Genomic DNA, 72,089 nt, shown 5'->3' with positions numbered 1-72,089 from the left:
CCCTGGGTACCTAGGTGTCATATACTACAGACTTACATGAGGGCACCAGTATGCCAATCGCGGGGTGTGCTAAGCCCTAACCAACCAAATTTAGAGGGAGAGAGCACAGTCACTGGGGTCCTAGTTAGCAGGATCCCAGTGAACACAGTCAAAACACACTGACAGGAGGCAAAAAGTGGGGGTAACCATGCCAAAAAGAGGGTGCTTTCCTACAACCACACCCCATAAAGTGCTTTTAAATGCCTGGCCAAAGCTAAATTTGGAGAAAAAAAGTGCTTTGCAGTAGAGCAAAGGTAAACAGTTTGGCCATAGTGTAGGACCTCTGCAGAACTTAAGTTTCAGTGAAACTGCAAAGATACTACTGCTCCTAAGACATCTCTGAAGGGCCTGGCTCAGACTGGACATAGCACACAGGATGTGTATGGACATAGGAAGTAACATCACTAGATTTCATATCACCCATCTGCATAGGGAACAACATTACTGGATTTTGCATCATCCATGTGCACAGGACGAGACAGCACTGGATTACCCATCATCCATCTGCACAGGAAGTTACATTACTGGACTTCCCATCATCCATGTGCACAGGATGAGACAGCACTGGATTACCCATCATCCACCTGCACAGGAAGTGACACTACTGACTGTCCCCTTTGCTGAAGCATTTTGCGATATGCTTTAAACGAGATTGACAAATCTTTTCACCCTAGTGTGTGTGTGTGGGGGGGTAAAATTAATTAAACATTTGCATTCATTCAACATCAAATTTACAGTATGACCACATGGGCCACACAATGAGAATCCAAGTTGGAAATAAAGTTAAAGAGTCTTATTACAGACTTCTACTAAGATTCATGTAAATAATTTTCAAAACCAGGCTGTAGAGGTACTGTATTACCATAGGATGACCTAACCTCTGAAAGAAACATAGGTGGTCATTACAACCCTGACAGACGATGTTAAAGCGGCGGTAAGACCGCCAACAGGCCAGCGGTAGAAAAATTGGAATTACGACCGTGGCGGAAACCGGCAACAAAGACAGCCACTTTAACACTCCGACCACCACGGCGGTACAAACAAACAGTTTGGCGGTCGCCGCCAACAGACAGGCGGAGGACAAAGTACCGCCAACAGTATCACAACCTACCAATTCGCCACCTTTTCTGGGGCGGATTCACCGCGGACAGAAACACGGCAGAAACAGGACTTCGAAGGGAAAACGCTCACCTCTACACACCCCACGAGGAACCGGGACGCCATGGAACCAGAGCTGCAGATCCTGCCAGCCCTTATCTTCTTGCTCCTCTACCAGGAGCACGAACGCCGGCGGCGAAGACCACGGTGAGTACTGCACCTACGACACAGGGAAGGGGGGAGGGCAAAAACAGGGACACACACGCGCAATACGCAACACCCCCACCCTCACCCACGACAACACACACACTAATACATCATGATACATTATAATTACACCTCCCAACCACCCCCCCGGAAGAATGCAAAGACCAAAGAAAATGAGTGTAACCATTGTAATATTTTAAAATCTAGTACGCAAAAATATATATATATACACTATAAACAAAATAGACACCAAGAATAGTAGTCCAGGTAGTGCTCCATTGAAGTCCGTGGAAAACTAGGCCCACATGGTATGGGCGAGGCCCACATAAGATCCCCGACCATGACGGAGAGAACACTGCAGGGGCATCAGATAGCAATAAAACAGGCACCTCAGGGGGAATGAAAGGGGGGGCACCTCAGCCGGTTGAGTGCACGACGCCAAATCTACGAGGGGGCCACCTGCCCACTGTTCAATCCTAGGGAGTGCAAAGCCACAGTCTCTCAAGTCTCTACAGTGGATGGTTTGCCCACTGCTCAATCCTGGGGAGTGCAAAGCCACAGTCTCTCAAGTCTCTACAGTGGGTGGTTTGCCCACTGCTCAATCCTGGGGAGTGCAAAGCCACAGTCTCTCAAGTCTCTACAGTGGGTGGTTTGCCTGCTGTTCAATCCAGGGGAGTGCAAAGCCACAGTCTCTCATGTGGATGGATCTCTCCACTGGTTCTGGAGGGGGCATGGTGCCCAGAGTGCTTCATCCTGCCAAGGACTGAGGTAGAGGATGGATCTCTCCACTGGTTCTAGAGGGGGCTTGGTGCCCAGAGTGCTTCATCCTGCCAAAGACTGAAGTAGTGGATGGATCTCTCCACTGGTTCTGGAGGGGGCTTGGTGCCCAGAGTGCGTCATCCTGCCAAGGACTGAGGTAGTGGATGGATCTCTCCACTCGTTCTGGAGGGGGCATGGTGCCCAGAGTGCTTCATCCTGCCACGGACTGAGGTAGTGGATGGATCTCTCCACTGGTTCTGGAGGGGGCTTGGTGCCCAGAGTGCCTCATCCTGCTCGTGATGGACTCAGTAGCGTCAGTGCCCTTGGCGCTCATGGGCCAGCGGTGCATGTGGCGGTGGTGCCCTGTTCAGCGGTGCTTGTGGAGGCGGTGCCCTGTTCAGCGGTGCTTGTGGCGGCGGTGCCCTGTTCAGAGGTGCTTGTGGCGGCGGTGTCATTTGCAGTGACTCAGCTGCTGGTGGTCCTTCATGGCCCAGCGGGGCTGGTGCTGGCGGTCTGTCTGCCCCAGCGGGGCTGGTGCTGGCGGTCCTCTCTGGCCCAGCGGGGCTGGTGCTGGTGGTGGCCTCTTGGGCAGCAGGGCAGGTGCTGGCGGTGGCCTCTTGGGCAGCAGGGCAGGTGCTGGCGGTGGCCTCTTGGGCAGCGGGGATGATAGCGGTGGGCTCCTGGGCAGCAGGGATGATGGCGGTCTTCTCTGCTGTGCTGCTCTTCCCAGACCTGCTGACTTTCTTGTGGCCCTTCCCCACCTTGGAAGGTGTCGCAGCTGACTCCACACTTCCACCTGTGCCCCTGGGAGTGGCTTTGGTGGTCTTCCCCCTCTCCCGCCGGGCACTGGCCAAATTTTGATGCTTCACAGGTGGGGGACTGTCCGTGCTGTGGCTCTGTGCCACACTGGCTGCCCTGGTGGCCGGTGCACCCCAGATTCCAGTGACTACATGCACCACTGGTCCCGGAGATGTTGTGGCTGAGGTGCTAGGTTGGGACCTGGAGAGTCGGGCCCTAGGAGACGGACGGGGTGGGGGAGGTGTGGGAAAGAAGCCAAGGTTGGATAGGAAAAGTTTCTTGGACACACTGGGACGGGTAGCTGGAGGGGGTTTGGGAGTGGAGGAAGAGGTTGTGGTTGTGGGAGGTGTTCGTTTGGTGACTTTGGGTGAAGGTGCATGCGCCGGAGGCTGTTGTGAGGTGGATGGCTGGAGGGTGGGTGTGTGCCTGCATTTGTGTATCTTGGGAGGTGGCGTCACAGACACACTGGGAGAGGACACAGGGGACGTGTGAATGGCAGTGGGGGTGGTGACTGCACGTGAGCAGGGTGTGGTGGTGGGTGTGCTGGTGATGGCAGTAGTGGCTGTAGATGTAGTGCATGTAGGTGTGAGTGTAGACGAGACTGGGAGGGAGGAGGGAGACAAGGTGGAGGGGGTCACAGTGGAGGCAGTGGATGTTGGTGTGTCTGCATGTGTGTGATGCTTGCGTGAGTGCCTGTGGGATGTGTGGTGCTTATGTTTGCCTGAGCTTCCCTTGTGTGTTGACGTGTGTGCATGCTGGTCTGAAGGTGTGCTTGGGATAGGCTGAGGTAGAGGGGATTGGGTCTGGGTGGAGGAAGTTGGAGGGGGAAGGCTAGAGACAGGGACAATGGCTGCCATCAGTGCTGAGGCCAGAGTCTGAAAAGCTCGCTGAAGGGCCGCCTGACCAGAATGAATGCCCTCCAGGAATGCAGTTGTTTGTTGCAACTGCCTTTCTACACCCTGGATGGCATTCAAAATGGTAGACTGCCCAACAGTGAGGGACCTGAGGAGGTCAATGGCCTCCTCACTGAGGGCAGCAGGGGTGACTGGGGCAGGGCCTGAGGTGCCTCAGGCGAATGTGATGCCCACCCTCCTGGGTGAGCGGGCACAGGGCAAAGGCTGAGAGGCTGCTGGGAGGGCGGTGCTGGTGGGGGGGTGGCGACTGTATTTGTAGATGCGGGGGCACAGATGTTGCCACCACCACAAGGGAGCTCCCATCAGAGGACGAGTCCGTGTCACTGGTGTCAGCTCCTATCCCCACCGTGGAGCTCCCCTCGCCCTCTGTCCCACTGGTGAACTCCGAGTCCGTTGTCTCACCCTCCAGGGCCATGTGGGATGCAGCTCCCTCCTGCTCCATTGCCACTGCTCCTCCACCTGATGATGCTAATGCACACAAGAACAGGGAGACCACAAAAAAGGGGGGGACGACAGAAGATAGACATGTTGAGTGCATGCATTACCGCTACCGTTGGCGGACACGACAGACACAAAAGCCCCCTGCACTACGCTGCGCACTTGGCCTCCACTGTTCAATCCCTGGGACATGGCCTACAAGGCTATGGATGACATCTGCGCACATGGATGACACAGGAGCCTGACTAGGTGTACTTGGCACTGTACACAGGTGGGGTGGGGTGCCACAGGCTCTGCCAGAACAAGGGGACCTTGCCTTCTAAACTCGCCCTGGCCTAGGGAAACCCACAGCCCACCTCCCCCACCCAGACACCTCCACTGCGCGCAAAATCAGCAGAATGAGAGTGTACTCACCCCCTTGTGGCTGCTGTGATGCCCCCAAGCGCCCATCCAACTCCGAGTACGCCACCGCCAGGATCCTGAACATCAGGGGGGTCATGGTGCGACGGGCCCCCCTCCCACGTTGGGAGGCCATCCCCAGCCAGGCCTCCGCCATCTTCTTGCTCCAGCGGCGAATGTCCTCCTATCTTTTCCGGCAGTGGGTGCTCCGTGTGTGGTAGACCCCCAGGATCCAGACGTCCTTGGCGATGGCACGCCAAATATCTTTTTTCTGGTGGGCGCTGACCTACATGAATTGTACAGGGGGAAAAGAAAAGTTATTACCAAATGCACCATCACAGTCATTGGCCCCGATCCCTACCCTTGCCATGATGAACATGCACTCACCGTCGTTTCATGCACACCTCAATCTCCCCCCCCCCATCTTTCATCCACCCCACTCCACACAGGCATAGCCCATACAACATGCTCCCAGTGTATTTACCTGTTTGTCTGGAGGACCGTAGAGTAGCGTGTACTGGTGTAGGACCCCATCCACAAGTTTCTCCAACTCCTCCGATGAGAAGGCAGGAGCCCTTTCTGCAGTCGCACGAGCCATTGTCTCTTCCAGACCGAGGTCACAGCAGCACTTGCAGTGTAGGTCCTCTCCTGTCGAAGATCAGGTATCGAGTGATTGAACAGATAGAAAATGGCGGTCACGTCCGCGGTGGTGCGTACCGTCACCGCCGGCGTACATCGTCTTTGGCTCCTGGGACCCAAAGGGTCCAATGTTAACCAATGCAGCATTGCGCCGTGGTCTTCGACCGCCTACCGCGACTGTGTACAACACCAGCGCAGTTACCTCACATCCCATTGTCCCTCTTTTCAGGTCAGGCAGCCGCCATTTCAGGGGCCCACATGGCTTAATTTTTAACTGCGTAACACATACCTAGGCCTAGCCTTAACACACATACAGGCCAATTTTCGGATTATGATTCATGTTCTGTGTAAGCTGTGGGTATGTACCTCTGAGTTGTTTGACTCTGTGCTCGCTGTTGTCCTTCATAGGCACCGTCCGCTGGGACATGTGAGGAGATGGCGGCATCCTCCGGTGAACAGACCGCTGGTGGACCTGTCGACAATGGAGGAAAGACGTGATCATCACCTACAGGCTTGACCGTGCCACAATCAAGGAACTGTGTGCCCAACTGGAGCCAGACCTGATGTCAGCTATCCGCCATCCCACAGGAATCCCCCCTCAAGTGCAGGTGCTGTCAGTACTCCATTTCCTTGCAAGTGGGTCATTTCATACAACAGTGGCCATAGCATCAGGGATGTCCCATCCTATGTTTTCCAATGTGTTGTCTGCCCTGCTGAAACATATGCAGAGCTACATCGTTTTCCCTCAGGTGGAGGATTTGCCTACAGTGAAAGGAGACTTCTATGCCCTGGGACATATCCCCAACATCATAGGTGCCATTGATGGGACCCATGTGGCTTTGGTACCCACCCGCAGGAGTGAACAGGTGTACAGAAACTGGAAGAGTTATCATTCCATGAATATGCAGATGGTGTGTTTAGCAGACCAGTACATCTCCCATGTGAATGCCAAGTTCCCTGGCTCAGTGCATGACTCCTACATCCTGCGGAATAGCAGCATCCCTTATGTGATGGGTCAACTCCAGAGGCACTGTGTGTGGCTAATAGGTGAGCACCTGGAAGCAAGTCAGTGGGAATGGTTGTCTGGGTCTGGGGATATCCCTCCAGGTTGGTGTGTGTCTAACAGTTGTCCCTCGCCATTTGCAGGTGATTCTGGTTACCCCAACCTGTCATGGCTACTGACCCCAGTGAGGAATCCCAGGACAAGGGCAGAGGAACACTACAATGAGGCCCATGGGCGAACTCGGCAGATAATAGAGCGGACCTTCGGCCTCCTGAAAGCCAGGTTAAGGTGCCTCCATATGACAGGTGGATCCCTATTCTACTCACCAAAGATGGTGTGCCAGATCATCGTGGCCTGTTGTATGCTTCACAACTTAGCTTTGCGACGACAGGTGCCTTTTCTGTAGGAGGATGGTCCAGATGGCGGTGTTGTTGCAGCTGTGGAGCCTGTGGACAGTGAAGACTAGGAAGCAGAAGAAGAGGACATGGACAACAGGAACTCGGTGATCCTGCAATATTTCCATTGAGACACAGGTAAGAATACAAACCTGCTTACTACATGTACTTTAACACTACTACCTCCCTACTGTCGGTCGTTTTCACCCAGTGTATGGTCACTGAGTTGTCACTTTCCCTTACGATTTCACAGATGTGTGTCCCACAGTGTGACATCTGCTTTGTTTCCTCATGGACTAGAGCTGTGTGACATAGGTATGTTGACATTACAATTGAAAAAGCATTTTGCCACAGTAATTGCTAATACACTATTCCAAAATCACAGACTGACTCCAGATTGTTTTGTGCTTCAAGGGTGTTTATTTAAGTGCTCAATATTGGAGGGGGTTGTAAAATGGTGAGGGGTGATGGTGGAGGAATGTCCATGGCAGAGTCCAGTCTATTAGTCTCACAGGTGCATTGCCCAAATGGGCATAGGAAGTGGAGCTGGGGCAGTTTGAGGATGGAAAGGGTGACAAAGTGGGACAGAAGGATGACATTCAGGGTGGTCTCATTTCTTAGCGGGGGTCTTGGCATCGTTCTCTGTCTTTGTCCTGGATCTCAGGGATCGTTTGCGGGGTGGTTCTCCCTCTGCAGGGGGTGGAGTGCTGGTGTGGTGGTCCTGTGGCGGTGCCTCCTGTCCACTAGCGCCAGCGGAGGTGGTGGGCAGTTCATCGTCCATGCTAGTGTCAGTGGCCCCTTGTTGTGCCACAGTGTCACTCCTGGTGTTGAGTACTTACTTCAGCACCCCTACAATGGTGCCCAGGGTGGAATTGATGGCTTTGAGTTCCTCCCTGAAGCCCAAATACTGTTCCTCCTGCAGGCGCTGGGTCTCCTGAAACTTGGTCAGTACCGTTGCCATTGTCTCCTGGGAGTGGTGGTAGGCTCCCATGATGGAGGAGAGGGCCTCGTGAAGAGTGGGTTCCCTTGGCCTGTCCTCCCCCTGCCGCACAGCAGCCCTCCCAGTTCCCCTGTGTTCCTGGGCCTCCGTCCCCTGGACCGTGTGCCCACTACCACTGGTCCCTGTTGTTGTTGGGGTGGTGGGTTAGCCTGGGTTCCCTGTAGTGGTGGACACACTGCTGATTGATGTGTCCTGGGGACAGAGGTATGGGCCCGCTGGGTGGGTGCTGTGCTGGTGTTTCCAGAGGGGGGAAGGTCTGTAGTGGCCTGTGACTGTGTGAGGGGAACCGACTGTCCTGAGGTCCCCGATGGGCCGGGCTGGTCATCTAGATCCAGTTAGACAGAGCTGCTGTCATCACTGTGGGCCTCTTCTGTTGGTGGTGTGGACATTTGTGGACCCTCCTGTCCGGTGACGTTGGGTAGGGGTCCTGCTGGGGTATAAAAGGATGTTTATTACATCTGCGTGTGCCATGGTGTGCAATGGGTGGGTGTCCGTGTACCCCAGTGCTTGCATTCCTGTGTAGGACCTTGTGTGATGGTGGTTTAGGGGGGTGTAGGGGTATGTGCAGTGGGCATGCTTTGGTGATGGGTGTCCATGCTTTGTTGTTGTATGCAGGGCTTGGTGTTGGGATGGGTGGGTTGTGATAGTGGGACATTTGTGAGGAGTAGGAGTGATGAGGGTGAGGGTGAGGGTGAGGGTGGGAGTATGTGATGGCATGCAGGTAGGGTGGGGGATGTAATAGTTAAGATTTGACTTACCAGAGTCCATTCCTCCATCTACTCCTGCGGGGCCCTCAGGATGCAGGACGCCAAGACCTGCTCCTCCCATGTTGTTAGTTGTGGGGGAGGAGGTGGGGGTCCGCCGCCAGTCTGCTGAACCGCAAGGTGGTGTCTTGAGACCACGGAACGCACCTTCCCCCGTAGGTCGTTCCACCTCTTCCTCATGTCATCCCGATTTCTTGACCCTGTCCACTATTTTGCGCCATAGCTCCCTCTTCCTAGCTATGGAGGTGTGCTTCACCTGTGATCCGAATAGCTGTGGCTCTACCCGGACGATTTCCTCCACCATGACCCTGAGCTCCGCCTCAGAGAACCTGGGGTGTCTTTGCCGTGCCATGCGGTGGTGTGGGTGATGTGTGGGGTGGTGTGTGTAGTGATAAGTGGGGTGATATTTAGTGGTGTGTTGTGTGAGGTGCGTGGAAGTTCTGTGGGTGATGGTATTGTGTGCCTGTGGATGCTTGGTAATTGTTTGTGGTGTCTCTCTCTGGCCTTCGTTCGGGATTTTGGTCGTAGGGGTTTGTGGGTGATGTGGGTGTGTGTTTTATATCGTATTGGGTGTGTGGGTGTGGTGTGTGTATGTGTATCAGGTGTGTGTGTTTCGAATTGTCCAGTGTGGCTGTGTTTTGTATATGTGTGTGTATTTTGAGCGCGGCGGTGCGTACCGCCTATGGAATACCGCGGTTGAAAGACCGCCACGTGGATTCGGGTGTTGTGATAGTGTGGGTGTATTTCTGTTGGCGTGACGGTGGAGGTTCTGTTTTCGCCAGTTTATCACTGACCTTTGGTGTGGTGGACTTGTGTGGGTGTCTGAATTTTGGCGGATTCCGTGCTGTGTGTCATAATAGCTGTGGCAGAATTCCGCAGCCGCAGCCGTGTGTTGGCGGTCTTCTGCACGGCGGCAAGTGGTTTTTACCGCCAATGTTGTGATGAGGGCCATAGTCTAACTAACATTAAACAATCTAAGCATTCTATTAACACAATACAGAATAACAACAACAATAATATCTGGTGCTCTGAAAGTAAGCATTGACCAACTTGTCTAAACATCAGTACAAATTAGAATCATCTAAATAGTCAGCTTAGCAACATGAATCCCTCACAGACAGCAAGTCATTACTTGACATATGCTGGGCTACCAGACATGGGGACAAAAAGTAGAAAGAAAATAAATGACAAAACGAAGATGAAAAAAGGACATCTGGGGCAAAATAAAGCTACTAAAGATGGCAAAAAGTAAGTAAAAAGGGAAGGTGTCAGCCTGTCAGAAGCTCGATCAAGAGTCTTCTCATGGATCAAAAAAAAATCTAAGTCCTCTCAACAAGGACCTCTTAACCCCTTCACTGCAGGCGTCGGCCACTGGCCGACGCCCGCACTACCTCCCTGGTGCGGGTCACGACCAGTGGGCGACACCAGGGAGGGGGTTAATAAATGATTTATTTATTTATTTTTTATATCCCAGGGAGACATGGAAGCTTCCGTGTCTCCCCCCACCCCCCACCCGCCCCTTTGTGAAAACAGCCTTCCCCATGTTCGGGAAGGCCTCGTAAGAAAGGGGAGACTCTCCCCTTTCTTACAAGGCCTTCCTGAAAGTGTTTCATGGCCCCCGGTCGCAGCTGTGCTGCGATCGGGGCCAGGAAACACTTTCAGGTTTCCTGGCCCCCGATCACAGCACAGCTGCGATCTGGAGGCCAGGAAACAGTTTCAGAAGGCCTCGTAAGAAAGGAGAGAGTCTCCCCTTTCTAACGAGGCCTTCTGAAAGTGTTTCCTGGCCCCCGATCGCAGCACAGCTGCGATCGGGGGCCAGGAAACACCAGTAGACGCCAGGGATTTCACTCTATTCAGATATATCTATGTACATGGATATATCTATAGATAGATCTATAGATATATATATATATATATATATATATATCTATAGATCTTTCTATAGATATATCTATGTAGATAGATATATATATAGAGATAGATCTATATATATATATCACTTTTGTCAATATGTGTGTGTGGTTTCCCTGGGGGCTGCGATCGGCCCCCAGGAAAACCAGACCCACATATAAAAGTGATATATATATAGGAGGGGACAGAGAAAAGAGACTACGACAACTGGAGTCTAAACACATCTTGGAGATTCGAACCTTGACCCCTCTGGGGATGAATCAGGATGAGGAGTTATTTGTACATTTGTAATTTTACATGGCAGCCATTGCAAATAATCATAAAACATCGTTTTTTCTCTTTTTTCTATTTTCTATTCTGTAGCACTTGCAGCTAATATTCAGTTTGGTTAATATTTTAGTTTTTTATTATGGGGGGAGACACGGACAGTATGTCACATACGCACATTTATGAGGTGTATCAACATATTGGTTAAATTGGTTTTGTTTTGCGTTAACTACAACTTCCAGAATGCAGCATTATAAGTTTATAGTGCACTAGTTAGTAATTGAATTTATTTGGAAATTATGGGTGAGTTTTAGTTGTGCAGACCGCAGTTATTAAACTTAACAAGCAGAGAGAAGCAGTTTAGAAATATGTTGAGTCTTAATGAATTGTTATCTGTAGATATAAATGTGGAAACAGAAACCCCCTACCGGAAATGCCCGTGATCAAGGTCTCTCAGACCGAAATGCATAGGGCAGGTGATTGTTGAGCTGTAAACGAAGTTAACGGAGCCTGAATAAATTAATTTTGTGAAATAAGAGATCCCGGAGTGCGGTCGTTCGTGAAGTATTTCATGAATGTTGTTGATATCTATATATATATATATATATATATATATATATATATATATATATATATAGATTTGCCACCAGTTGTCTTGCAGTTGCAGCTTGCATCTTCAAAGCAATGCACATACTTCAACTGACACTTTTCAACTGTAGCTTTTAGGCAGCAATAAAAAAGTCAAGTAAGTATTGTGACTATGTTTCTGCTAAAAAAGGGTCAGACTTGTCTAGTGGCAGTTTTAGTGCCATAAAGAAGCGCAGAAGGTTTATATGCCTTCTGCAAAGAGCAAATCTGTATTTTATGTAAATAGCAGAGTACATTAGTAAAGTCATCCATTACCTGCGCTATAATACCAATGAAATGTATGTGCGGGGTGGAGGGCGGCTATGGAGAGATGAAGGGCACTTTTGCTGGGTGGTAATGAGGGAATCCGAGGAGGAGGGAGTGGGAGCACCAATAATGATTGTTGAACTGGGCGCAGGAGGTGCTAAAGACTGTGACGAATGGTATGTGACAAGGTGTTTTTTGAGTGTCTTGAAAGAACGTGCTGATTGAGGGAAGAAGCGCAGGTAAGGTGGCCTCTACTGTTGCACGTATCTCACACACACCATCGATTTTGTGACTGTCTATGTAGGCTAGTGTTTTAGAGCAACAGTTCAGCCAATAGCAGAGATGGCATCTTGATGGATGACTGCTGCCGGCACTCGGGTTATAGAGGACCGCTCTGACATAGGATCAGAGACTGAGACATCAGATACTGAGACAGCATCTGAGGGATAGGACAATGGCGCATACTCTGGGAGTGATTTTTCAGTCGGAGGAGTCCCATTCGATAACTCCTCTTCCAGTACATTATGAGGGAGGTGATGAGGACAGTCCTGCTGTCCCTTCGCAAGCAGTCTGTGCAACTGGGTAATAGTGGGTTAGCCCAACCCAGAGAGCAGGTGAATGCGGCGGCAAGCAGAGAGAGAGAGAGAGTGCTCTCTTGGGAGCTCCCCAATTTAGTTCAGCCCCAAATTCCACCGCCCATATCGTATTGTGGAGACATCAAAATTATCTATGGCAAAACAAACTGGTTTTGTAAGGCAGGCACCTGTGTTTTTGGTCCTGGGTTTCGCGGCCATATAGAGAAACACTCTAAACCCAAACATTTCTGGAAACTAGACATTCGGGGGAGTCCACAGAGGTGTCACTTGTGTGGATTCCCCAAGGTTTTCTTACCCAGAATACCCTGCAAAGCTGAAATGTTGAATAAAAACTCTATTTTTCTTGCATTTCTGTCACACAAACTACAGGAATATGCTGGGATCCACAAAATTCCTACCACCCAGTGACTCCTCACCTGTCCTGATAAAAACACTACCCCACTTGAGTGCCTACACCTAGTGCCTGCGTCAGGAATGGATCACCCCAGGGTCAACAGCTGCCTCATGTAAGGACCAACATTGACCGTTGTGTGATCTATTCCTGTCGCGGGCACCAGGCCTACTCACACAAGTGAGGTACCGCTTTATCGGGAGACTTGGGGGAATGCTGGGTGGAAGGAAATTTGTGGCTCCTCTCAGATTCCAGAACTTTCTGTCACCGAAATGAGAGGGAAAAGTGTTTTTTTGGCCAAATTTTGATGTTTACAAAGGATTCTGGGTAACAGAACCTGGTCAGAGCCCCACAAGTCACCCCATCTTGGATTCCCCTGGGTTTCTAGGTTTCAAAAATGCACTGGTTTGCTAGGTTTTCCCAGGTGCCGGCTGAGCTAGAGGCCAAAATCCACAGGTAGGCACTGTTTTCTATGAAAAAATGTGATGTGTCCACGTTGTGTTTTGGGGCACTTCCTGTCGCGGGCACTAGGCCTACCCACACAAGTGAGGTATCATTTTTATCGGGAGACTTGGGGGAACGCTGGGTGGAAGGAAATTTGTGGCTCCTCTCAGATTCCAGAACTTTCTGTCACCGAAATGTGAGGAAAACGTGTTATTTTAGCCACATTTTGAGGTTTGCAAAGGATTCTGGGTAACAGAACCTGGTCAGAGCCCCACAAGTCACCCCATCTTGGATTCCCCTAGGTCTCTAGTTTTAAAAAATGCACAGGTTTGGTAGGTTTTCCTATGTGCCGGCTGAGCTAGAGGCCAAAATCTACAGGTAGGCACTTTGCAAAAAACACCTCTGTTTTCTGTCAAAAAATGTGATGTGTCCACGTTGTGTTATGGGGCATTTCCTGTCGCGGGCGCTAGGCCTACCCACTCAAGTGAGGTATCATTTTTATCGGGAGACTTGGGGGAACGCTGGGTGGAAGGAAATTTGTGGCTCCTCTCAGATTTCAGAACTTTCTGTCACTGAAATGTGAGGAAAACGTTTTTTTTTAGGCACGTTTTGAGGTTTGCAAAGGATTCTGGGTAACAGAACCTGGTCAGAGCCCCACAAGTCACCCCATCTTGGATTCCCCTAGGTCTCTAGTTTTCACAAATGCACAGGTTTGGTAGGTTTTCCTATGTGCCGGCTGAGCTAGAGGCCAAAATCTACAGGTAGGCACTTTGAAAAAAACAGCTCTGTTTTCTGTCAAAAAATGGGATGTGTCCACGTTGTGTTTTGGGGCATTTCCTGTCGTGGGCGCTAAGCCTACCCACACAAGTGAGGTATCATTTTTATCGGGAGACTTGGGGGAACGCTGGGTGGAAGAAAATGTGTGGCTCCCCTCAGATTTCAGAACTTTCTGTCACTGAAATGTGAAGAAAACGTGTTTTTTTAGCCACGTTTTGAGGTTTGCAAAGGATTCTGGGTAACAGAACCTGGTCAGACACCCACAAGTCACCCCATCTTGGATTCCCCTAGGTCTCTAGTTTTCATAAATGCACAGGTTTTGTAGGTTTCCCTATGTGCCGGCTGAGGTAGAGGCCAAAATCTACAGGTAGGCACTTTGAAAAAAACAGCTCTGTTTTCTGTCAAAAAATGGGATGTGTCCACGTTGTGTTTTGTGGTATTTCCTGTCGCGGGCGCTAGGCCTACCCATACAAGTGAGGTATTATTTTAATCAGGAGACTTGGGGGAACGCTGGGTGGAAGAAAATTTGTGGCTCCTCTCAGATTTCAGAACTTTCTGTCACTGAAATGTGAGGAAAACGTGTTTTTTTAGCCACATTTTGAGGTTTGCAAAGGATTCTGGGTAACAGAACCTGGTCAGAGCCCCACAAGTCACCCCATCTTGGATTCCCCTAGGTCTCTAGACTTGGGGGAACATAGAATAGCAAAACAAGTGTTATTGCCCCTTATCTTTCTCTACATTTTTTCCTTCCAAATATAAGAGAGTGTGTAAAAAAGACGTCTATTTGAGAAATGCCCTGCAATTCACATGCTAATATGGGCACCCCGGAATTCAAAGATGTGCAAATAACCACTGCTCCTCAAAACCTCATCTTGAGCCCATTTTGGAAATGCAAAGATTTTCTTGATACCTATTTTTCACTCTACATATTTCAGCAAATGAATTGCTGTATACCCAGTATAGAATGAAAACCAACTGCAGGGTGCAGCTCATTTATAGGCTCTGGGTACCTAGGGTTCTTGATGAACCTACAAGCCCTTTATATCCCCGCAACCAGAAGAGTCCAGCAGACAAAACGGTATATTGCTTTCAGAAATCTGACATCGCAGGAAAAAGTTACAGAGTAAAACATAAAGAAAAATGGTTGTTGTTTTCAGCTCAATTCAATATTTTTTATTTCAGCTGTTATTTTCTGTAGGAAAACCTTGTAAGATCTACACAAATGACCCCTTGCTGAATTCAGAATTTTGTCTAGTTTTCAGAAATGTTTAGCTTTCCGGGATCCAGCATTGGTTTCACACCCATTCCTGTCACTAACTGGAAGGAGGCTGAAAGCACCAAAAATAGTAAAAATGGGGTATGTCCCAGTAAAATGCCAAATTTGTGTTGAAAAATGTGGTTTTCTGATTCAAGTCTGCCCGTTCCTGAAAGGTGGGAAGATGGTGATTTCAGCACAAGAAACCCTTTGTTGATGGCATTTTCAGGGAAAAAACCACAAGCCTTCTTCGGCAGCCCTTTTTTCCCATTTTTTTGTAAAAAATGAAATTTTCACTGTATTTTGGCTAATTTCTTGGTCTCCTCCAGGGGAATAATATGATGTGGTACACTGTTCCGAAATTGAAAGAGAAGGAAAGAGAAAGGGTCCTGATAATCAGGAGCAATAGTCCTCACACACCATATTTGGTGTCATGCTTCATCATCGGACAGCTCCTCGTCAGACTGGCGCTGCAATGTCTGACGGGCACCCCCCGAGGGGGGGCTCTTTGCCGGAGATCTTTTTGAATATACTCGATGATGCCGCGGAGCCAAATATGGGTCCGAGAGAGGGAAAAATTGTACAGAGAAAGAATAGTAAAATTGGCTCAGATCCCTCACTTAATAGTTTATTATTCGCTGTTGGGAAATGGTCAAGATTAAAAAGAAATCAAGGGAGTGAAACTGGAGACAATGCCCGGACACTCACACAAGAACAATCAGAATAATTAGGGAGGATGGAAGTGATCCAACGCTCCTTAGTATGCGGTCGACATGTTTCGCGTCGTTGTTGGTCCAACAGGATCCCGTGACGCTTCTTCAGGACCTACTAAATCATGAGTTTTCTCAAAAAGAAAAACAAAATACCTACACTCCTGTTGACTAACACTCACAGTCTGGGTGTCATCAGTCGCTTGCTAGGACTAAACCGGACTGGTTTTCCTTTCCTATCAGTCGCCCATATCCATTAGACAATAGGCTCCATGGGATATCGCTGGCCCATCGCCCGGTATACAGAAAATTTTCTTGGTTACCGGTGTTAGATGCAGCACCTACCCGGGGGTCGCGTTCCCGAACGTGGAAACCACAAACTCTGGGTACCATTAGAATCCCTAGGATGTTGGGAAAAAAGGACGCAAATTTGGCGTGGATAGCTTATGTGGACAAAAAGTTATGAAGGCCTAAGCGCGAACTACCCCAAATAGCCAAAGAAGGGCTCAGCACTGGGGGGGGGGGAAGGCCCAGCAGCTAAGAGGTTAAAGTCCAAGGGACTCTCTTCTTGCACCTAACAAATCAATTAATTAAAAGCCAAAGTGAACAATGATTTGTCCATTGTTAATGCCTTATGTATCTGAAGATTTTATTGTCTAATCCCTTCCCATCAAACAACAGGGGGCATATTTATACTCTGTTTGCGCCGGAATTGCGTTGTTTTTTTTTACGCAATTCCAACGCAAAACTAACTCCATATTTATACTTTGGCGTTAGACGCTTCTAGCGCCAAAGTCCATGAAGTTTGCGTCATTTTTTTGCGTGGACACCTACTTTGCGTTAATGATATGCAAGGTAGGCTTTCCTGTCTAAAAAATTGACTCTGAGGCATGTGCGCCGTATTTACACTCCCGGGCAAAATTCACGCCCGAGTGGGCGGGTCAAAAAAAATGACGTACGCCGCTTTTGCGCTGTTTTTTAGCGCCTGGACAAGGCAGGCGTTAAGGGACCTGTGGGCTCGGAAGGAGCCCAGAGGTGCCCTCCCATGCCCCCAGGGACACCCCCTGTCACCCTTGCCCACCCCAGGAGGACACCCAAGGCTGGAGGGACCCATCCCAGGGACATTAAGGTAAGTTCCGGTAAGTATATATATATTTTTTTTTGTGGCATAGGGGGGCCTGATTTGTGCCCCCCTACATGCCCCTATGCCCAGAAGTCCCCTGGGCATGGCCATTGGGCAAGGGGGCATGACTCCTGTCTTTGCTAAGACAGGAGTCATTTCTATGGGGGTTGAGAGTCGAAAAAAATTGCGCAAATCGGGTTGAGGTGAAAAATTTGCCTCAGCCTGACTTGCCCCATTTTTTGGCGCCCAAGCTCCATATCCCCCTATGCCGGCGCTGCCTGGTGTACGTCATTTTTTTCCACGCACACCAGGCAGCGCCGGCGGCTAACGCCGGCTAACGTCATTGATTAAATACGGCGCCCGCATGGCGCTTCAGAATGGCGTTAGCCGGCGCTAATTTTTTTGACGCAAAACTGTGTTAGTGCAGTTTTGCGTCAAAAAGTATAAATATGGCCCCAGGTATCTGTAACATTCATGAGAATTCCTAAGACCATCCTGGGAAAGTATCCATCCTTGCTATCCTGTGCAACTTTGCAACAAATTGAATAGGACTAGTTCTCACATTCTTGGTTTCTCCATGTAATGTCTTCAAGGTTACTTTTGCAGGCTCTCTATGTGTAAAACAATAGTACATCTATTTCCAAACTAAAATTTCATATGAATGGCATCTGGAAAGAAATGACATGTTAGCAGCAAAGAAAAACAGTTTCCCATATTTATGAGATCTGAGGCTTAGCAGGCCAACATGGCTAAACGAAAATAAAGTCAGAAATGTAATTGCAGACTTTATTCATGTTAATCAAAACATATAAACCTTTCAATTACGAAACTGTCAGTAAAAAATTATTGTTTAAACTTCATGTTAGAATAAACGGAAAAAAAATAAGCCATGTTAATACATATAAGTAAGTATGATAAGGGAACTACAATTTTCATCATTAGCCTATAGCGTTTAGTAACATGAACTATTAAAATCATGATTGTTTCAAAGGTAAACACTCTCTATGAACATCAAGATTAACATAAAAAGCATAATAAATGGTTAAATTTCAATTAAAATGATTATACCACATACATTTTAATCCTACACTACAGTGAATGCACCTCGATATGGACTTTTAAGTACACCATTTCTCAGTTGTCTTGTTATAACTTCTACATTGCAATGTCAATATAGTCATGTATAGATCAGCATTGTGACATGAAAGGTAGCAGCCAAATCTCCGCTACATCACTGGTTTCCCACCCACAGCACCCTATACTTCTCCCCCCTCTCATGACCTACTTAATGCGTGCATCACACACTGGCAGAGGATGCATGCAGCGAGCAAGCCGCTGGTGCACCAAAGGCAAGCCTGTCTGTGCTCGTCTGCACCTGGACCACACCCATCACCAGGAACCTTGGGTCTCCCCTTACCCACCACTACCCTGCCGTGCCCCTCCATGCTCTCAACCCCAGCCACTCCTTGCATCACCTCTGCCAAATTGCACCACACAAGACACAAGGAGCATTCATGTGTGACTCCTGAAAGTTCTCATGCACTCTCTTACACCTATCACTCCAGCACCAGAGGCACCCAGCACCCCACTCGCTCACGCAAACTTAGCCATCCACTCATGTTCACACAGGCCAAACACCACCCACTACCATGCCAGCAACTTGCTGAAAGCCACCAAGAACCTCAACAGCTAAATCACAGCATGTTCCAACACTATTGCTCCCCTCTAGCACAACCCATTTCAAGAGCCTGAACACATGCCAGCTGGTACACAGAGAAACTCAGGCTGACAAAATGTCAGTGCAAGCTAGTGGAGCACAAATGGAGAACAAATCAAGTCAACACAAATAAAGACGTCTTCAAATCATCCATACGATGCTACCACCAGCAGATGCAGAACACCAAGAGCACAGATCTTGAAGATTGACACCAGCACTAACAACAGCAATTAAATCTTCCCCATCATCAAAGATTTCACTGTGCCTCCAGCAAACATTACCTCCCCACAAGACCTTTGCAACAAGCTCTCAAAATTAGTCTTAACAAAATCACCTCCTTATACAGCAACTTCAACCCTCAACTGGACCATGTCACGATTGCAACTCAACTTTCCATCATGGCTGAAGAGTGAACCAGGACTTTGTGGCCCATAGCAATCACTGTCAAAATCAATGTTACCTTGAAGACCATTCACTCAGGGCCACATCTGACCCTTGCCCCCCACCCCCATGCTTCACCAAAAGAGTCCTACCGATCATCAAAACACTAACACCCATCCTCAACGCCTCTTTTGACTTAGCCACATTCACAAACACCTCGACACATGCCACTGTCATGCCCATGCTCAAGAACCCAGCCAGACTTTCCAACTACAAACCAATCTCCCTCCTACCATGCACAGGAAAGATCTAGGAGGAACTAATCAACCAACGGCTCACCAGCCACCCCACCAACCACCATCTCCTCAATGCCATGTAGTCCAGATTCAGGTCCAACCAAACTACAGAAGCAGCACTCATCACGGCCACAGATTACATGTGCATGATCCTTGACAGGGGAGATACACTAGCCCTCATTCTCCTAGACCTCTCTGCAGCATTTGACATTGTCTCACATCCCATCCTTATCAGGCATCTGCACTAGATTTGCATTCCAGGACTCACTCTCTGCTGTATCTACTCCTTCTTAACGGATGTAACACAAGCTGCCACCCTGATAACTTACTGCTCGGTAGCCTACAAACTTGTCTGCATAATGCCTCAAGATTCATGCTCAGCCCCACCAACTTCAACACATACTTGATCCCTCTGGCCAATGTCATCCATGCACGTGACATATATATCCTCTCTTGTACCAATGACATGCAACTCATACTCCTCCTCTTGGACAAGACCCCAACACAAGAAACAAGTTCACTGTTTGCATGACCAAAGTTGCTAACGGATGTCCTCACATCCACAGACTGCATACTACCTGGGGACCTGAACTTCCACCTTGAGAACACCAACAACAACAACTCCATCACCCTGCTCAACAACCTCGCCAACCTCAGCCTAAAGCAGCCCGTCACGACACCTACCCACTCTGCTGGTCTCACGGTCGACCCCATTTTCTCCGTCAGCAAACACGTCTCCTTCAGCCACACCACCGAACTCCATTGGACCGGCCACCGCTACATCCACTTCTCCTTCGAGAAACCCACAACACACCATCTCCCTCAGCGGATTCCACACCGCAGATGAAACAAAGTCACTGAAGAGCAACTGATCGCCACCCTCTCCCGGAACACACCTATCGACACCACTGACACCTCAGGCAGTGGATCGACGACTATGCCAACACTCTCACCCCGATCAAGAAACCTTCTAACAGACGCACCGACAGAAAGGCCTTCTGGTTCACCGCCGACTTCCAAGAATCCAAACAAACATGCTGAAGACTCATGAAAAAGTGGCACCAAGAACATACCCGGACAACCACACAGCCTTCAAGAACACCATCCGCAGACACCACCAACTCATCCGAACCGCCAAAAGAACCGTCTTCAAAGAATGCATCGACAACAATGCACATCGCCACAGGGAGCTCTTCAACATTGCGAAGAAACTCTCCAACCCCGGCGCCAACATCAACGCAATCCCGCCATCACAAGACCTCTGCAACTCCCTAGCCACCTTCTTCTACTGCAAGATCGCAGACATCCATAACAGCTTCAATACCCACACCCCCCGTCAACCCCTGACACCACTGACTCACCGCCCCACAGCCACACCAGCCTCCTGCTCTCATGGACCCACGTCAACGACGACGACACCATCAAAATCAAGAACACCATCCATTCCGGCTCACCATCTGACTCCTGCCCTCACCGCATCTTCAACAAAGAGAGCTCCATCATCGCACACAAACTCCGGAAGATCATCAACAGTTCCTTCCAAACCGCCACCTTCCTGGAGAGCTGGAAACACGCTGAGATCAACGCCCTCCTCAAGAAACCCAAGGCGGACCCAAAGGACCTCAAGAACTTCCGGCCCATCTGCCTGCTCTCCTTCCCGGCAAAAGTCATAGAGATAATTGTCAACAAATAATTGACCCGCTTCTTCGAGGAGAACAACACCCTGGACCGGTCCTAATCTGAATTCCACAGCAACCACAGCTCCGAAACCGCCCTCATTGCCGCCACCGACGATATCAGGACCATACTTGATAATGGCGAAACCGCGGCCCTCATCCTCCTGGACCTCTCGCCCGCTTTTGACACCGTCTGCCACCACACCCTACGCACACGCCTCAATGACACAGGGATCTGCGACAGAGCCCTGGACTGGATCACCCCCTTCCTCACCGGCAGAACCCAGAGAGTCCGCTTCCCTCCATTCCACTCTGAAGCCACCAAAATAATTTGCGGCGTACCCCAGGGATTGTCCCTCAGCCTGACCCTCTTTAACGTCTACATGGCTCCGCTCGCAAACATTGTCCGATTTCACAACTTCAACATCGTCTCATATGCAGATAACACTCAGATGATCCTCTCCCTCACCAAGGAGCCCACCACTGCATTTTTATCTGCATCTTTAACACCTGCTCAGAGCAGGCCTTAAAGGGGGGCTCCCATTGTTTTCAATGGGCCTCTGCATGCTTTTCAGGATTAGCGTCAACATTTTTTACACTAATCCTGCGAAGCGCCGGACTAGCATCAAAAATAATTATGCTAGTACCCTTGACCACTGCTATGGTGTGCCATATTTTAAATACGATGCACACATGGTGGCATTAGGGGGGCGCAAAGGGGAACAAGAAAAGTGGTGCCTCACTAGGTGCAGCGCCACTTTTCATAAATCTGCCCTTGTATATTTTAGGCCTGGACGTACTTTTTAATTATGCTGGAGTAATTGGAGCGATTTCCGTAACTCTGCGTTACTACTGGACACGGAATTAGCAATAATAATGCAATTGTGCCTGCTTGCATAGTTAAAAGTAATTTGAGGGAAAACAATCCTATTGTGAGAGCAAATTTATTGACAGCTCATGCTCGCTATTTGTGTTCTGCTGCATTTAGAGCTATTGCTTAAGTCGCAGTGCATTCTCGCATCCATTTTTGAGACAAGGATGTATTTTGTGCTAAGAAAATAGTACTAGATGCCAAGAGTAAGTAGAGGGAAAATTCTACCCCAACAGCCCATTTGGCTATTTCTTAGCTCAAAATGCCTCCTCACAGCTGTTTTAGACTTGAGGGGGAAGAAAATACTGCTAAATGGTGGGCGGGGGGGTGTAAATTGGGGAAAATCCTACCCAAAACCCAAAAAGCACATTTAAAGAGCACGCGAAGCTGCACACGCTTGCTATTCATATTTGTTGCATTAGTAACTATTTCTCAGCACAAAATGCATTCTTGTGCCCATTTTGGACACGAGGGGTAATTTTTGCTTTAAGAAATCGCGCTAAACAGTGAATTATACTTCTTGCATATTTTTTGGGTAATTCCGCCTGATTACGCTACACTACATTACGCGAGTTACGCCAAATCTGGTATAGTTACCGGAACACTCTTGGTAATGGTTGAAGGAAATAAGGGAACATCCTTGTTCAGCACGCACAGAACTGTTTCTTTACCTAGTCTCTTGCTGGGAAGAGATGATTCACCTCGACTAGAATAATGCATCTACATTAGGCCCACTCAGCGTTGTGTAATGTAAAACAATCAGCCGCGGAAGGCCAGGTGAGCAGGCACTCCAGCCTTCTGCGGCTTATCGCAGTTGTCTGTGTGCAATGCACCCGCCATGTCCTGTGATCAAAACTCTTGTGACATGTCAAGGATAACGCTGCCATTTCGGCACAGAGCCATTATCCTTGTAACCAAGCAAGCGGGGAGGCGGGTTTTCAGATCTTTTCAGATTACCACATGACCAGGTCCAGTGAATTTCTCATGTGAGGTTTTCCTTTCCTGCTGTTGCTACATTTCTGAAAACCTTGGCATTACATGAACTGGTTAATGGTTAACTGGTGTAGTCAGGGTGACTCTATGAATTGTACGCGCACACAGAGAACCACAACACTTTCCCGTCAGCCGGAGGGGGCTCACTTCTGCTATCGGCCGTGGCGACAATGTTCAGCCCCGCTTTCTGCGGTACGTCCGAAACAAGGTGAGGGAAACAGAGATTTACCTGGATTTGTACCTGCACGATATTGGGTAATTCTGTGTGATTGAACTATTAGCTTGTGCATGCGAAGGTAAGATCGCGAGCAGCCCCTTTCTTGGAGTTTATGGGGATAAAGCTGAGATACCAGTGCTTAACTTGTAAATAAAAACGTGCCGGTGCCCACTGTTCTCCTCTAAAACACGCGGATGCTGCATTTAAATGTGCGAGCACTAACTAGTGAGGCAGCGTAATCTTGAAGCCACCTCGGGCCTCTTTAATGCATTTACAGTCACCCATGCCCCTTAATCTTGGAGCTTTCTTCTTTCTCCCTTTGAGGCGCTTTTCTTTCCTCCGTCTTTTCCATATGTGACCGTTGCTCGCAGTAAATGCTTGAGACAGAAAAATAAATGCCGGCCCTCAAAAATAAGTGCCGGTGCCCCTGTCCGGAAAACACCGGCTCAAATTAAGCACTATGAGGTACTACTACAGAGGCAGATAATAAGGCCTTATTGTGAGGTGGGGATTAAATTCTGATCTCGGTGCAAACAATAGTTCGCTGATGGCTGGGAGGTCTGAGATTTGTGCTAAACAAGCACCCGTCCTATTCCCTGACAATTTTAGAGCTGGTCAAACCCATCAAAATGAAATCGTGAAAAATGCTATGAAAAGAAGCAAAACATGCAAAATGTCTTGCGGTTAATACCCTGTCCTCACATTATGCCTCATTTCCAGGGCCAAAACTCGGAATATGTGACATTTACTTCACCCGATAAATACCTCAACCCCATGAAGTCGGTAGTTGTCGAGTGACCTTAATTACCCTCGGAGATTTGCACAACTTGAAGTCAGGGCCTACATATTATAAAACAGGCATGGCACAGTGGATAGTGGTAACAGCATTCATCAATAAATCAACCGATTTCCCAGACAAGTTTTGACAGAATTGGTCTTATAATGTGTGGCACCGCGTTACATCGAGATTAACGCCATCAGTACCCCTGGGTTCTGGTTCAGTCGCCGGAAAGCATTGCAAGGTGACTCTGCCCTTCCCGATTTTTGGGGGGTTAATGGACTCCTTGGCTCATAAAACATTGTGCTATTGGTTAATGCAGGTGTGAGAAAAGAGATGCTAGGAAAGTCAAACTCTACCGGCGCCTCTTTTTGTATTTCTGTGTTGTTGGTGACACAGTGTGAATTAGCAGAAGAATACATGAAGAACAAAAAGTGCACGAACCCCCCCGAGAACATACTGCCCAGAATGAATGCCCAGAAGATGGAGCCCCATGATAAATATGTCCAAAAGGTGACACACGGAACAGAGCATGTTTGTGGGGGTGTGATTAAAAACACTGTGGCTCCTTGTGCCAACATGTCCCAGAAAACGCGGAAGCCACACACATAAACAAGCAGAAGAGATCTACCCCTCCCTGTACTACTGCATTTGTTCTTAATCGCCCCTGAGAGCAGCAAAACATCAGTAGATGGGCGCAGTGTTTATCTTTTCACTGGCAATTTGTTCACGAGCCGCTTTCATTTCTCAAATCTCTTTTCTTTAAAACCTTAATTTTCATGTGCGTCTTGTGGTACACTATGGCGTATTGGGCAGTCGCCTAGGAAGCCACCAGCAGTGTGCACCTGATTATCCCAAAATGCCTTAATTATGGCCCAGGTGACAATCCAAAGAAAAGAGATAGTGGGGTACATACATGTAAATCTGATCCCCCTTGAACAAGTCATTAACATGGCCCATGTGGCTCTTTATGTTCTCGCTCGTGATCATACTTTGTGACTTTTGGATCCAAGCAGATCCAAGCAGACTTGAAAACCTTGGAGAAACTAATGTCCAATTGAGAGTTTGCATAGAACGGAACATCTTCTATGTTCTGGAAAGAATGTTAAATACGGGGGTAAAATCCTCCACAGCCATATCAATATGGTGGAGGATATTCAGCCTGTGGACTGTTCTTGCTTAGAGTTTTCTCCAAAAATTGGACAATTTTCAGTTCCCTCCAAACTTCAAATGAGGCCTCAAAACAAAAATAACAGTTGGGTCTGTCTTAGCACATCAAAAATTAAATTCTAAATACAGCCTCTATCAACGTACAGTTTTCACTAGCCCTGGAACATTTTATGGGTTTTTCTTCCAACTCTCAATTTGATAAAGCCACTGTGCTAAATCAATGTACAGTGTAGATATGGAACCCTGACCTAAATCTCTTTAAATAAAAAAAGTTTTCAGTCAATTCAGTAATCAAAATATAAAGCCTTTTCCATGACCCAAGCCAACGCAGTTGTGCGTCAACAAATCTAACGCCGGCTAACGCCATTCTGAAGCGCCATATAGGCGCCGTATTTATTCAATGACGTTAGCCGGTGTTAGCTGGCGGAGCTGCCTGGTGTGCGTCAAAAAAAATGACTTACACCAGGCAGCGCCGGCGTAGGGGAATATGGAGCTTGGGCGTCAAAAAATGGGGCAAGTCAGGCTGAGGCAAAATTTTCACCTCAACCCGATTTGCGCCATTTTTTTTGACTCCCAACCCCCATTGAAATGATGCCCCCTGGGCATGGTCATTGGCCATAGTGGCATGTAGGGGGGCACAAATCAGGCCCCCCTATGTCACAAAAAAAAAAAAAAAATACTTACCTGAACTTACCTTAAGTTCCCTGGGATGGGTCCCTCCATCCTTGGGCGTCCTCCTGGGGTGGGCAAGGGTGGCAGGGGGTGTCCCTGGGGGCATGGGAGGGCACCTCTGGGCTCCTTCCGAGCCCACAGGTCCCTTAACGCCTTCCCTGACCAGGCGCTAAAAAACGACGCAAAAGCGGCTGGACGTCATTTTTTTTGACCCGCCCACTCCTGGGCGTCATTTTTGCCCGGGAGTGTAAATACGGCGCACATGCCTCGGAGTCATTTTTTAGAAGGGAACGCCTACCTTGCATATCATTAACACAAAGTAGGTGTCCACGCTAAAAAATGACACAAACTCCATGAACTTTGGCGCTAGACGCGTCTAACGCCAGAGTATAAATATGGAGATCGTTTTGCGTCGAATTTGCGTAAAAAAAACCGATGCAAATCTGGCGCAAACAGAGTATATATATGGCCCTAAGCTTTTCATTGGATCACATGCATTCTCACCTCACACAACCTTCTGTATGTCTGCCACGTGATAGATGCGACTTACAGATACATCTCTTTGAATGCTGACACAGTGCTCACATAACTTGAAATAAATCACCTATTCCTCTAGAGTTCATTAACTTTAAACAAGCACTGACTCTGTTTCGCGGTGGTTGTGGCCAAGTTTTCACTCCTACCTGCGATATGATAGATGGTGGGATTGTTTGGTAGTGTGGCTACGCAAATCATGTGGAAAGCCTTGTGCACAAAAGGGGTGGCCCCCTGCATTCAAAAGAAGACAACCATGGCCCCCATTTGATCACCATGACTGTTGCGGAAGTAAGTGCCGCTGACCAGTGCTCAGCTACAGGCAAAGAGAATGATGTTCATAAGGATACATTCCGAAGCACTGTTAGGAGGGCTTTGGGTGTCATGACTGAAACCTGACAGAAGGGCTCATTTTGCCAATTATAATTATCTGGGGATTAAAAGAAGACCAGTATTATTGATCATAATGCTCCTGTTGGACAAGACCAAGGCAGGCCCGTAGTCTAGCTATTAGAACCAGGATGCGCCACCGTGGATAACAGTGTGCCATACATGAATATATTCATTCATTCATTATTTTGCTAATCAGACAGCAGCATTTGAGCTTCAGGACTGTGATATAATTAGTAAGCATAAAATGTTTCCCTTTCGGTGGTACCCAACTGATAATTTTCTCATGCCATTACACTTCATTATGTAGATTAGGTTCATCTGCCAAGGCCTGTTGGCTGGTTCTATTGATGCAAAGGGGTTAATAAGACTCTCCTACCACTAAAGTGACTTCTTCGGGACAGAGGAAGATGAAACTGCAAGAAGACTTGAAAGGTTTAAAAACAGCACAGGTTTGAGATTATTGCCTTACAGTAGGTATTGCTCAATGTGTTACATTGGTCCAGGCATTATATTCCAGAGATTGGTATATGCACCTAAAAAAGTGCTTCCATTCAGCCTAACTCCCGAAAACTAGTGCACAACCACAGTTCATGACCAGGCCCCAATAACATCATTTATTGGGTCAGTGGACTTCACGTTTGCACTGCATTAGCTATACGAAGTTGGTGCAACCAACCCTGCTTACCCAGCATTGTGCTGTGTTTTAATACAGAGCTTTTGCATATTCATAAACCTGGCTCTGTGATTCGGTATTCCGGTTTGATGTAATGTGCCTTTGTCGCAGGGTAGAATCTTGTGGACTATCACCATGGCTCCTGTCTCAAAAGGAGGGATGTGGAGCTGGTAGGGTACCAGTCTGGAAGGTGAGATTCAGGCCAGGAGGCCTCTTGTGACTCTGGGGGTATAGGGTGTTTCCACACCAATGTGAATGTGGCAGACATGGTCCCCTTTACTGAGTCTGCTCAGCGCCTGCTCTGAGGAGGCCAAAAGCAGGATAAACATGCTCGGCGCTGCTTCTCTAGCTAGAGGTGTGACTTATTGTCCTAAGGAATACGCTTTATTATTATGTATTATTAGATGCCATGAACAGCCAAGGTGCTGTTAAAGTCGCATTGAAAAGGTTGACGTTGGAATAGGACATTGGTGGCTATTTACAAGACCTTTTCAACACAGCAAGATTAAGAAGGCTGCTCTTCTGACAAGCAGGCACAGAAAAATCCTAAAACTGGAAAACCAAAGCTAACAAACACACTTTCAAGGAAACCCACTAGATGCAATGAAACATCTGCACAGAGTAGCCTTGTTCCATCACAACGGGACTGAGTGCACAGAGAGGGTTGCACCTCTTTTCCCTGTTTTAACAATCAGTAGCTGAGAACAAGGGTAATAAAGACAGGTCAGCAGCTCTTTCTAGTACAGCTGGTGTTACAAGTATATCAGGAGACACAATGGGGCATATTTATACTCCGTTTGCGCCGAATTTGCTTCGTTTTTTTCGACGCAAATTCGGCGCAAAACTAACGCCATATTTATACTGTGGCGTTAGACGCGTCTAGCGCCAAAGTATGAGGAATGAGCGTCATTTTTTTGCGTGAACGCCTTCCTTGCGTTAATGAGATGCAAGGTAGGCGTTCCCGTCGAAAAAAATGACTGCGACGCAAATGCGTCGTATTTATACTCCCGGGCAAAAATGACGCCCGGGAGTGGGCGGGGCAAAAAACCCCGCATTTGCGCCTCTTTTTAACGCCTGGGTCAGGGCAGGCGTTAAGGGACCTGTGGGCTCAAAATGAGCCCACAGCTGCCCTCCCATGCCCCCAGGGACCCCCCCTGCCACCCTTGCCCACCCCAGGAGGACGCCCAAAGATGGAGGGACCCATCCCAGGGCCATTCAGGTAAGTTCAGGTAAGTATAATTTTTTTAAAAAATTTTTTTGGGCATAGGGGGGCCTGATTTGTGCCCCCCTACATGCCACAATGCCCAATGACCATGCCCAGGGGACATAAGTCCCCTGGGCATGGCCATTGGACAAGGGGGCATGACTCCTGTCTTTACTAAGATAGGAGTCATGAAAATGGCGTCTGGGCGTCGTTAAAAATGGCGCAAATCGGGTGGAGGCGATTTTTTTGCCTCAACCTGACTTGCCCCATTTTAAGACGCCCTAACGTCATTTTCCCCAACGCCGGCGCTGCCTGGTGTACGTGTTTTTTTTCCACGCACACCAGGCAGCGCCGGTCTGCTAGCGCCGGCTAACGCCATTCAATAATTACGGCGCCCGCATGGCGCTTCAGAATGGCGTTAGCCGGCGCTAATCTTTTTGGCGCAAAACTGCGATAGCGCAGTTTTGCGTCAAAAAGTATAAATATGGCCCAATATGTCTCAATGGCTCATAGTCACTGCCCATCAACGAGAGACTGGCCATCAACCAGAGACTGTCCATCAACGAGAGACTGTCCATCAAATCAAACATCACTATTCTAGACAAATCTCTCTCTTGCATCTTCTTGCTGAAGAGTAGGCTCAATTTCACTCCAGCCTTTGGAGCACCCATCCGAACGTCACTCAAGACACCACAACTGTCCCTTATTGGTCAATCAATCCAACCACACTTTACTAATCAGGCAAACAATAGAGTGGCACCTCACTAGAAGATGGTAACTGTGCAGAAAAGTGAGTCCCTCTCTCTCTCACGCCACCCTCATTCACTCCATGCTTAAGTCCTGGGACAAGTTCCCATCCGCATGTCCAAAGCATCCCCCCGAACCTCAGCAAGAATCTCAAACTCTTCCCACACAGGGCACCCCGCCTTTAAGCCGACATTCTACCAACCGTACACCACTGAGTATCCTCCTAGCAGACTACCTGGAAGCGCTTCAGGGCGTGCGAGGCGCTATACAAGCTCTACAATACAACACTATCAAATCAGACAGAAGTTGCCTTCGCGGCTGATAAATTTGCATGATTTTTTCGCCAGTGAAACATAACTGCCTGATTGACTACTGTAGATTTCGTTTAAGGGAAATCAGTGGTCGCACACAGATTTTGAAAGAAATTATGATCTGCCACACTGCAGCTTAATAATAGTAGCCCATTTCTCTTTTTACGCTTGACTTCTGGGTACGGCTGCCAAAATCTACAGCTGGCATTGGCGCTGATTCAAGGTAAACAGAGGCAGCACTGTTCCAAAGTTGAAAGCTCCCTTCTTTATTCTGTCAAAGTGGCGTCCTTTTTTTAAAATCTAAAAATGGGTTAGTGGGAGCCTCTGACCTCACCTTCACATACTTTCAAAAGTCAAGGATCGGTCACCAATCACGCAGAACGACTCTTAAAAGTTGCTCAATCAGAGTGCCAGGTTTCCGGTCTATTTTTGGATGAAGTGAATGGGACCAAGTGACACAGAATAACACTCGGCTCCTCCCACAGATCCCTTTCCAGACAAGAACTCGATCACGTCGCAGATAGGATTTTTTCGGAATAAATCTCATACACAAACGCAGCTATAACTGATGCAGCAGGAGCAATGACACCGGGATCCAAGGTCCATAGGGGCGCCTTTGCACCAAATTATGGGGGTCATTCCGACCCTGGCGGTCTATGACCGCCAGGGCCGGGGACCACGGAAGCACCGCCAACAGGCTGGCGGTGCTTCCAGGGCTATTCTGACCGCGCGGTAAAGCCGCGGTCAGAAAAGGGGAACCGGCGGTTTCCCGCCGGTTTTCCCCTGGCCCAGGAAATCCTCCAGCGCCGCCATGGGGATTTCGACCCCCTTCCCGCCACCATGTTTCTGGCGGTTCTTACCGCCAGGAACAGGATGGTGGGAACGGGTGTGGTGGGGCCCCTGGGGGCCCCTGCACTGCCCATGCCACTGGCATGGGCAGTGCAGGGGCCCTCTAACAGGGCCCCATGAAGATTTTCACTGTCTGCATTGCAGACAGTGAAAATCGCGACGGGTGCAACTGCACCCGTCGCACCCCTGCAACTCCGCCTGCTCCATTCGGAGCCGGCTTCCTTGTTGCAGGGCCTTTCCCGCTGGGCCGGCGGGCGCTCTTTTGGCGGTCGCCCGCCGGCCCAGCGGGAAAGCCAGAATGGCCGCCGCGGTCTATTGACAGCGGAGCGGCCATATGGCGGTAACCGCATGGCGGGCAGCGCCCGCCGCCCACCGCGGTCAGAATGACCGCCTATGTCTCTTTTTCTACCCCCCAGGGTTTGAGGGGTACTTTTCTTTGCTGTATTAGTGCCCATGGACTTATTCCAAAATACACACTAGGAGAGGGAGGGAGGTAGGACTTTCTGTCAAACCTGAAATGACTCCACAGGGTTGCCATGAAAGAGAACGTATACACTTTCAGTGTAATGTCTGGTGCCCAAGCTGGTGGGTAGTTGCCTAGGCACAGCTGCTCTTGTGCGGCCTGTACATACGAGCCAGCTAGATAGCCACTTGGAGTGTCAGGTTAAGTGTGGATCCAGGTTTGCAGAAAAAATACTGTTGGACCTGGCTTTTTGACAGGGTCATCCCCAAACTTTTTGCCTTCCTCCTTCTCTTTTTCTGACCTCATTTTTGCTGGTTTTTAGACTCTGCGCACTTTACCACTGCTAACCAGTGCTAAAGTGCATATGCTCTCTCCCTTAAAACATGGTAACCTTGAATCAGACCTGATTGGACTATTAATTTACTTATAAGTCCCTAGTAAGGTGCACTTTATGTGCATAGGGCTGGTAAATTAAATGCTACTAGTGGGCCTGCAGCACTGGTTGTGCCACCCACTTAAGTAGCCCCTTTTTCTTGTGTCAGGCCTGCCATTGCAAGGCCTGTGTGTGCAGTTTCACTGCCACCTCGACTTGGCATTTAAAAGTACTTGCCAAGCCTAGAACTCCCCCTTTTCTGCATATAAGTCACCCTTAATGTGTGCCCTAGGTAACCCCTAGAGCAGGGTGCTGTGTAGATAAAAGGCAGGACATATACCTGTGTAGTTATATGTCCTGGTAGTGTAAAACTCCTAAATTCGTTTTTACACTACTGTGGGGCCTGCTTCCTTCATAGGCTAACATTGGGGCTGCCCTCATACACTGTTGAAGTGGCAGCTGCTGATCTGAAAGGAGCAGGAAGGTCATATTTAGTATGGCCAGAATGGTAATACAAAATCCTGCTGACTGGTGAAGTCGGATTTAATATTACTATTCTAGAAATGCCACTTTTAGAAAGTGAGCATTTCTTTGCACTTAAATCTTTCTGTGCCTTACAATCCACGTCTGGCTGGGCTTGGTTGACAGCTCCTTGTGCATTCACTCAGACACACCCCAAACACAGGGTACTCAGCCTCACTTGCATACATCTGCATTTTGAATGGGTCTTCCTGGGCTGGGAGGGTGGAGGGCCTGCTCTCACACAAAGGACTGCCACACCCCCTACTGGGACCCTGGCAGACAGGATTGAACTGAAAGGGGACCTGGTGCACTTCTTAGCCACTCTTTGAAGTCTCCCCCACTTCAAAGGCACATTTGGGTATAAAACAGGGCCTCTGCCCTACCTCATCAGACACTTGCTGGAGAAGAAACCTGAACCAGAAACTACATCCTGCCAAGAAGAACTGCCTGGCTGCTCAAAGGACTCACCTGTCTGCTTTCTACAAAGGACTGCTGTCTTGCTGTTGCCCTGCTGCCTTGCTGAACTCTTGTCTGGCTGTGAAAGTGCTCTCCAAGGGCTTGGATAGAGCTTGCCTCCTGTTCCTTGAAGTCTCAGGACCAAAAAGACTTCTTCCTTTCACTTGGACGCTCCGTGCGCCGAAAATTTCGACGCACAGCTTGTTTCGCGGCGAGAAAAACGCCGCACACCGACGCTGATCGACGCGACGCCCTCGGGACGATCGAGACTTCGACGCACAACCTCGCAAGGACAAAGCCGCCCGACTTCCAAGGAGAAATCGACGCGACGCCTACCGTGAGTGCGAAACTTTGACGCACGGCCTCGCAAGGACAACGCCGCCCGACTTCCAAGGAGAAATCGACGCAACGCCTGCCGGGAGACCAAAATTTCGACGCACGGCCTCGCAAGGACAACGCCGCCCGACTTCCAAGGAGAAATCGACGCGACGCCTACCGTGAGATCGAAACTTCGACGCGCAACCCCGCAGAACGACGCACAGCCGGAAAATAAGCAGGAGAATCCACGCACAGACCCGGGACATCTGGTAATCCTCGCGATCCACAAAAAGAGACTGTCTGCGTGCCGGAAAACGACGCCCGACTTCCCCGCGTGGAAAAGAACGACGCAAGTCTGTGTGTGCTGAGAGGAAATCGACGCACACACCCCTTTTTCCACGCATCTCTTCTCCTGTGGCCCTCTGAGGAGATTTCCCACCAGAAACCAGGTACTCTGTGCTTGAAAGACACTTTATAGCTTTTTAAAGACTTAAAAACACTTAATATCACTCTTCAGTGATATCTTTACAAATTCGTATTGCAACTTTGATCGTTTTGACCTACAATTACCCAGATAAATATTCTATATTTTTCTAAACCCTGTGTGGTGTATATTCGTGGTGCTATATGGTGGTATTGTATGATTTATTGCACAAATACTTTACACATTGCCTTCTAAGTTAAGCCTGACTGCTCGTGCCAAGCTACCAGAGGGTGGGCACAGGATAATCTTGGATAGTGTGTGACTTACCCTGACTAGAGTGAGGGCTTTTGCTTGGACAGAGGGTAACCTGACTGCCAACCAAAAACCCCATTTCTAACATTGGTGATCAGCGGTGAGGATAGGACTTGTATTTGTGCAGTGACATACAGTAGCTAAGTATTTCACTACCTACCCACAGTTGAAGGTCAACTTGGTTTTTATCTCTTTTTGCAAATCCGTTTTTTTTTCCTGACAATTTTCAAAAACTAAATCCTCACTCAACATGTCTCTGACTGGGTCTCAGACAGGGGACTTTGACCTAGTCCAGTTGGATACATATACGGTCAAACAACTAAGAGGATTCTGCAGGGCATTGAGGGTACCCACCCAAGGGGCCTCCAGAAAGGAGGACTTTCAAGTGGCGCTGAGGGCCTGGGCAGAAGCCCATTTAGAGGATGATGAGGAAGAGGAGCCAGAAAATGGCCCCTCAGAGGAATTTTCACTATCTGTGGATGGTGTTACCACTGCAATTGTGCACCCTTCCAGACCAGGGAGCAGTGTCTCTGGGCAAAGCCTGACCGCAGAGGAAAGGAGAGAAGAATGGGAGTTCCAATTGCAAATGGCAAAATTGAAAATTGAGGCTCAACAGGAGGAGAGAAGGGCAGAAAGAGAAGCCAAACTAGCTGAGGCTGAAAGAGCAGCCAAACAGATTGAAGCTGAAAGAACAGCCAAACAGATTCAAGCAGAAGCTGAAAGGGCAGCCAAACAAGCGGAAGCTGAAAGAGCGGCCAAACAGGTGGAAGCTGAAAGAGCTCTGGCTGAAAAGAAACTATTGTTGGCTCATGAACTGAGTCTCAAGGAGCTGGAGATCAAGGCAAGACAGTCTGAATCCAGCAATAATGGTGGCAGCATACTGACAGGACCTGCTGGAGAAAAGAAGGTTCGTATACCCAAAAATGTGGTGCCCAGTTTTGTGGTGGGAGATGACATAGATAAATGGTTAGCTGCTTATAAAGTTGCACTAAGGGCTCATGAGGTTCCTGAAGGGCAATGGGGGGTAGCTATGTGGGGTTATGTACCGCCATTGGGGAGGGATACACTCCTCACATTGGATCAACCTGATCAAAACACATACCCACTTCAGAGAGCCATTTTACTTGCCAAGTTTGGGCTGACCCCTGAGGGATACCGTCAGAGGTTCAGGGACAGCACCAAACAAACCACACAAACATGGGTAGATTTCTTTGACTTCTCCAGTAAGGCACTGAATGGATGGGTGCGGGGCAACAAAGTAACTGATTATAAAGGTTTATATGACTTGATTCTGAGAGAGCATATGCTTAATACTACTTTTACAGAGTTGCGCCAGCACTTAGTGGATAGTAAGCTGACTGATCCCAGGAAGCTTGCTGAGGAGGCGGACCTCTGGGCAAGCACCAGAGTGTCCAAAAAGGTATCTGGGAGTGACCCCGAGAAGGGTAGTTCCGGTTCCCCCCAACAAAGTGAGGGGGAGGTTAGAGATGACCCAGACGAGTTCCAGAGTAAGGGGGGAAGAAAGGGTTCCCATACCCCCTCTGAGAAACAGGGTGGGGGTTCTGGTGGGCAGTGGCCCAAAGTATCCCATTCCCAACCCCGCTGCTTTGAGTGTTCCCAGATAGGACACAGGAAGGGGGACTCTGTCTGTCCAAAGAACTCACCCAATATTGGGACCTCTACAGGGGTGGCCAATGTGGCCTTAGGGGAATGTCGTCCCCAGGGGCAGGTCGTAGACCATGCCTTCATCTCCTTCAGTTGGGAGGTGGACTCAGAGGGTAAACTGGTGATCTCTGAGGGTGGGAGTCGTCACTTCCACCAGGTGGGAGTGAATGGGATCCCAGTCACCGCTCTGAGAGACACGGGGGCTAGTCTTACCATGATTGTGGAGAGACTAGTGTCACCAGAGCAGTACACCGGACAGGTGTGTAGAGTGACTCCAGCCATTGGGGAAGATTTCTTCCCCCCCATGGCCCGGGTGTCCCTAGAGTGGGGTGGGGAGGTGACCCAGAGGCGGGTCATAGTTAGTCCCCAGCTGCCCATTGACTGCATTCTGGGGAATGAGTTTCCCTTAGTGTCAGGAGAGCTGAGAGGGCCGACCCCCAAGGGTGCCCTAACAGTTCAGATATCTGGTGGTACCACTCCCCAGAGGAGGGTATGGAAGCCCAGATGGGGAGGCACGGGGAAAAAGGACTCACCCCTGCCCTCTGTTCAGCCTCAGAGTACAGACCCTGGGCTGAGGGACCAGTATCAGGGACCCACCCCTGACCTGGTGAGAGTGGAGAAGGGGTGCCAGACCCCTGGGGTTACTACCCCCCATTCTGGGATGCTACAGGAATCCCTTGGGAGCTCCCTACCAGCCCCCCAGCTGGAGGAGAAGCTCAGCCAACGGCCCCCTCCGGGTCTCCACCTAGCAGTGGATGGTCAGGGGCCTGGCTCATAACACTGACAGCTGTCAGTGGCATCTATTGGGTTCTGTCCTTGTGGGCAGAGTTTTCCCTGGGTTGGGGACAGAAGTCAGACCCAAGGAATGGAATGGGCCACATCACTTTGTTGGCCATGGTGATACTGTCTGCATACTGGGATACATCTGTAAGCAAATTAAAGTTAGGAGCTGTACAGATGGGGTCCTCAGGTGATGAGAAGGGTTCCCCATGGGCCAGATCAGTGGCCCCAGAGAGTATAGACAAAGAAGCCTCACTGAGTTCGGAAAGGCGTAGAACTGGCGAGTGCCCCTGCAGTAGTGGGCCATTGTCCATGTTCTATCGCCTTAAGCAGGGAAGTCCATCAGAGTGTTGATTAGTCTACCCTGGCTTTAGGCTGGGAGGGGGTCATGTTGGACCTGGCTTTTTGACAGGGTCATCCCCAAACTTTTTGCCTTCCTCCTTCTCTTTTTCTGACCTCATTTTTGCTGGTTTTTAGACTCTGCGCACTTTACCACTGCTAACCAGTGCTAAAGTGCATATGCTCTCTCCCTTAAAACATGGTAACCTTGAATCAGACCTGATTGGACTATTAATTTACTTATAAGTCCCTAGTAAGGTGCACTTTATGTGCATAGGGCTGGTAAATTAAATGCTACTAGTGGGCCTGCAGCACTGGTTGTGCCACCCACTTAAGTAGCCCCTTTTTCTTGTGTCAGGCCTGCCATTGCAAGGCTTGTGTGTGCAGTTTCACTGCCACCTCGACTTGGCATTTAAAAGTACTTGCCAAGCCTAGAACTCCCCTTTTTCTGCATATAAGTCACCCTTAATGTGTGCCCTAGGTAACCCCTAGAGCAGGGTGCTGTGTAGATAAAAGGCAGGACATATACCTGTGTAGTTATATGTCCTGGTAGTGTAAAACTCCTAAATTCGTTTTTACACTACTGTGGGGCCTGCTTCCTTCATAGGCTAACATTGGGGCTGCCCTCATACACTGTTGAAGTGGCAGCTGCTGATCTGAAAGGAGCAGGAAGGTCATATTTAGTATGGCCAGAATGGTAATACAAAATCCTGCTGACTGGTGAAGTCGGATTTAATATTACTATTCTAGAAATGCCACTTTTAGAAAGTGAGCATTTCTTTGCACTTAAATCTTTCTGTGCCTTACAATCCACGTCTGGCTGGGCTTGGTTGACAGCTCCTTGTGCATTCACTCAGACACACCCCAAACACAGGGTACTCAGCCTCACTTGCATACATCTGCATTTTGAATGGGTCTTCCTGGGCTGGGAGGGTGGAGGGCCTGCTCTCACACAAAGGACTGCCACACCCCCTACTGGGACCCTGGCAGACAGGATTGAACTGAAAGGGGACCTGGTGCACTTCTTAGCCACTCTTTGAAGTCTCCCCCACTTCAAAGGCACATTTGGGTATAAAACAGGGCCTCTGCCCTACCTCATCAGACACTTGCTGGAGAAGAAACCTGAACCAGAAACTACATCCTGCCAAGAAGAACTGCCTGGCTGCTCAAAGGACTCACCTGTCTGCTTTCTACAAAGGACTGCTGTCTTGCTGTTGCCCTGCTGCCTTGCTGAACTCTTGTCTGGCTGTGAAAGTGCTCTCCAAGGGCTTGGATAGAGCTTGCCTCCTGTTCCTTGAAGTCTCAGGACCAAAAAGACTTCTTCCTTTCACTTGGACGGTCCGTGCGCCGAAAATCTCGACGCACAGCTTGTTTCGCGGCGAGAAAAACGCCGCACACTGACGCTGATCGACGCGACGCCCTCGGGACGATCGAGACTTCGACGCACAACCTCGCAAGGACAAAGCCGCCCGACTTCCAAGGAGAAATCGACGCGACGCCTACCGTGAGTGCGAAACTTTGACGCACGGCCTCGCAAGGACAACGCCGCCCGACTTCCAAGGAGAAATCGACGCGACGCCTGCCGTGAGACCAAAATTTCGACGCACGGCCTCGCAAGGACAACGCCGCCCGACTTCCAAGGAGAAATCGACGCGACGCCTACCGTGAGATCGAAACTTCGACGCGCAACCCCGCAGAACGACGCACAGCCGGAAAATAAGCAGGAGAATCCACGCACAGACCCGGGACATCTGGTAATCCTCGCGATCCACAAAAAGAGACTGTCTGCGCACCGGAAAACGACGCCCGACTTCCCCGCGTGGAAAAGAACGACGCAAGTCTGTGTGTGCTGAGAGGAAATCGATGCACACACCCCTTTTTCCACGCATCTCTTCTCCTGTGGCCCTCTGAGGAGATTTCCCACCAGAAACCAGGTACTCTGTGCTTGAAAGACACTTTATAGCTTTTTAAAGACTTAAAAACACTTAATATCACTCTTCAGTGATATCTTTACAAATTCGTATTGCAACTTTGATCGTTTTGACCTACAATTACCCAGATAAATATTCTATATTTTTCTAAACCCTGTGTGGTGTATTTTCGTGGTGCTATATGGTGGTATTGTATGATTTATTGCACAAATACTTTACACATTGCCTTCTAAGTTAAGCCTGACTGCTCGTGCCAAGCTACCAGAGGGTGGGCACAGGATAATCTTGGATAGTGTGTGACTTACCCTGACTAGAGTGAGGGCTTTTGCTTGGACAGAGGGTAACCTGACTGCCAACCAAAAACCCCATTTCTAACAAATACATACAAAAATAAATAAATATAAAATGCAGTGGGGCAGAAGTGGACTGACTGAACTAGGGCACCGCTACTAACAACTATACCAGGGTCACACCCTCATTTACTCCTGGGCCCCAATGTTGTAATGCCTGGCCAAAAGACCCTCAAGCCAGCCCCATGTCAACTATTTCCACAGAGAACAAGGCATCACGAAATGGGTTATAGATCTCACTTCAGAGTCCTTTTCTGAAAAGTGTGGACAACGTGGAGAAGACCTCTGTCCCACCATGGGAAGCCCCAATGCATCTTTCCTTTGCAAAGCACCTGCTCCTCCAGTAGAACTGATCTGCAGGACAGAGGAGAGTTTTGGGGCGTTTCCAGCTGCCTGTGCTCCCAGTTAGTGGGCACGCGATGTCCAGCCACTCCTGTGTATTCTGCAGTCCAGGCACACCCAGGAAGAAGAGCGGAAACAGAGGGGCCAGGTACAACCATGACCACATGAGTGCTGGCTTCACAGCGCTATCTAAACTCCTCTTAAGAAGAGAAAGCAGTTAAATGTTGGGATAAATATCAAATGTTGGGATATTTATCCTTCCTCCCAGGAGCACAGCACGGAATAGATTTGCCACCAGTAGAATCAGGGCATGATTCTGAAGACACGACAAAGCATGTCTTCAGAAGGCTTAATTTGGTGTGAGTATGAAGACTTCTGTTTTATTAATTTATTTAATTTCAGATGCAATTTACAACATGTTGATTCTCGACTCCTTGTAAACAATGCACTAATAATTAATGTTATGACATCATCTGAGTTTAGCCAAAATTATCAATTTTACTGCACTAAGCAAGATTTGCAAAGCTATATTTCTTTAAATTGCATACTCTATTCAAGAGACAAAAATCTCATTATTTGCATTTGATAATGCCTGTGGTGTATTCACCATTCAGCAAGCCCTTTGTGTGAAAGAAAGCTATATTCTGCCATGTGTTCGTGATTCCTCTTAAATTGAAACACATTTGCAGAACGTTGAGGCCTTCCTGGGACTAATATTTTGCTCAATAAGTGTGTTTGTGTGTTGGGAACATCTCCAGTCCTATGGGCAACTGCTAACAATTATTTGTTTTGTTGGCTTTCAAAAGGCTCTCAGTGCAAGCCCTTTTACTGACCTTCAGCTTTGTTATTCTTTGGGTTTGCCCCACCCATGCTACGGTGAAGCTGAAGTCATTTGGATTCAATTAGAAAATGGCTGCCCTGAGCCTCTTTTTGAATGCTGTTATGTATTATTATCAAAGGGGGGAAACTGCAGTTAGTTCCAACTTGTCCTCTTTAACAATAGCAAAGTCATAACTGAAATATCTGAGAATTTCGGACACCAGAATTCAGATTTGTGTATTTAACAGTGGTTAATAAGTGCAAAGGCAGTCTTTCCAAGCAGTACCTATGCCAAGATGGGACGTGCTTTCAGTCGTGTATCCCAGCCGAATGTTGGCAGATTTGCACGAGGAACCCGCAGTATTTTTCCAAATGCCCGTCCAAGCAACTGCTCAAGGACTTTGGTTTCCCATATCTGAAATTAGTCACCCAGTGGTGTAATCCTGCAGTTGGCAAGAACATAACACACCAGGACAGGCATGGTTATTGCTCATTCAGCTTGCAAGGATAGCCCTATAAAAGTAATGCAGGGGGGTTCTACTGTTCTATGTATTTTGAAGTTCTGCTGCATGAATGTCCAAAAAGGAAGTGTCAAAGCTTTGCAAATGTTCTGTTGAGACATTATTTTAGACAGAAATAAATCGAAGAAGGGATACAGAATCAAATATGTTTGAGTGGCAAAATTTACATCATATTGATCAAAAGCCACAAGCAAAAAACAGCTCCATGTGAAAAAGACAAAAACAGGCAGAATATGGCATCAATAGAAGGGAGTTTTCTTCACCAAATGGATTGTCAAGTTCTCTAAATTAATTGTTAATTGAAATAGCATGCAAGAACACATAAACCACAGTCCTTTATCCAAGAGTGGGGTATACTGCAATAATTCAAAATCATTGCACTGTTCGTCTAGGGCACAAGTCCATGGAACCTTCAGAAATGTGTCTGGACTTTAAACTGACCAGCTTAGACTGGGTGACACTTAGCCACTGTGTCAGTCTGCCATCAGAAATAAGAGCAGCAAAAAGCATGGGTGGGGGTCACCAGGAGTACTAGGTCCCAAGGGATGGAGCATGTGAAATACATCTAGAAGAGGTCTGCCAAATCACCTTCTCTTCCCTCTTCATCCCCACCAAACCTGGGGGTGATCCCAATGCCCTTCCCAACCTGGAAAGGGAGTTACCCTAACACTTGACAGAGAAAAATCTCCTTCTATTTTCTGTGTAGAAAGGGGTGGTGTTAGAGTTTGTGAATGCCTAAAAATCTACTTTTATGAGTGTTCCAAAACTTCCAAGGCAAACCACACATTTTTATCTCTTGAGAGAGTTTAACAACTGTGTATTTCTCCACATTTGTGGTAGGAAAAGCTGTAGTGATAAATATATTTACACCCACCAGGAATCCATTTGAGAATTCCCAAAAGACAAACATGATGTATTTTCGGCCATAAACGTATGTTTACGGATAAAAATATCTTTTTGATCAGCACTTATGTCTTCAAGCATGGCGGCAACCACGATTTAGTGGTTGGCAAACATGGGAACCTGGTTTAAACAGGTTTTAAGCTACACATATGGTTGTGGATCTGTCCACATGGATTCTGCCATTGTCAGTGAGAGCAACTAGAAGTTCAGTAACTGTGGTCCAAATGACTGGTACCACTAGTTGTGATACCCACTTGGAATAGTTACTGATGTAGCATTTGAGGCACTGATGGTGACAACCAGCATTTTCCATGATTGTAGCTGCGAGGCCCAAAAGGCCACAGTAGGAAACTTTTATATGACTTTTCTTTATTATTATTTACTGTGCAGACGTTGCATGTCAAAATATAGTGGCCAAAATGTTGACTGCCACTATATTGTGAAGGTAAGTGTATAATGGTATTATAGAATTACTATTATTTACCCCACATTTACATACAATGAAGACATGTATCATGAAGGTACATATAAGTGAAGTTAACAATTGTAAATCTATAGTTACCTACATTTACTTATCTTTATAACTCTGGTAGTCAATATTTTGCTCAACGATATTAAAAACTCAATACTCTGATGGAAAATCCTTTGTGGATCCTATTGAACTTGCCAAAATGCACACCTGTGGATTCTTGTGCACCGTATACAGCAAATGAGAATATAGTTTTCCTCACTCATCTTAATGTTTTGCCTTGACTAAAAAAACAACTTGCCCTCGCAACGTTCTCCCAAACACCAAGACAAACTCAGGGTAAAGTGGACATCATCATGCACTGCTTCCTCATTCCTGTGTTTCTTTTGCGACATGAGATGCAGAGCACATTGTTAACCTATACTATATATGAGTAAGGCGGTTGCCGAAACGCGTTGGATGTTTATGCTGGAATAAATTAAATTTAAGAAATATTTTTTCATTTTGGAGGTGTCCTGGTTCTCCTGATATTCAAGGGAGTGTTGTAGGATTTATTAGGGCCTCTCGGAGCCCATCCAGGACCGCTGTATGGAGCTCCTGTATTCCGGGACTTGTTTATGAACCAATATATATATATATACACTATAATCGCAGATTATTTCATTCCTCCCAATGAATTATGCCATTAATTGTATTTTTTCAGATTTGCTCATGTTCACCAACAGAAGATAACCAAGCCTCCAAGAATCAGCAGTCATTGTTCTGCTCACAAGGTAGGACAATATTCTTAACTAATGTTCAACTGAATATTTATCACTACTTGAGGCTGAATTTTAATAATAGACAAAGCAGCTTATACTTCTGTATCTTTAATAACCACAAAAATGTTGTATAACTCAAACATTATCACCAAAGTAGAGCTGGCTCTCCAACCAGATTTATTACATCAAACCTTACAGACAGCACAAGTTCTCTGGTTGCAAAAGACATATTGTTGGCTTAGCAAGAACATACAGAGGCTCGCAGCCCACCTATTCCTTACAATTGCTTGGCTTTATTGTCATTCTTATTTGCCTGATTTCTATTGGATGGCTTTCCTTGTTTCAGCCTGTCCATCTTGTGTTTGCCCCACCCATAGAGTATAGTCTTTTTATAATCTGTTAGACTAGTAGGCTTCTATGCTACCTCTTCCCACGTCTAAGTCTAATGTGCTACGTTTTTCTTTTTGTTTAAGCACTCTCTGAGAGTGCATGTGCTTTCCAGCTGTCTCCCGTTTGTGCTCTCATTCCCCCTCCACATTACTCTCTAACCCATGTTCTTCTTACCCTCACCTACACTAGGGTTGCTCTTGCTTGCCTGTGTGGTTCTCTACCATGCTCCAAGTTGCTACCTTTCCCCTGTGTGTTTCTCTCTTTTTCCACGTGTTCTCTCCCTCGTGTTGCTTCTCTCCCTTCCTAATGTGTTGCTTTAATTTTTAGCAGAATAATATTTATATAAAAAAATTAATCTTTTTGGTATTGTGTTTTGATATCGATGTGCATAAAACTATTGGCCTCAGTTACTAGGCCCTACATGCACACTGCGCTACCAGAGCATCATTTTTGTTGATGCTCCAGTGGCGCAATATGCCAGCCCATATTTACAAGGCCACGCAAAGCCACCTTGTGTGGCTTTTTATGGCTTTATGAATATGGGCTAATTTCTCCCATAAAACTGTGTGAAAGGAGCGTTCCATGGGTGTTGCTGTGGGTGTTCCCCTGCAACACCCATGGAACGCTAAGGAATCTGACGCATTCCTAGATTTACAAGTCTGGGAATGCGTCAGATTCCTACGCCACCTCATAGGTGGCGTAGAAGTGACACAACTGGGAGGAATATCTTTAGTCTCCCTGTTTATTCCTCTTTCTATGAGTGCTGCATTCTGCAGTACACAGAGAAAAACTCCTCTCTTGATTGTTTTTGTGCAGGAAGGTGTCCCCTCCTGCACAAAATCAATCATCCCCGCAATGCAGGGATCCTTGCACCATGGTGCCTGCATTGGCAGCAATTTGAATGCCAGAGCAGGGGGAGAGAACAGAAATGTGCTGTATCTTCTAGATACAGCACATTTCTACCCTTTCCCCCTGATGCAGGGTGGTGAAACAAAACACTTGCTGCGCCGCAGGGCTTGTAAATAAGCCCATATGTTTGTTACATTCAAAATCTTTTTTTTCTCGGCAACAAACATTTGCTTCAGGAATTTGCTCACTTGTCAGTGAACCCAGCCTATCTTGTCAAGTGCCTGAGAAGCGCAGGCCCCACGAGAAAGACACATATTTGCATCCAGGATAGTTACCTTTATTAGTTTAAGGATATTTTGCATAGTGGTCAGGCACAGAGGTGGCTAAGTACTGCAGCATTTTCAGCAGCTAATTCAAAAGAGAGAAAACCTAGATGTGTAAAGGCCCTCGTTTTGTGTATATATTTCTTTAAATGGAGTATTGGTTCACTTCTTACCAACCACACTTGAGTTTACTTTTCTATATGCTTGGAGTGGTCTGTTCCTTAGTTTTTAAAATTAAAATTGCTAAGTCACTTTTTTAAAAGGGCTTTTATTCTTGACCTAAAGTACTTTCGTGACAGATTTGGATAAAACCCAATATAATTGTACTCACATATCACATCACTGTGAGATATATGATGCCTCTAGAGTGCCTCTACAATGTTTTAAATGGCAGGGCAAGTTGTGCTGTACCAACTGCGGGAAAGGCATGCAATTTCACAGTATACCCCCTCCCCCCGACCTCACCCCAGTGCCGGCGTAACAAGGTTGCACTATGCGCGCAGCTCCCATGCACTTCCACTGCGCGTGCCGGCCTAAGCTGCCCACTCACAGAGACCACTTGTTATCAAGTCTACAGCGCAAGCCGCGCGTGCACGTGTGTGTGTTTACAATGCGGATATAAGGCAGGGCTATTCCCTTCCACAGAGCACAGACGCTGAATAAAGGCTATATTCGAGCTCAGTCAGTTGCCTAAGGTAAATAGTGACATTGGGTGTCAGACGTTCAAATTCCCATTTGCTAGAAGATGTTTCCTCTGAATTTAAACATAGACGCAGGACTATAAACGGAAATAAATCGAAATAAATTAAAGTGAGTTGCAGAGAGATAGGCAGATTGCCGGTTCAGGTCCTACGAGATTGAAGCAGACTTTTATCAGGCGGCATTGGCTAATGACACTTGTATGTAAATATGCCGTATTAAGGCCCATATTTATACTTTTCGACGCTAAACTGCGCTAACGCAGTTTAGCGTCAAAAAGTTTTGCGCCGTCTAACGCCATTCTGAAGCGCCAAGCGGGCGCCGTATTTATGGAATGGCGTTAGACGGCGCAATCAGACCGGCGCTGCCTGGTTTGCGTGGGAAAAAACCACGTAGACCAGACAGCGCCGGCGTAGGGGGAAAATGGCGCATGGGCGTCTTAAAATGGGGCAAGTCAGGTTACGTCGAAAAAATCGTCTTAACCCGACTTGCGCCATTTTTTAACGACGCCCATCCCCCATCAACATGACTCCTATCATTGTAAAGATAGGAGTCATGCCCCCTTGCCCAATGGCCATGCCCAGGGGACTTCTGTCCCCTGGGCATGGTCATTGGGCATAGTGGCATGTAGGGGGGCACAAATAAGGCCCCCCTATGCCACCAAAAAAAAATATAAAAAATAAAAAATTATACTTACCTGAACTTACCTGAATGTCCCTGGGGTGGGTCCCTCCATCCTTGGGGGTCCTCCTGGGGTGGGCAAGGGTGGCAGGGGGGGTCCCTGGGGGCATGGGAGGGCACCTGTGGGCTCATTTTGAGCCCACAGGCCCCTTAACGCCTGCCCTGAGCAGGCGTTAAAAAGTGGCGCAAATGCGCCGTTTTTAGCCACGCCAACTCCCGGGCGTCTCTTTTGCCCGGGAGTATAAATACCACGTAAAGTCCTGGGAGTCATTTTTTAGACGGGAACGCCTCCCTTGCATATCATTAACGCAAGGAAGGGGTTCACGCTAAAAAATGACGCACATTCCGGGAACTTTGGCGCTATTCGCCTCTAACGCCATAGTATAAATATGGCGTTAGTTGGCGTTAGTTTTGCGTCGAAATTGCGTCAAAAAAAACGACGCAATTTCGGCGCAAACGGAGTATAAATATGGCCCTAAATGCACAGAAGCGCTGTATAAAGGACAAATTGTTGATATTACAAGAGACCACATAATTTCTTACATTCCTGCTACTAAACGTTAGCAGCTGCAATAATGATTTTGAGGAATATATTCTCATCATAAATCTAATTCCAAAATAAGACTATGCAGCCTCACACTCATGGGTGTATAAGGTGTGGGTCAGTTTCATTACTGACTTCAACCTTGCTCGACCATTTCGTAGACTTACCCCAAGCGAAGCAGGGGGCACGTACCCACGACCATCCAATGCCCAGTGATCATGGACCCTAAGGGTGGCCGGTACCACCTCTGAGATGGTTTGGAGGAGGCGCCCCTGAAGAAGATACCAGTTACCCAAAACATTTCCCAGACTGGAACCATTCATTGTCTGGAGCAAGCTGAGGACCTTCACCCGGATCAAAACACGTGTCGGCTGACCTTCTACAATATGTATCTTATGTCTATGATGTAAATCTTTACATTGAAACAAATAACAATTTTCTTCAGAATAAAAGGAGATAGCTCATGTAATGTTCTTTCCCATCATCATATTAAAGGATACCTTACGCTCCATTCTCTCTCGGTATAAATATAGGTTTAACGAGATGTAGGGGAGAGGTCACCTGAAATCCATTTTACACAGCTCAGAAGGTCACTATCTGGAGCTGATAGGATTTGAACTTTGGAACCCCTGAGGCGTTGCATGTTCCTACCACAGATGGTTTGACACAAGTGCGATGGATAAGGCATGTGAACCGATTGAACTGTAGGCGTCTGCGGCTGTTGCCATCTCACACCCCCAATATACTCCAACCTGTCCTTCTGACGCTGCATAATATTTATCTTTGAGTCAGGTGATGCTGAGCTGAGTGATGTTTGATCATTAAACAAGAATGACGAAGGAGGCGAGTTGTTCCTTGCTAGCAACGTGGCGTTGTTATCTCCGATTGGAGCCCTCTGTATGCAAAGGCTCCCCGCGTGCCTTTAGAATAGAGTGACTATGCAAAGATGGAAAATTGATTGCCCTATTACAGCATAGTCAAATGTTATTCCATACACTAGAGCCACGCCCTCTATTTAAGATAACTGCTACTTATTTTATTCCAATGTGGATTTATTGTATTTAAATTTTGTATACATATCATGGAAACCTGACCTGAATCGACACTTATAAACCACGATTTGAGAGGCCTTCTGTGTATTATTAGTGTTGCCAGAGATCAGGTTTTCTCAAACTTAGCAGGGTAAGTTAAAGGTTCTGATACAGACATGTGGTGGAGCCAGGTTAATTAAAGGCTCATCATCAGCTTAGCAAGGTGGATAATGAAGGCTGTGGAAGATGCTGGGATTGTTAAATGAAAATGAAATCAAGCCATTGAAAAGTCTGAAAAGTCCTAATTAAAGAAACTGGATTGCAAAGATAGAATAGAGAGATGTCCTAGTCTTGATATGAGATATGACAGAACTCCAACAAAGCCCAAACAGTTTTACTCCTGCTATGACTTGAATTCTGTATGGAATGTCTGACTCATCCCTGGTAGCTACTCCACAAATAAGGTTTTCCAAAGAGAAATGCATTTAATGAATGAGTGATAAATGTTCTAACAGCAATAAAGTTACGAAAATAAGGAAAATAAACCCAAGGTACTAGGCATGAAAGGAACTGAATAGACAAAATGAGGCAGCCTAATGTATTTATCAAAATTATAGCAGTAACACCTAGAATGCAATGCAAGTCAGCTTTAGAAAATAAAATCAAAGAAAGTGTTGGTTGTGGTTCTCAAAATGGCCACCAGGAGGTAGTAGTGTATTCATTATGGGCACCGAGGAGAGCAATTCCGAAAGTACATTTCTTTAGGGGACAAACGTGCATCCTTTTAGCAAGAATTTCACCAAAATATAGCAGCAAACATTCTCGTTAAACATTATCTTGAAAAAGAAAAACTAATTTCTTCAGGACTGGCCTCAAGACACCAGCCCACGGTCTACAGTTCAAAGAAGGAAACCCTGAAAATCTATTTCAGGCCCACAGCAAAGTATAGACCGCTGGTTCTTGGGATTTTTCTATATTGGCAGCTTGCATTGACCAGACATCATTAGGTATTCCCGAGGTGCAGGGTGTAAGTTTCGTACAGTGTAAGTAGTAGAAATGTCTATTTGCTGCTGGTCAACTGGGTTTTATTCCAGGCAGTCGCAGCTTTCTTTACTCACGCGCTAACCCCCAGGAAAGGTGTTTCATGGGGCAATCCGACTTTCTGGCTGGACTTGGGCACCTTTGTCCTTGTGAGTCAGCAAGAGGCCATCTTTCTTACCACCTACAGGAGTTGCAAGTCCAGAGATTCAACACAAAGGTGGAGACACGAATATCGCGACGGTCTTCTATCAGGTGTATGAGAATTCTTTCTGTAGGAGCAAACACTTTTCTCTTTTCTGTGCCTGCCAGTGTTTCGGCAGGGACCTCTGAAAAATGTAAAGTCAATCTGTGTTCTGCAACAACTCATTAGCAAATAAAAGTAAGGGGCATATGTACGGGCCCCCTTGGGTCGCTCTTGCACCACGCAATGTGGTGCCAGAGCGACGCAAGACCAAAATGAGATTTATAAAGCCGCGCAAGGCCACTTGGTGTGGCCCTGAGTGGGTTCATAAATCTTCAGTAAAGCAATGCAGTGCAAATTGCTGTGTTGTCTTACTCTGGCCCCGGAAGGTGTTTTATCGGTGATGCAGGGGTGTTCCCACACAACACCCAGGCTTTCTGAGGGATTCCCAGATTTACCAGAAGTGGTATACCTAGGAATGCTCCAAAAACCTACCCCACCCATGTGAGGCATTACAAGTAAAATATCATTATTTCTCCTCGTTACTTCCCCTTTCAGCGTGTGCTGCAACAAGGAATATGCTTCAGGGGATTGTTTTTGTGCAGGAAAGACTGTTTTCACTTACATACAGCACACTTCTTCCCTTTCTCTGTGACGCCGCGCAGCAAGGTGACTTGCTACGCTGAGTCACTTGGCCATAAATATGGCCCTGAATTTCTAATGGTTGATTCGGCTAATACTCAGAAGTGTGTCTCAGTCACTTTTTCACAAACGTGTCCTACTGCATTAGTCACCCCAGAGTCCTGCATACCATTTCTCCCCAAACTCCGACCAAGGCTGGCTCAGTCTTGACTACCAGTGATGAACGCAATCACCCAGGTCCCTGCTGCACCAACCCTATTCTCTCAAGAGTGCAGGCTGGAAAATGTGACCTGGGAATGGAGACAGCAGAATCTCTCATTTACTGCAGCTACTTGTACTGCAAGTTTGCGAGACCTCAGATTTTTTTTTCACAGCAGCTCAAGGGGAAATGAACTGCGAGATAGGACACTTAGGGGGTTATTCTAACTTTGGAGGAGTGTTAATCCGTCCCAAAAGTGACGGTAAAGTGACGGATATACCACCAGCCGTATTACGAGTTCCATAGGATATAATGGACTCGTAATACAGCTGGTGGTAAATCCGTCACTTTTCCGTCACTTTTGGGACGGATTAACACCTCCTCCAAAGTTAGAATAACCCCCTTAGGTACGAACGTGGGCTTGTAGACCCGTACATTTTTTTTTAGATGAAATTAGGGAAAATGCCACTTTCTGACTTAGCATGTGTATTTAAACACAAAACAATTGTAATAATTAAGGCAGCTCATGCAGCTGGGGAGTGACCAGCAGACTCGAGCTGTTCTGGTGGCGAAATAGCATATGCGAAAAGTAGAAGTTTTTTTCTTGAACAGGCATCTCAAATCTAAATTAAGTCTAACAAAACGTTTGTTTCACCGCCTTTTTAACTTTATTTCCTGTATTTTAAAAAAGTACATTTTAGTATGCCATTGAAATTATGAGTGTTGTATTTTTGCGTTCTAGGTTTTTCTAAACAGGCATTTTACATTCAAAAGTTTTGAAAAGTTTTTTTATGCACCATAAGTCCTTGCTTGACAGGATATTAAAATAAACACAATGACAATAATGAAAATGCCTTTTTTTTTTACTTTTTATGGTGAAATTAGCATCGAATATTGTCGGTAAAACGACTGACCACAGCTTACTGATTCCCTTTGTCACCTGTTAATAGGAATGCGTTAAAAATTGGCAGCAGCCTCGTCACCACAGTGATTTAAACTGTCCCATCTGCCTCCAGACAGCAGTCCTCCCAGTGGAAACCAACTGTGGGCATTTATTTTGTGGTAAGTGGAAGAGAACTGCACACGTGCTTATCAAGATATTCACCATGTATCACGCCAAATTTATTTTTTGTATAAAAATATGTTCACAAACGTCATGCTTCCATTGCGATACGTTTTTCATATAACACAAGTGTAATTTGAGGGCTCTGTTATATATACTTTAATGGAAAATCATATCTTCAGGCTCCCCTTGTACGTTAAAAGACACCAAAAATCAGACAAGAGATTAAGAAGGCATGTCTCCACAGGATGAGACATTTATCTGATGTAATGACTTCCAAATAGCCAAAGAGAACTTTCAAGAGCCCCTATTAAGTACACCTTCCATCCTAGACCCCATCCCAACCTAAATGTGCTCCAAACCTCAAAAAGAGTTCACGTCATCTATTGTCTAACTCGCCATTGATCCTATTAGTATAAGAGTCAATGTGATGGGGATTTATCTCTATCCATTTACCTTAGGTGACCTAGGCCTCTCCTCACTTATTCCTGCTCGGGAGCCACTTCCCTCCTTTATGTCTCGCTTCTATCAAACACAGCCCCACTAGTCCTTCTCATAACTTGGTTCTCCCTTTAAGCATTCATTTGACATTTTGCCATTTTAGGTCCGCCCAAAGTTATGGTTTTTTTTTCAAAATCGCCTATCACTAACATTGCCTGTTGTTACATTATGTTTTAGTGGGCAGGGTGGGGTTGAAACTTTAGAACTGGCCCTTTTTATTATTATTTATATTTTGTTTTCACTAAAGTTCATTAAATATCCCCTGCCCTTCACCATGGAAGATGTAAAGGCAACTCATTTATTGGCAAAGATCTAGTGGTCGGTATATATGTTGGAGGCACTTTAGTGGGCGTGTACCCAGTCCAGGAACCTGAACTTAGCACAGGTAATACGTGACACCCTGTGCCAAATTAAACGACATGGCCTGAAGTCAGATTAACAGTTTCAAAAGTCGTAACTTGCTGAGGAGGTGCAGTTTGGCCAACATCAACACTTTAATTTCAAGAAGTAAAAATCTTACCATGTACTAAGAAATCAATGATATAATTTATGCTGTACACGGCGGCATATATATGTTTTTGGTATTACACTTGTAACCAAAAATAAAGTTAACACTAATCAATGGTGGAAGTGCAGTTTATTGTATGAGGTTTGTACGCACTTTAAGTTTAGCAAGCAAAAATATTAGGCAAGTTTGATTTCCTTAACATCGAAAAACAGACTCATAAACGGATAGACCTTATTTAGTTTATATCACAATCCGGGTGATTATTAATAAACAAACTACAATCATTTAAGAGAGTGGAATCCTTGCATAGAAGCTTGGAAAAAATAAGTGGAATGACCTAAAGTTGTTGGTGCAATATTGACTTGATGCTAAGGAGACTTTCACCTTTTTGGAGCTCTCTAGTAAACCTCTACTCTGGTGTAGTGGTAGAAACCAAAATGATGCCCCCCTGCAGAATGTGATGAGGAGCCCTGAGTTTCCCAGGTCACACCTGCCTTGGGTTGCATAGGGGCCTGCTGAAGGTTTGGGAGCCCCCTACAGTGCAGGGGCCTGTTATGCTTCTGCTGTGGCATAGGTTTATTGACACTATTGACAATATCATCCTGCAAAAATACTGCATCCACAACATGGCCTTCCACTACATGGTAAAGATAAGCATATACTGCCTATTCTAAACCTGCATCTACTTACCTAGGTTTACCTGGTGATGTAATGGCTAGGTCGATGCAGTAGATGCAATATTTGTGACATGCAATATAAATTTTGTGATATAGTGGAGTCCCCTCCCCCCATTCCCACCTCTGGTTCAGACCCATTGTTTAGCTGGGAAGCTACGACCAGGAGCACAGAACGCAAATCCTAGATTGCTATTTAGTCAAACATCATCAAGGATAAACCATTCCAACATAAACACTATCTTCTCCAACCCTGCAAGAGCGCTTTGTGGACTGATTAGTCCTGGTTTCCTACAGGGCCTTCTGTGAAGATCACGTAGTTCTAGGGAATGGAAAGGTTTACAGCCATTCAGCTCCGTTACCAGCTGGAATGGCAGAGTAGTCTTGACAACATCCACCCCACCTACTTCCATGATGCTCGCGGAAAAAACTGAGATCATTGGGACTTTTGTCAAGGGCTATCTGCTGATGCTTCACAATCAGTAGAAACAAGGGTATGCATTATCATCATTATTAATATTATTATTAAATCCTACTGTGCTACCATAGATCACACAAAATCGTGTTTGGATCTTCTGAACAATTAAGATGGCTGACGTTTGCTCCTAACTCTGCTGTGCAAGTAAACAGCTGCTTCCGGCCTTTAGGGCACGGTTAACACACAAGACTTCATGTTGATGCATCTAGAACTTTAACCACTGTGCAATCACATACGTTGCGTTAGGACAGGCGTTTCAAGCGGTTTTGGGTGCATCTGTCACTATAGCGTTAGTGCTGACAGACCTGGGGTCTGATCTGCATATTCAAATTCTACCTTTTGTGCTTTTCACAAGGAGGAGTACTGATCTCAGGCACCTTCTGCTTGAACATAACTCTGTATGTTATGAGAATTTAAGATATTGACGCTGCCTTTTTGAGTATGCCACAAAGTCTAATGACTTTTAATCAACAAGATATGTACATCGATAATAGTGAAACTGCCGCTAAATTAATATGCATGTTCATTCATCCCAGCAATTACTTAAAAGAGAATCGCCTTATTTAATTTTCTCTTTGTAGGTCCCTGCCTCATGGAATACTGGAAACACGGTTCCTGGTTGGGAGCTGTTAGCTGCCCTCTCTGCAGACAAAAGGTAAGACTGCCAGTATGTCTACTTGCATATGAGTAAAATGCGGATTAAGTTATAGACTGGCAAGGGATCCATCACGGATTGGTGTGGGATGCTAAGCTATACACAATGGCGCCTAAATCTGTGACCTATGGATAAGGCCCTTTCAGGTTAGGTTGTAAACCTTGTATTTGTTGCTACACGGGGGATCTCGTGGTTAAGCATTTGAGCACCATTCAACACTATCTGATGGTTCCAGTTAATATTTTGTTGTCATTGAAGGCCTATGCTGAAGGGTTACCTGTTTTTGACTGAGGCCTGGATGACAGGGGCATCTTTAGGCTATCAGAAAAATTGCTCCAGACAAGGATGCATTTGTGTTAAGTTCTTGTGTTTTATTTTAGCTAAAGATCAGATCAGACAATCGTGGGGTGATTCATATCAATCTTAAGGCTCCTTCTCAATATTACATTTTAGCTACATTTCTATCTCCAGAAAAGACCTGCTTAGCTGCGTACCAAGGGGCATATTTTTGCTGCCCTAAGGCCACCTTGCGCCACATTAATGTAATTATTTTTTATGGTAATGTGGCCCAACAAGGCCGAAATCCCTGCGCTGTATTTACAGGGTGGCGCAATGCATACATTGCGCCACTCTGTAACCCTTTGCACTACATTATGCATGCGCCAGTTATAATGAATGCAAAGGGGGCGTGCCCCTGTTAGGCGAGCCGGAAAAATGGCGTAAGGAAATCTATAAGATTTCTTTGTACCTTTTTTATGGCACTTTTAAAAGGGGCATCCATTCTTTAGAATGGGGCCTTATGTACTCTGCAGGAGTAGTGGCAATATTTTGGTGCTACTCCTGCAGAGTACATCAATAGCACCATGGAAAATTAGGCTATTGCCCCCTACCCTGCGCCATGATATGCCGTATTTAAATGTGGTGCACGCATGGTGGCAGTAGGGGGGTGCCAAGGGGTGCAGGGAAAGTGGCACTGCACTCGGTGCAGCCCCACTTTCCATAAATCTGCCCCCAAACGTCCCTGTGTAGGTAAAGTTCAATCTATTCTCACAGCTGTTTTTTTTATTCACAAGTTCAGGCATTGGTGTTATTGCGTATTGAAATGGGCAGAATCCTTTTATACAGAATTTCCAAATGTGCGCACTTGCCTCCAAAAATTGCATTCCATTCGGTTGCTTCCCTTGCATGGTTTAGAAGCATGAATATGTATGTTACCCCATACCCTAAAATCATTGCAGTGGTTACCACAGATTCTGGCAGAGGCTCCTTTTCTACCAAGAGCAAGTATATATGCCTGCCAGTAATATCCTAAGCATCTGACTAGTTCGTTTTTCAGACAGTTGGCGGTTCTTGGTGTTTTCCAAGCCTTAATTTTAATTTCACATTTTCCCTTACCTGTACTTTTTGAAGGCCCCAAGCCAGGCCATGCAAGATCAACCTGGTCCTGTCAGGATCAGGTAAATGGTTTCCATCTTGACTAAGTCTATGCAATTGTGTATAATGTGAGTATCCTGGACATCTGCCATACCTCTTGGCCCTCTTAAACCAATTTTGGAAACTTGTGGCCTAGATCATATAGATGGTTCATAAAGACTTAGTGGGTGATGTCCATGAAAACTGAAGGATGCTGTAATATCCAGGTCTCCATTTGGTGCGGGGTAATGGTATACTTAGAATTTACATTCAAAAATAGGGTTTTACACGTGTACAGTGTTTTAATTATTGAAATCAGGTGATGTAACAGGGGAATATTCTGAATAAAAGTTCATTTCTTTTATTTGCTTTAGGTTTCCCTTCTCCATAATCTGTTTTGTGAGAATCAGCAAGATAAGCAGAGCAGAGGAATTACATACAGTATTCGAGATTATAATAAACGTTTTTCCGGACAGCCCAGACCTGTAAGTATATATTGCTTTTTAGTTGTTTAAAACCAGAAACACCTGGGGCCTCGTAGCCTTAGGACCGCCACAGACAGGGCAGTGCGACCGCCCCATTATGACCTTGGTGGAGCCCCCATGGTCAAACTGCCGACACTTCCAGGCTGCAGCCAGCCTGCAGCCTGACAGTCCCGGCAGTTGTAATCCGCCAGGCCAGCGCTGCAAGCAGCACTACTCTGGGGATTACAAGTCCCCATCTGCCAACCTTTCCATGGCGGTGGAAAGGCTGGCGGAATGGGATGTCGGGTGGCCCCTGCACTGCCCATGCACTTGGCATGGGCAGAGCAGGGGCCTCCATGCATAGCCCCATCGTGCATTTCACTGCCTGAATTACGGGGAAGTGAAATGCGTGAAGGGTGCTGTCGCACCTGACGCACTACAACATTGTCGCTGGCTTAATTATGAGCCGGCGTCAATGTTGAGGGGAGTGTTCCGCTGTGCTAGCGGAACACTCTTAATATGGTGGGCAATAGACCTGCAGTAATGGCAGTCTTGTGCCTGCAGTGACTTCGGCGGTCCTGTGAAAGGTCCGCCAAAGTCGAAATGAGGCCCTTGATGTCTGTTTCTAAAAATTGTTGTTATGTTCATTTTTGCACATTCATGACAAAAATGGCATTCTTTATGTCCTGTGTTACTTTGTTTACCCTTGGTCCATCTCTTTGCTTTCCTTGCAAATTTTCTGTTAGTTGCAGTCACTCCTGTGGGCTCCCAAGGATTTAAGCTCGACAACAATAATTATTCTATCCTCTCACATTGAATATAAACCGCACAGATTGTTTTTACCTCCTGAACATTGTGCCAGGAAAAGATTGGTGAAATATGCAGGTGAAGAAAGGTTCAGTGTTTGGGAAAAGCCTGTGGAAGTCAGTGTAGAAGCACTAGTTTCTAGATAAACCCCATTTCTGATGTGTATAATCGAAATACCAAGGTATTTCCATGCATCAGAAATACCGATCCTTGTGGTATCGGTAATTACAGGTGCAGGAATTCTGAAGCGTGTTTCTCTCAAACTAGTAAGGAAGGCTTTAAAGTCTGTCCTCTGTCTTCTATGTAAAGTTGGAGACAACATTAAGGCCCATATTTATACTTTTTTTGCGGCACATTTGCATCATTTTTTGACACAAAAGCGGCGCAAACTTATAAAGTACAATTATATTTTGTAAGTTTGCGCAGCTTTTTCTTAAAAAAATGACCCAAATACGGCGCAATTTTTTTAAATAAATCTGGGCCTAAGTACTTCATTGCAAAGACACTCTCTCATCTATTGTAAAATGGCATTTTGCTCTGGTCTCCTCATCATTTTCACCTAAAATTACCTAAATAGCAAAATCCTTGGGATTAACTGGGCACAAGAATTTACATTTTAATGAGCATGTCAATAAACTGGGAAGAATAGCTGTATACCACGTGTACCTTCTAAAGAAAAGTCAGAACTTTTTCCCTTTCAGAAGACTTCAGATCATCTGTTACAGCTGGTAATGTCTCATATAACCTGCGAGAATGCCAACTGTATAATCTCACCCTTTAACCCCACACTACATACTGCAGTGCGACAGATAGCAAATGCTGGGAAATAAGACTCAGGGCCAGATGTAGATAGGCTTTTGCGCCTCGCAAACTGCGAAAAACGCTGTTTGCGAGGCGCAAAAGCCCTCACGCGATGCAGAAACACATTTTGTGAGTCGGAACCGCAAAATGTGTTTCCAACTCGCAAATAGGAAGGGGTGTTCCCTTCCTATTTGCGACTCGCACCGCGATGTAAGTTGATTTGTGACCGCAAAAGCGGTCGCAAATCAACTCGCAGTTACCATCCACTTGAAGTAGATGGTAACTCATTTGCAAACGGGAAGAGGTCCCCATGGGACCCCTTCCCCTTTGTGAATGCTCACAAAATTATTTTTTCAGAGCAGCCAGTGGTCCTATGGACCACTGCCTACTCTGAAAAAACCCGAAACAAAAGGATTCGGTATTTTTTTTCTATTTGCAGCTCGTTTTCCTTTAAGGAAAACGGGCTGCAAAGAGATAAAAAAAACTGCTTTATTTAAAAGCAGTCACGGACATGGTGGTCTGCTGTCTCCAGCAGGCCACCATCCCCGTGAGTGCCTAGACTCGCTATGGGGTCGCAAACTGCGACCCACCTCATAAATATTTATGAGGTGGGTCTTTGCGACCCCATAGTGAGTCGCAGAAGGTGTCTGAGACACCTTTCTGCATCACAAATTGCGAGTTGCAATTTGCGAGTCACTTTGACTCGCAAATTGCACGTCGCAATTTGTGTTCTACCTACAACTGGCCTTCAGTTCCTAAATCATAACAAGATGCTAAAGCAACTCTACTGGTTACCAGTAGAAGTACATATCAATGTCAAGATCACCTGCGTACCACACAAGATGTGCACTCCAGGCTGCCTGCAAAAAAAACTTCATTCACAGAAGCTAGAATGAGGAAATGTGAGACTCGCACTGGAGGTCCCAAAAACAAAGAAACTACCACTGCGAAGGAGGCTTTTTTTCTGCCTAGCCACAGACTATGGAAACAGATTCCTGAATTCATAAGAATAATTCCAACCCTCTGTAACTTCCTTTTTAGGGTCTTTCTGTTGGGGTGCTCTGCTCTCTTGTAACTAGGATACAGTTGTACAGATTCTCCAGAATGCATTTGGAAGTTGAAGTTGTAAACAATTTTTACTGTAACTGAACTTTTATATGAAAAGAGTTCTGCTGCCCCCAGCTAAGGTTGCGCTATATAAATCCAATAAAATAAGTAAATAAATAGATGTAGCAAAAACAACATTTCTTGCAGTGCAACATGGCTTAGTTTCTGTTGGAGGAGACATTTCAGTGAATGCACCTCAGCATAGCAGATCTCACTACTCTAATAACCATCCGTGCTACTATTTGACACCCATTAGTGAATAACAAGCATTGTGGACCTGTTTGGTTTGCTTACCATACATCTTGTTTAATGTCACCATGTATTTTGAAGAAGTGAGATCTGAGGCCAGTCTGTGCCTTCTGTATGAAACATGACTTTAAGCAAATCTTCTCTCTCAGTTTGCAGACTATATCTATGATCTGCCGATGCTCCTCCATCTTGCCTTCCGGACAATCTTCACCATGGGCGGTCTCGTCTGGATCTTCTGCCTCAGGATTATCGTTTGCACTTTTGGTGCCATCTTGTGCCTGCCATTTGATGTGATGTCCGAACCCCTTTGTGGTATTCTTGGAATGGCTGATGACCTAGTTGTTATATTCCTACTCCTGCTTTGTATGCTGAATATCTGCCAGCAGATTGAATCTGGCGGAGTGGACAGACCCCATTCTACAACGCAGAGTGTTTTAGCAGAATCTTAATACATTCTGGATTGACACCTAGAAATTTACCATGTACATTCATTGAACTCCTTCGTGAACTCTTGGTCTTCAATCATCTGGGACCAATGGAGAATGATGCCATGGGAAGTTTTTATACGCAATGAGATATTCCATGTGAATAGTTTGTACAGGTGTACAGAAAGAGTTGCCATTTGTGCAGCTACAACCAACCACGTCACATGTCTACTGTTGTGCTTTTTGCATGTTTCATTTTCAGATACCCCTCTTGTGTCAATCATAATCCATCATACAGGTTGTGAAGTTTGCCTTTGTAGCATGTCTAGTGAAAATTCCAATCGATCACTAGCAAATGGCTTCCATTCCATACAGGTAGCTTCTCCTTTGGATTACAGATGCCCATTGGAAAAAAACGGAGCGAAATTTGTAAATAACAATAGAAAATAAAAGCAACTTAAACCAGAAAGACACACAGCACCAGTTTAAGAATGCAAATCAACGCCACTGGAATTTAGTCCACAGTACTTCCCAACCTGAGATGAAAGACAATAATGTGAAGTGGAACAAAGCAACTGTGGAGAATTCTATAAATTCTTAGATCATTGAACACTGCCTTAGAGACTTGGAGTTACATTTAACAGTGTTAGAAATTTTCAGATGGCCCTCACCACTTGGTGAACTTTTCATGGAAGCTCTTGCAATATCTGTTGGACAATATGAAGGTCGGACCGGCCTATTTCATGGTATTAGGATATGCAAAAATGATTTTCTGGGCTCTGAAATTATGGCCAATGGGTACATTTATGTCTCTTGTGCCTGTACTTGTATGTTCTGTGAATTTTTTCCGAGGAAGCACATATTTTCTATGTTGACTGTATATTTTGTACATAAGTATATATGTAGATATGCTTATTTATTTAATAAAAATAAATGAATATAATACTCAAGTTGTCTTTTTGGCAATTCATTCATTTTGTAATCTGTCTACTCCTCGCCATTAGCAAAGCAGGATTCATGAAATATGTCTAAAAGCAAGTAAGCAAGTAATAGCTACATCTGAAATCTGCTAACGGTACCTTTTCTTGACTTTTTTCATGACAAAATTCACACTAAGGACTCTTTCCTCGTCTTTTAGATGGCCTAGTAAAAAATGAACCCTTTTTGGTGGAAAGGGAAGCATGTTGTTTACTGAATGAAGAAAGTCCTATTGTCATTTACGACTGTACTGCAATCAGAAAACTATAATTTAGCATAAAATGTCACACCTATGGAAGCTGAGAGATGGCATGTGCCTCTAGAGGTGGGCGAGCAAATGAATGTCAGAGTCTGTATGGAACCAAATGACTGGCTTGGTTCTGGCTCAGTGTCTTTTGCACGGGACGAATAGAGTATAGCCAGGTCTTTGTATAATGAGTCATATTAATGATCACTATAGGACCACTGAGGTAATGTGTCAGTAGGTGGCAGTCCTCACATATCTTTTCAGGCGGCTGCATGAGAAAAGGGTGTGGATATACTCAGTGGGAAGGGGGAGAGGTTATCCTTCCTTTCTCGATAGCTGCCCTTTTGGCTCTACACTTGGCGTGGCCAGGATACCGACCAGGCATTTGTTTATTCCCATTTTTAAACTTGCCACTTTCTGCAGGGCCATCACCAAACATTTTTTCTTCAGACCTCCACTTTTTGCTGAACTTGTTTTTGTTGGCCTTAAGACTCTGTGCATTTTACCACTGCTAACCAGTGCTAAAGTGCTTGTGCTTTCTCCTTAAAACATGGTAGAATTGGCTTATATCCTATTGCCATATTTCATTTACTTATAAGTCCCTAATAAAGTGGTACTACATGTATCTGGGGCTTGCAAATTAAAAGCTACTAGTGGGTCAGCAGCACTGATTGTGCCACCCACTTTCGTAGCACTTTAAACATGTCTCAGGTCTGCCATTGCAGAGCCGGTGTATTCAGTTTTAAACTGCCATTTCAACCGGGCAAAATAAACCTTTTGCCAGGCCCACACATAATACACATAAGTCACTCCTAGGCTACGCCCTGGGCAGCACAGAGGCCATGGTACACTGTATTTAAAAAGGGGGACATGTACTTTTAGGTTTTACATGTTCTGGCAGTGAAAAACTCTTACATTTGTTTTTCACTACTGCTTGGCCTAGCTCTCCCATAGGATAACATTGCAGTTGTCCTAATACATTTCAAAAGGGTAATTTCCAAATGGAAAGATATAACCAGTTCATGTTTGGTGTCTCTGGAATCACAATTTAAAATCCTTCCTTATGGGGAAGTAGGATTTTAAATTGCAATTCTGAAAATACCATTTTTAGAAGGTAGGCATTTTCTTGCCTTAGCCGTTTGGTGCCTTCAGCCTGTCTCTGGGTCACATAACTTGATATAGGTGACAGTTGGGATTTGTGTATTCCTCCGAGATAGCTATACACAATGGGAGCTTAGGTGTGAATGGATGGGCCATCACTGGTAGGATGGAAGGAAGGAGCTGGGCATAGACCCACTTACACTTAAATAGGTTGTATCCTACCTCCACACGAAGGGCTGCGTGCCCCCTGTAGTTAGTCTGGATCCATGGCAAGGAAGGCAGAGCATCTGTGCACTTTAAAGGCATGCCTCTAGAAGCTTCTCCTTACTTCAAATCACAACTGTGTATAAAAAAGGACCTCAGACACCAACTCTTCAGTATAAAACTGGAATAGTGGATGCTCTACCAGGAAGAAGGACTGCTGTGTTGCTACATGGACTGCCACTGTGCTGGACTGCTGTTGTAAAGGAACACAAAAAAATCCCTTGGTTTTTGTTTGCCTTCGTTGTCTGAATTTTCTGAACTTTCAGGCTCTCCGGACTCTACTTTTTCTAAAACACATTAAAAATCCTGGGCCCACTGTTCTAGCTTGCTATTCCGTACTGCAGTTTCCTAAAGCATAAATGATTCAATCCAGTCTCTTGCTTTGTCATTTACATATTGCAGTCACCCAGATGAGTAAATGTGTCCTTTTATCCTCGTAGAACCAGCTCAACCACAAGGAGCCCAACGCAAAATATGTTGTAGTTTAGACGTTCTACTGATATTAGACTATTTCTGAGATCATGTGTTGCTACCTGGCACCCACCTTCTTGCCGCGGTGCTACTAGGCAGCTGTCTTAACAAATCATCAGCGTTGGATGGAGCAGGTGTCCTCACATTTTCATTTAATATGACTCATTTTGAATATCTTCTAGACATTTACTTCAACGTTTGAGACACCACTCAATTACAAGGTTTTAATCACACCATCATCAAACAAATGCAATTCAAAGAAATAAAACTCTGAGAAATGACATAATAGTCGCAAAGCAATTAAACATGATTTTAATGACTGAAAATGAGACAGAGACGATCCAAAGAGGCTTGGATTACTTTGTGAAACCATTTAAAACCCCCATATTTTAGGCAGGCTAAGCAGAAGTTGTTTGTGGCTCTACCAGCGCAGAAGCGGCCGGAAGCAATACAAGGCATTTACCAACCTTGTATGGGAGTATCACTAGAAGGGCTTAGCTCCACTCACATTGTTGGGACTCAGGAGTAAATGTTTTGATTGGGCAAAAGTTGTGTGCTTTCACAAAAAAAAGTGTTTGTCCTCCACACAGCTCTGATCATTCTATTTATCCAGCTACCTTATCCAGCTTCCAGAGGTTCAGGGACACACACATGGCATTTCAATGCTATTAAAGCTTTGTAGATAATTTACAGTGTTTTCCCTCTGGCAGCAACACAGATGAGAGAAGGGCAGAAACCTACACCAATATTATTCTACATTTCTTTGCTTCCACAAAAATAGATATCCACCTCCATGCTATCTACTTGGAATGCTTCACAATACCATACAACATTCTTTTAAGCCAGGCCTATGGGCATTGTCAATGCTTGTTCATCCTGTCTGCTCATCATTAATGAAGGAGGGCTCATAACAAATGGCTAAAGGCAAGTAGTTCCCATGTTTGAAAACTGTAAGAGTATCTTTTCTTGATATTTTTCATGACAGATTCTGCAAACTTTACACTGCGGAATCTTCCCTAGTCTTTTAGGTGGCATTGTAAGTGTATACCTTTTATCGCTGGCAGGGGGAGGGCATGTCTTTTACTGAAGCCTCTGCACCATTATGATAAGAAAAACCTTACAGGGTCTTTGTCAATAAGTGAAAACGTTTAGAAAGTCTTACCCTGAACTTCTGCAAAGTGCTGCAATGTCAAACTAAGCACAAGGAGGTGGCATGAGTAATTTGTTTCTGTGGTTTGTCACGTTTGAACTAGAACCATAACTCACTGTTCAATTATGATTGTTTTCAGTGAATTTTTGACTTCTTTTGTTTCATATGTAATTACCACCCCAGCTGCACTTGGGCTTTGGCCGTGAGCAGCACGCTTTGCACACAGGATCTGGTCTATGGACAGACAATGTGCAAAACTCATTGTGGGTAGTCATCCCCACTATGCAAGGCCCCCTGCAGAGAGCAGTGGGGATTGATCACAGGTCGTGGTATTGCTTGAGGGGTTGGCGGGTAGCTAGCACCCCACCTGTAAATGGTCTACCCATCCCCCAACAACAGCTGCAGCCAGCAAAAGGAAACACTGTCCTTTCAGCCTGGGAAGAGTGATGTTGTACCAATTTACTTTTCATGTTTTACTTAGTCTTGCATTCCCTGAGAGTATTTATTTTTTACAGTATGGTGTGTTACTCATTCATAGTGTGTGGTGTGAAAAGAGTCATTGTTATGTAGCTGTAGGAGTTCAGGTTGCCTTGACTGAGAGCTGTGGAGTTCAGGCCAAACGGAGTACAAATTTCTCACAGTGCCTGTCAGTGGGTCCTAAACGGGTTTGGAATACATGCTCATCCAAACCTTGACCTCTCCGCAGATCACACAGAGCAATGGTCAGGCATGGCAATTGTAATTGTGTATTATGTACAAGAGTGTGTGAAGGAGGTACACAGCTGTCAAAATATTAATAGGGTGGAAGAAAATATAATGCATACAGGTGAGCGGGTGAATTATGTGTGTGGGTGGATTGGTCAAGTAAAGGAGATGCAAAGAAGTACATGCAAGAAAAAGTGAAAAGATGGAGCTGAAGAGGAAAGAGATGAGGTGTGAAATAAGCAGGTAAAATGTTTTAGAAAGATATGAGGAGAAAAAAGCATACATGTCTAGCAAAGAGAAAGCAGGAGAGAATGGTTTGATGAAGAGAACAGTAATGATTGAAACAAGACGTTATTCCTTCCACAGGCCATAGTAATTCTCAAGTCACAGTCTACTTATAAGGTTTAAATTACTTTGTTGTGAATATATATATATATATATATATATATATATATATATATATATATATATATATATATATATATATATATATTGGCTGAGTTCTGTCTAATACATGACCAATAAGACTGAAGGGAGCGCAAAATGAGTAGGATTTTCAGTTCCGAGGCTCAGATTCATAATATGCCCTAAGCACTTAAGAAATATGAATTTAAGCCCCACCCGGTACAGTCATTGAACAAGAAAGAAAATAGAGTGTGAGCAGAGGATAAGTACATTTTTAATTTAAGGTTCTGTTGTATATTGTTTTCAATTCAAGCGCACTTGGGCATGTTTGGGATGTTTATTATTTTGGGTGCTATTCACATCAATATGTGTTTTTTGGGCCATAGCACAGCCCTAAAGGAACTGATGATAGTAATATATGATTGATCTAAGATGAGCAATTGGAAAAGGTTCGAGGAGGCAAAAAAAGCTTTGTAAGTGCCTAGATTATTAAGGTTTTATGATTTCACTTTAAACGATCATGTTTAGGTTACTAATGACACATTGCACATGACAGTATAAATATAGAAGCAAAATGGCATGGATTAGGTTGACAAAGGCAAGCGCTTGCCGAAATGCATACTGTTTTTTTTGTGTACTGTTGCCACAGAATTAGACCACTGTTTACACGCACCTGTTTCCTTTCTGATTGTGAAGGAACTGTGCATGCTGTATACATATATATAAATATAAATAAAATGCGGTCACCACTAGGAAGTTATAGTTAGGACCGAGTTTCTATAGAAAAAGCATTTTTTGTTGTGCTAATAACTTTGGTGCCATTTGATGACTTCATGAAATTTTGCCACAAATACAACGCTCACTTCTGCATCTGTCTGAAAATTTTTGGGGTGATCCGTCAAGCGGGGGCTGAGAAAAAGGAGGGTCCAACAACGAGTTTTCCCCATTAATTTTTCCATAGGAAGCTTGAACAGTGATAGAGCCCGAACCACTGGATGGAATTACACCAAATTTAGCAGAAAGGAAGCTCTTGGTCCAGAAAGCCCCGTTTTTGTTATTTGGTGTAAATCCGTTCAGTAGTTTTTGAGAAATTAAAGAAAATCCAAATTTGTACATATAGGAACACAAAGACTCTGCAAACCCTCCTGAACTCGTGCTGAGATGTGACTGGCTGCCAACACTTCAACAAGGAAGTGGCGGCTTCAGCCGAATCCCAGAAACAAAGATGTAAAAATACAAAAGGGGCCAGGGAAGGGACACCCTGACCCCAAAGGGCCCTGTGAAAATTCACCCCAAAAAACAAGCGCAGGCTCCTGTGCTTATTTTTGGGAGGCCCCCAGGTGGGCCAGGTCCTGTGAGAATTCATATTTTAAATGCAAGGGGACATCCCGGCACCCCACAGCCCCGGGGACTGCCAACTCCCCAGGGCACTTATTCACATCCAATGCAGGGGCAGCACTACACTTATTCACATCCAATACGGGTGGGGGTGCTTGGCCCCCCTGCAGCCCCAGGGTTGCAGCTCCCCTCCCCTCAGGGCCGGCTCCTGCTATGTCCCGGGGTACCCATCCCAGGACACAGCTGTTTGCTGTGGCTTGTTGGAGCTGCTGTCAAGCGACATAAACACTCCACTCGCAGTGAGGGAGAGCTGTCAAACATCTCTTCTCGCTGTGAGCTGAGGTTTCCTCTGTCTTCCTGCCCGTGGCGATGCAGCAAACATTTCCCTCACAGAGCGGGAGTCGCAGGAGGTAGGGAGCCAACTGGGACGCTGGTGGCATTCAGGCTCCCTCTACAGTCCCCAACATCGTGACTGGGTGCCCTGGGGGGGTCCCCAGGGCCGAGATAGCCCTGAGGAGGGGGTCCATGCAGCCCCATCCCCCCCAAAATTAATAAATAATTAAGCAGTGCTTCAGGGGATGGGGTCCCTGGGGCCAAGATCGGCCTGGGGAGGGGGTCCCACCCCAAAATAAATTAGACTGGGCCCCGAGGGATGGGTCTCCAGGACAGAGATCGGCCTGGGGAGGGGGACACCACAGCTCCCATCCCCCCCCAAAAACATTAAATGTTTAGGCCGTATTTCAGAAGATGGGGTCCACAGGGCTGAGATCGGCCTGGGGGGAGGTGCTCTGCCCCCTCCCCCCCAAAAAAAAATATTTAGGCTGGGACCAGGGGGATGAGGTTCCCTGGGGCTGAGATTGGCCTGGGGAGGGAGGGCCATACAGGGTTGGGTTGTTACAGGGGATGGCCCTAGGCTCTGCGGCCATCCGCCACTGTGCACGGCTTAAGGCCAAGTGTGGTGGTGGTTGGAGTAATGTACAGTAATGAAAATTACTTAACCTTAAACTGAAAAAAACCAAAGGTCACAGGGATGTTATAGTTAGGAAACAGAATTTTAAAAAACATAGAAAGTCACTTAAAAACGAAAGGTTACAGGGACGTTATAGTTAGGCTTACATTTTAAATGTACCAAACCATAGAATTTCACCTGGTATAGTTAGAATTATGTCATGTAACCCTAAGGTAACTATAACTTGCACCCTCATGATGCACTGTTAATCATCCCACATAATACATCACTCATGACATCTTTGATAACATCATTGATAATATCAATGTAACGTTTAGCAGAAAACTGTGCATGGCGAAGGCGATAAGATGCCTCCGTTTTTGTAGGTTTTGGATTCTCAGCAGTCTTGACTGAAACCTGCTTCTTGCTGACTCTGTCCAATTTGTTGTGGAGACATTTGGATCATAACAGCATGGGCATAGTTTGGTCAGTAAGCTTGTGGGGGTGTGAGCTTCATATTTTCCAACAAAGGCGCTGACATATAATGTTAAAAAAATACATTAAACGACAAGCAGGAGGCATGACAGGGGCTACAGGGGCAGTGGAAAAACATATTATTTAGTAAAATAACCAACATTGTTGAAGACTTTCAAAACAGAGAGGGAGAGAATGAGTGTGTGCGTTTTTGTCTGTTTATATGTAAAAATTCTAGTCAAAATCAGACAGACACATCACCATACCTGATTGAAAGCACCTGTACCCAATTATTTAGTAGAAAATACATTTACTGGGAGGTGTAACATCCTGTGAAGCTATTCCCCTGCACAACAGCAGCTTCCCTCTCTCAGCCACGAAGGAGAAAGTGAAAGCAGTGTCCTCTAAATGGTGGGCTCCTTTTTAGGTCGATCGCACAAGCGCTCTGGCCTATTGTAACCTATCTGTGGGCTTTTAAGCATGCCCGCCCATGCCCTTCACTATCACTCGTTCATGGGCTTGGCTTTCAAAAATCCTTTGTTATCATTGGTAAATGCTTTACGTTTATCCCTCCTTGGGGCATTTTCGTTACCGCCTTGGCCATTGACCCTGTTACATGGATAATTGCACTTATGCTGATATGTTTAACTGCTAGTGAACTTCTTTTTCTTTTTGTGTCTCTCCTTCACGCTCATGCTCATGCTAGCCATGGTGCTTTGAATTGACTCACTTATTGTCAACTGTTTTAATTTTAATTTTCAATTTATGTGGCAAGATAAGTCCAGTTAGGAATTTACATCGCTAATAGCTCTAACTCGTTCCTCTTTGCCAATACTTGTTTTGTTACAGCAGCTGATGCAGCCTTACAGGCTTCAAGTACAAAACACACTGGCTCATTCATTGTCTTGGAAAGAATAGCAATGAGCCAGCGAGCATGCTTTGACGTAGGCATTTAAAAATCCCCTTCTTCGGTGCCACTGCTCCTCAAAAAAGCCCGTGAGAGACACCATTCAAAATGTGCAGAGTTAAAGGAGTAGACATTATGACTTGAGCAGGGAAACTATTGTGGTGCCGCCTTTCCTGTCACATGACCTATGACTAAATTTACATCCCCATAATTCCATGTCACTTCTGCGTCCTCCTGGTGTTTCTTTTTGTGGCAACAAGTGTTTTATCAATGTACGAGATTACAACAATTATTATAAATTGGTTATATTTTAAAGGGTTTTCTAAGATGAACTTAATAACCTAATTCCCCTTGACAGTCTGTGGAACGGTGTTTCCTAGCACCACAGACGGCGGCCAATACACGGCTTCACTTTAACCGAATAAATCTTTCACATTTTACTAAAGAGTTCCCTGGAGAGGAGCAATTAAGAGTTACACTAAATTTTTTAAAGCTCTGCCAAGTGTGAGTTACCCTTATTTAGTAAACAAAAGTATAACTATATAGTATTCAATTCAACTTTATTTCGGTACAAAATACCATAAAGCACAACTTACACAAGCACTTTTAAAAGTGTATATAGTAGACAGATTGATTATTTGCTGGTTCCTCAAGTCCAACAATATTCTTTTGTTATCCATCGACGCGCATTCGGGGAGTGATTCTTACTGGGACGAGGGTTAACCTATAGCCCTGTTACATGACATATAAGAAGGATGCATGCTGCACAAAAAACTCCATATCATCCGCAAGGATCCACTACCATGTGGGAAGCAGCAATTTATAACAACAGGTAAGGAAGGATCAACTGGTAAATGAAACACATAACTGTATCCAATCTGGGTTTTATATATTGATTAGCTCTTGCTTCACCTTTCTCATTAATTATTAAGATTTTATTCAAATCCCCTCTGTAACTTAATTGTGAAGATGTGTTAAAGTATACATTTACAAACTTACACACACACATGTATACATATGTGTGTGTAAAATGTACTATATTTATATCACGCCACAGTCTAACAGCCAATTTTGAAACTGGTGACTAAAGTTAGAATCCAGCACAATTAACCTCCTGCGATCCTGGTAAAATCACTTAATCAACCCATGCCTAAAAACAAACCACAAGCAATAGCAAAGCCAATAGGTCGCACTTATGCAACACCTATTGGATTTGTCTATGCTATTTCATAGCCATGTACAGCAGTGTGGCTGCTCTGCACCATGGCTGAAAGTAAAAAATAATTTTAAAAAAGGGCTAAAGCGTGGTCAACGCTTGCTCAACATAGCACTTTTTTATTTTAATTGAACCATGCTGCACAGCAGCAGCACAGCTGTACAACATGGCAAAAAAGATTGACAAAGCCAATAGGTAGCGCATAGGTGAGACCTATTGGCTTTACCAATGCTTTGGGGAAAAAGTGATATGATGAGGCTAGAACAGGACATGAATCGCTTTGACCTGTTGTAATCTATCGGTGGGCTTTTAACAACGCCCACCGCACACCCATCACTATCACTCATTCATGGGCTTAGCTTTCAGAAATGCTTTGTTATCATTGGTAAATGCTTTACGTTTGTCCCTCCTTGGGGCGGTTTTGTTACTGCCTTGGACACTGACCTTGTTACATAGATAATTGACCGTTTGCCCATACACCTGACAGTGAGCAAACTTATTTTTCCTTTTGTGTCTCTCCTTCGCATTCATGTTCCTGGCGGCTGTGGTGCTTTGAATCGGCTCACTTATGTTAACTGTTTTACTTTTCAATTTCAATTTATGTGGCAAAAAAAGTTCAGTTAGGAATTCACAATACTAATAGTTCTAACTCGAGCAAACGCAAGACTCACTGCATTGCAAATGCTTGTTTCTTGTTTGATGATGGTCATTGCGCTGGCGTGGCACGCCGTGGCGGTAGGCGGTCGAAGACCGCGGCGCAAAGCAGCATTGGTTAACATTGAACCCTATGGGTTTCAGGAGCCAATGACGATGTGCGCCGGCGGTCGCGGCACGCACCGCCGCGGGCGTGACCGCCATTTTCTCTCTGCTTAATCACACGAGACCTGAGCATCCACAGGAGAGGACCTATACTGCAAGTGCTGCTGTGACCTCGGTCTGGAAGTGACAATGGCTGCTGCGACTGGGGAAAGGGCCCCCGCCTTCAGTTCCGAAGAGTTGGAGAAGCTCGTGGACGGGGTCCTCCCCCAGTATGCGCTACTCTATGGTCCTCCAGACCAACAGGTGAGTACACGGGGGGCCAATGCATAGTGGACAATGCCTGTGATGAGTGGGGTGGATGTACGATGGAGGGGAGGGGAGCGAATTACGAATGCATGGCACGACAGATGAGAGCATGTGCCACATGGCAAGTTTGGGGAGGGGGGGCCACTCACATCGAGCATGCAGAAAAGTGATGATGTTTCTTTTCCCCCCCTGTACATGTCACATAGGTCAGCGCCCATCAGAAGATCGATATTTGGCGTGCCATCGCCAAGGACGTCCGGGCCCTGGGGGTCCACAACAGACGGGGAACCCACTGCCGAAAAAGGTGGGAGGACATCCGCCGCGGGAGCAGGAAGACCGCCGAGGCTCTGCTGGGGATGGCCTCCCAACCTAGGAGGGGTGCCAGTCGTACCTTGACCCCCCTGATGTCCCGGATCCTGGCGGTGGCCTACCCCGATTTAGATGGGCGCTTGAGGACATCACAGCAGACACAAGGGGGTGAGTACCAGCACATTCAGCTATATTTGCGCGCAGTGGAGGTGCCTGGGTGGGGGAGGAGGGCTGTGGGTATCCCTAGGCCAGGGCGATTTCTGTAGGCTAGGCCCCTCCGTGAGGTATGGTCCTGTGCCCCCGCCCCCCACCTCTGTAGGGTGCCTAGTAACGCTATTCATGGACCTGTGTATTCTGTGTGGGCAGTTGTCGCCCATAGGCTTGTAGGGCATGTCACAGTGAATGAGTAGTGTACCCCAAGTGCGCAGCGTAGTGCAGGGGGCTTCTGTGTCTGTCCTCTCCGCCAACGGTGTCCCCAATGCATGCACTCAACTTGTCTTTATTTCTCCACCCTCCCCCCCATTTTCTTTGTTTTTCTGTGAATGTGTGCATTAGCATCATCAGGCGGAGGAGAAGTGGCATCGGCGCGAGAGGGAGCTGCATCTCACATGGCCCCGGAGGGCCGTGCAACGGACTCCGACATGACCAGTGAGACGGAGGGCGAGGGGGGCTCCACCACGGGGACCCGTGCAGACGTCAGTGACACCGACACGTCCTCGGATGGGAGCTCCCTTGCGGTGGCGGCAACATCCGTGCCCACCGATACTACAGGTACAGCCGCCACCCAGCACACCAGCTCCGCCCTCCCAGCAGCCCCTCAGCATTTGCCCCGTGCCCGCTCACCCAGGAAGGTGGGCATCTCCTTCGCCCCAGGCACCTCAGGCCCTGCCCCAGTCACCCCTGCTGCCCTCAGTGAGGAGGTCATTGACCTCCTGAGGACCATTATTGTTGGGCAGTCTACCCTTTTGAATGCCATCCAGGGTGTGGAGAGGGAGGTGCATCAAAGCAATGCATACCTGGAGGGCCTTCATTCGGGTCAGGCTGCCCATCAGCGATCGTTCAACGCTCTGGCCTCAGCACTGACGGCAGCGATTGTCCCTGTCTCCAGCCTCCCTCTTCTAACTCCCTCCACCCAGTCCCACTCCCCTGTTCCTCTGCCTATCCCATCCACACCTACAGACCAGCCTGCACACACCTCAACACCCAAGGGAAGCTCATCCAGACATAAGCACCACAGAACACACAAGCATTCACACAAGCAACATACAGATGCAGACATGCCAACAGCCACTACCTCCTCTGTGTCCCCCACCTCCTCGTCTCCCTCCTCCCTCCCTGTGACATCTACACTCACACCTGCATGCACACCACCATCAGCCAGTACACCCATCACCAGCACACCCTCCAGACCAGTCCGCACACGTGCAGTCACCACCCCCACTGCCATGTACACGTCCCCTGTGTCCTCTCCCAGTGTGTCTGTCACCCCCGCTTCCAACCCACACAAACGCAGGCAGGCACCCAACCAACAGCCATCCACCTCACGTCAGCCTCCAGCCCAAGCACCTACACCCAAAGACACCAGACTTGACTCTACTACAACCACATCCTCTTCCTCCACTCCCATACCCACTCCAGCTACCCTTCCCATTGCTCCTAAAAAACTATTCCACTCTAAAGTGGACCTCTTTTCCTCACCTGACCCACCCCCTCCATCTCGTAAGAGTTCCAAAAACACCTCAGCCACCACCAGCCCAGCAACTCCCAAGAACGTCGTGCCTGGTTTTTGGAGTCCGCCCTTTCCTTGGGCAGGGACATCGGCCAGCAGCAAAGGCACAGCCAGCCCCCCCCCCCGGGAAGAGGAGCAAAAAACTGAAGGGCAGGCGCGACAGGCCTGATACGCCTGCCCCCAAGGAGGGCAGCCTTGCACCGTCACCTGCCACATCGGGTAAGGGAGCCAAGGGCCACGGAGAGTCTGCCAAGGAGGGCAAGGGCAGCAAAGCGCAAAAGGCAGGGAGCAGCCGACCTGGCCATGAGGGCCCCACCAGCCCCATTCCCGGGGTATCGGAGGAGACCCAGGGCCCCAGGACTCCATCACAGGAGGGCCCCGCAACGGAAAGGTCCGATGCTGACTGAGCGGGAAGTATTGGCCAGGTGTGGTTCACTCGAAACACAAGACAGGCACCGCTGAACAGGGCCCGCCGTGAGAAGCACCGCTGAACAGGGCCCCGCCGTGAGAAGCACCGCTGAACAGGGCCCCGCCGTGAGAAGCACCGCTGAACAGGGCACCGCCGTGAGGAGCACCGCTGAACAGGGCCCGCCGTGAGGAGCACCGCTGAACAGGGCCCTGCCGTGAGGAGCACCGCTGAACAGGGCCCGCCGTGAGAAGCACCGCTGAACAGGGCCCCGCCGTGAGAAGCACCTCTGAACAGGGCCCCGCCGTGAGGAGCACCGCTGAACAGGGCCCGCCGTGAGAAGCACCGCTGAACAGGGCCCCGCCAAGACAGGCACCGCTGAACAGGGCCCTCCTGTCAAGCACCGCTCCGCTGGGCCCTCATCTCAAGCACCGCTCCGCTGGGCCCTCCTGTCAAGCACCGCTCCGCTGGGCCCTCCTCTCAAGCACCGCTCCGCTGGGCCCTCATCTCAAGCACTGCTCCGCTGGGCCCTCCTGTCAAGCACCACTCCGCTGGGCCCTCCTGTCAAGCACCGCTCCGCTGGGCCCTCATCTCAAGCA

At 46.7% G+C, this 72,089-nt stretch overlaps 1 protein-coding gene and 1 non-coding gene across 2 annotated transcripts; both read left to right on the top strand.

The window, feature by feature from the left end:
• Positions 1 to 22,873: 22,873 nt before the first annotated feature.
• On the top strand, positions 22,874 to 58,672 carry LOC138293384 (E3 ubiquitin-protein ligase RNF170-like). Its single transcript, XM_069232580.1, has 6 exons — positions 22,874 to 22,963; positions 41,994 to 42,063; positions 49,582 to 49,693; positions 52,437 to 52,510; positions 54,298 to 54,408; positions 57,501 to 58,672. Exons 1-6 carry the CDS (start codon positions 22,926 to 22,928, stop codon positions 57,798 to 57,800), a joined length of 705 nt encoding a protein of 234 aa, XP_069088681.1. The 5' UTR covers positions 22,874 to 22,925; the 3' UTR covers positions 57,801 to 58,672.
• An 8,491-nt stretch (positions 58,673 to 67,163) lies between these two features.
• LOC138294294 (U5 spliceosomal RNA) lies at positions 67,164 to 67,276 on the top strand. The gene has a single exon (XR_011203333.1). It is a non-coding gene; the product is annotated as a U5 spliceosomal RNA (small nuclear RNA).
• Positions 67,277 to 72,089: the final 4,813 nt, after the last annotated feature.

The sequence above is a fragment of the Pleurodeles waltl genome, chromosome 4_2, assembly GCF_031143425.1.
Source record: "Pleurodeles waltl isolate 20211129_DDA chromosome 4_2, aPleWal1.hap1.20221129, whole genome shotgun sequence".
NCBI lineage: Eukaryota > Metazoa > Chordata > Amphibia > Caudata > Salamandridae > Pleurodeles > Pleurodeles waltl.
The sequence above is the reverse complement of the archived record's forward strand: the minus strand, read 5'-3'. Positions and strand labels throughout refer to the sequence as shown.

Excerpts from the sequence above, each read along its gene's own strand:
- LOC138293384 (XM_069232580.1), top strand. The coding sequence starts at position 22,926 with ATGTTCAGCCCCGCTTTCTGCGGTACGTCCGAAACAAG. Across the intron at positions 52,511-54,297 it reads GCCCTCTCTGCAGACAAAAG|GTTTCCCTTCTCCATAATCT; the intron begins GTAAGACTGCCA and ends TATTTGCTTTAG. Across the intron at positions 54,409-57,500 it reads TTTCCGGACAGCCCAGACCT|TTTGCAGACTATATCTATGA; the intron begins GTAAGTATATAT and ends CTTCTCTCTCAG.